The sequence below is a fragment of the Hirundo rustica genome, chromosome 8 (assembly GCF_015227805.2).
Source record: "Hirundo rustica isolate bHirRus1 chromosome 8, bHirRus1.pri.v3, whole genome shotgun sequence".
In the NCBI taxonomy this organism is placed as follows: Eukaryota; Metazoa; Chordata; class Aves; order Passeriformes; family Hirundinidae; genus Hirundo; species Hirundo rustica.
The window spans coordinates 19,358,344-19,429,571 of NC_053457.1; the positions used below are offsets into that span (position 1 = coordinate 19,358,344).

At 40.2% G+C, this 71,228-nt stretch overlaps 3 protein-coding genes across 6 annotated transcripts in view; 1 reads left to right on the forward strand and 2 right to left on the reverse strand.

The window, feature by feature from the left end:
• Positions 1 to 13,725: 13,725 nt before the first annotated feature.
• On the reverse strand, positions 13,726 to 42,588 carry HTR7 (5-hydroxytryptamine receptor 7). Of its 4 annotated transcripts, none has more exons than XR_009208075.1 (3): positions 42,061 to 42,587; positions 19,896 to 20,775; positions 13,726 to 14,159 (listed from the first exon to the last, which is right to left on the reverse strand). XR_009208075.1 is itself a non-coding variant. In XM_040071363.1 (3 exons), exons 1-3 carry the CDS (start codon positions 42,585 to 42,587, stop codon positions 14,123 to 14,125), a joined length of 1,311 nt encoding a protein of 436 aa, XP_039927297.1. In that variant the 3' UTR covers positions 13,726 to 14,122. The 4 variants fall into 4 exon arrangements, 2 of the variants coding, with proteins under 2 accessions (XP_039927297.1, XP_039927298.1); XM_040071363.1 differs by having other exon boundaries at positions 20,029 to 20,775; XM_040071364.1 differs by having other exon boundaries at positions 20,024 to 20,775.
• A 6,717-nt stretch (positions 42,589 to 49,305) lies between these two features.
• Positions 49,306 to 66,003, forward strand: RPP30 (ribonuclease P/MRP subunit p30). The gene is made up of 11 exons (XM_040071633.2): positions 49,306 to 49,426; positions 50,402 to 50,457; positions 50,775 to 50,831; positions 51,523 to 51,597; positions 52,114 to 52,185; positions 56,787 to 56,876; positions 58,973 to 59,089; positions 62,498 to 62,527; positions 62,945 to 62,982; positions 64,116 to 64,195; positions 65,567 to 66,003. Exons 1-11 carry the CDS (start codon positions 49,345 to 49,347, stop codon positions 65,671 to 65,673), a joined length of 804 nt encoding a protein of 267 aa, XP_039927567.1. The 5' UTR covers positions 49,306 to 49,344; the 3' UTR covers positions 65,674 to 66,003.
• A 2,819-nt stretch (positions 66,004 to 68,822) lies between these two features.
• The window catches only part of ANKRD1 (ankyrin repeat domain 1), an 8,520-nt gene continuing 6,114 nt past the window's right edge, over positions 68,823 to 71,228 (reverse strand). The window contains exons 8-9 of the mRNA XM_040071702.2: positions 70,797 to 70,895; positions 68,823 to 69,724 (exon numbers count right to left, since the gene is read on the reverse strand). Coding sequence (XP_039927636.1) covers positions 69,614 to 69,724; positions 70,797 to 70,895 — 210 coding nt within the window. The 3' untranslated portion in view covers positions 68,823 to 69,613. The remainder of the gene's footprint in view (positions 69,725 to 70,796; positions 70,896 to 71,228) is intronic.

Sequence of the window (71,228 nt, forward strand, 5' to 3'; positions counted from 1 at the left end):
TCTTTCCAAGCTAGAGAGAAACCAGCTGCATCCCCCCTGCTGTAGATTCCTGTGTGGCAGGCAGGGGACCTCCAGTAAGTGGACAGCCTTTTCAGTGCAGTGCTGGGCAAACTGTATTTTTCTGGCTATTTTGTTTCCCCCCAGCAAGTGCTGCTTCCTGCATGCGCAAAAGGCTCCTCTGACTCTGCAAGCGGAGCGTGCTGAGGTAACGCCTCGTAGGAGTTGAATTTTACCTTCCTCACATCTCAGGGGGTTTGTGGCCCAGGTAGCTGACAAATGCTCAGCTAGACATTCCCAGATGTGTCTCGCTTCCTTTGCCACGTGCATGGAAACATAATGTGTGTAAAGTCTTGGCACAGTCAGGAGAAGATCAGAAGGCACCCAGCTGTATTACTCAGGACGTAACACAGCAACATTGCTGAATTCCAATACTAAGTAATACTAAGGAATCATGGAGAAGAGCAAAAGGGAGCTCTTGTTCCTTCCTTTCAGGCTTAGCACATACGAGTTCTCCTTACACTCAGATTATGGAAAGGAATTGAGGGGATAAAGAGAAGAGCTTGCTTGTGCTGCTGTGCTTGAGAGGTGCTGGTGATGGTGCTGTTTGCACCAGTGTGATCTGGGGCTGGGCTGGCCAGAAAGGAGGGGATGATCTGCTCTGTGCAAAGGCTGAGAGCGGCTTTGGGCATTGCAGCGGTTGGCCTGGGTTTCAGAATGAGTTCCTGGGAAATGGGTGTAAAAGAGAAATCTTGTAGACCATTGTAAATTTTGTGATATTCTTAAATTTATGTATGTTCTCTAATTTTTCCTCGTGGAATAGGCAGTAAGTGCAAAGTTAGTCACTCTTTCCTCTGTGACATTCTGCCATGAGCCATTCTCTCAATTTTTGCCTCTCATTTCCAGGAGTACAATTGTTTTGCCAACTGTTGGGGGTTTTTTTTTCCAGTTGTGTTTCTTTGCGTGATGTATTCTAGCTTTGCAGTGAAGTTCTAATATATTAAACAAACGTACGCTCTGAGCGTTGTGTCAATTTGATGTGAGTGCCTGACAAATACCAACATTCTCTACGTCTTGCATGGATTACAGTCATGTAATTCTGTCACTGGCTCTACCAACCACTCACATTTTTCACTCCCAAAGCAGCAGTTAGTAAGGTTGGCTGAACAGAGCAGGACAGAGCTAGTGCTTGGTATTTTCCCAACATTTTAATCTATTAAACCGGAAAAAAAATTGAGTAGGAAAAAAAAGTGTTCCTCTGCTTTCTAAATCAGGGCTGCAGCACGTTACATACTTGCTGTTTTAGTAGTGCACCTTCCCCAGGTGGAAGCCAGCAATGTGTTCTGCACTGAAAAACCATGGCTTATCCACCTTCATCACATTGCAGCAGGTTCAGATTGTGCCTGAAAATGTTTTCCTATCAAAAGAGCCAGGATGATTTAAAAAAAAAGGAATGCTGATATTCTTCTGAAGGCTGTCAGCATCAGAATAGCAACAGTTGGGCTCTTTCCATCTGTACTTTTTGTTGCTGGATTAATTTTAGATGTGCTACATATGGATTATGCATAAAAAGTTGCCTCCCTGCTTTTGTTGTTGCTGCAATTAACTCCACAGTAGGTAACTCTTCTGGGGGTTTCATGGTCCAGCACGTGAGCCGCTCTGACAGGGCTGCTGGCTCTGCCAAGAGACACATACTGAAACCTAAGAAGTAGTTGTAGGTGCATAGAAAAAAGATACTAGTGGTTCTAAAGCCCCCTGTGGCAGGAAACTGGAGAGACAGAGCACAGCTTCCATCAGCTGTGGGCTCTGTCCAGGGCTGGGTGTCATTAGTAATGTACTGGGCATCCCTTCCTCCACCTGTGGAGCTCTTGAAATTATCATACTCTGGAACTCAAATTAATTTAGATGCAAACAGCACATCTAGTTTGATTCGTTATAATTTTCTCCCGCAAATATTTTCTAGTGGTATCACGGAAACAGAATAAATATGTCCTCTGGTCACTGTCATCTAGTTTTCCAGCATAGATTTCCTCGGGTTTACAGCTGCTGGTTGTTTAAATAGTAATGGGGTTTCTATTGCCATTTGCATTAGTCAGTAATTCCTGAAAATACAGCAAGCACAGGGAAACAGGGCTTTTGTGTTCTTTTGATTGAAAAAGTTGAAATCCTGCTTTAGAAAGAGAATTATCCCTTGGCGATAATATTCACAGTAAGTCATGTAAATGAAGCCAGAACACCAAATGTAGCCTTTTTAAACTTGGAAATTTTCTAGCACTGCATTATTCTTGTAAAATGTGTACCAGAATAAATACTACTGCTTTTTTTTAAGCTCTTAATTGAACTTCTAACTACTTAGAAGTTGACCTCTTTTTTTTTTTTTTTTTTACTGTATGTAACAAGAACAAATGTTTTAAAATAGTTGTTTAATTAGTTCCATTTATATGCCTTTTTGGGACAACCAGCACAGGAATTAGATGGTGGAGCGAAGAGGATCTACAAAAATTGTTTCAGTGGCATTGTATTGAATAGAGAGAAAAACATTGGTAGAGTCAAGGTTTAGAAAAGAGAAATTTAAACATAATACGTTGAGGTCTTGGAGGTGTGGGTGGAGAGACAGAAAGATGACACAGTCTGAATAGGAAAGCAGCAGAATCTTGAAAATAGCCTAAAAGTGAGGTATTGCTCCCAGAGGGCTTGTTGAAATTATTAATTAAGTGGAGAGTAATTAAGAAATTACAAAACTTTTACAAAATATTTGTGACAGTAGTGAGATTTTCTTTATCTGAACTAGTGCACTTGGGTCACAAAATGTCCAGAGTTGATCATTCTGACATTTATTCTCATAATCAGAAGAAATTTTTGTCTAAATCAGCATTCTTGACATATAAATTAATTTATTTCACAGATCTGAAGCCCTTTTATCTGAACTAATTACCTACAAGTGAAATAACGCAAAGATTTCCGTGAGAAGCGCAGACTGCTCCTACAGTTTACAAAATCAAATAAAAAAGTAGTTTATCTGAAATACTTGGAGCTATTTAATTTCAGTGCATGAAAGCTGCCTTCAAATATACGTAATAGTGAAATATTTCTGGGAATATGCCAATAATAATACAACTGTTTGTTACCTTGGTTAGAAACTTTTTTTTACAGAAAAGCTTTCCTAGGAGAAATGCAAAAATCAGATTCCCAGTTGTGGCTGTTTCCTCCTGACAGCCAGCATTACCACTGCCAAATGAGTTACACCATTTCGTGGTCATTCCTGCCTAAATAGCTAAGATGTAATATGGACTTTCTGACTTTCTGTACCACTTCCTGCTTCTATATTCTTTCTCAAATATTCAAAAATATTTTAGACTATCACTTTTATTTTAATTGTGCTGATAAAGTTAATGTATATGAATAAAATCATTTTTAAATATTGGATTTTATTTAAGTTAATATTTAATATAATTTAACTAGTAGTGAAACTATATAAACGAATGTTATGCTGCGGGTAAAAAAACCTGAATAACTGAACACTTTGAACTATGAGTAGAAGGTTTTCTAAAGTGAACTGATGCATGCAGAAAGATTACAGAGAAAGAAAAACTAAAGATAAAACAAGGTTACAAAATATTTGCTGATTTTTTTTTTTTTTTCCAAAGTGGCTTCCTTAAAAATCCATTGATCTAGGATCAAAGCTCAAAGGGTCATATCACTGATTTAGTTGAAGTATCAAACTACAAATCTGACTCCACCATGGTTCTAACTGTCCGGTAGTTTTTTGTAAATATGATCTCAGATAGGATGTCCTGTGCTTAGTGTTCTCAGCTGAATTGGCTGTAAAAGTAGGAAAGCTTATTTTCTTCTTCAAATCCATAGATAAAATGTTTAATTAATTGCTGCTAATCCCTTCTTAAAGACTGAGGAACAGAAGGACTGAGAAAGTTCTCATTCAGCTTGTTCAAATACAGGTCCTGTTACCATTGGCTATTAATGTTTTATTGTTGAATAAAAGTTTTTGCAGCGCAAAACACACCAAATTCCTTTTCCTTTGTGTTACTTAAACAGCATTTTATAATTGGTTTGTTTTCTTCATATCCATTAAATTTCAGTTGCCGTTCTAGAAACAGCTGGATGCATACCACCAGTTAAAACAGCTTTAATCTGTAGCTTGGGTGAGTTAACATTTAATTAGAAATGTCATTCACCTGTTACAACATTTAAATTTTAATATTCTGAGTACATGTGCATTAAATTATATAACTTCTTGAATGTCTGAATCATATCCCTTTGGTCAGCAAAGGCAAGTATCAAGTTTATTGTAAAGGCTTACTTAAACTAAATTTATCTGTGAATTTGTATATGTCAATAATTTCTATTTAATGAAATCTAGTCCTTTCAAAGACAGCAGGAAGAACAAATGCAAAGACTAAACCTGGTCTGTCAAATTTGGGTTTATTGTTTGCTGGCTTAAATCTTGAGTAAAAAGTCTGTTTGAGACTTTCATTTTATTGCACAACAGCTAAAAATTTGTCTGACTGCTGATTTTTAAAATAACTCAAATGAGAAAGTGAACTTATGGAAGGGGTTTGTTTTTGTTTGGGGTTTATTTGTTTTGGGGTTTTTTGGTGTTTTTTATTTGTTTTGTTGGGTTTTGTTGTTTGGGATTTTTGGGGGGTTTTTTTGTTCGTTTGTTTTTGGTTTTTTCCATGTGCTGAATGATCATTATGGAAGAGCAAGAAAGTATAGGAAAAGAAACTTTTCTGATCTTTGTGACCTTTCAACAAGAATGCACTAAAATTTACTGACTACTGACCTGGTGTACAGGATACAGAGAGGTGCACCCAGACTCAACTGTGCAGCCCACAGGATGTTTTATTAATCACAGGCTAATCAACTTGAGCTAGTTGTGGGCTGGGGGAAAATCCATATTGAAAAAAAAAAATACTCTCTGACTTGTTGTGGTGGTTTCAGGCAGATTTTGGGAGAAACCCTCCCACAGGCCGCCCTCCCCTCCTCCAACTGGTTCGGGAAAAAAGATTTCCTCAGAGAGAAGTGGAAAAAACCTGTTTATTAAACAGGCAAAGCACTCCCAGCACAATACCCGATGACAAGAGCTTCGTGCCGCTTACGGAGGGATAACAAACTTAAAGAAAGTCTCCTCTTGAAGACAGTCACTGTGCTCCACCGCTCCGTCTCTGCTGACGCTGGGAGAAAAGGAGATGTGCAGGGCTGGTCTTGGTGGGGTGGGTCCCCTGTGGAGGCCCCCGGTGCTTCCCCAGGTCCTTAGTCCGGAGAGGTTGGAACAGTTCCGAGGAGAGGACAAAAAAAGCAAAAAGGAAGGAAAAAAGGACAAAAAAAAGAAAAAGAAAAAAAAAGCAAAAAGCTTCAGCTATTCTACAGCGTCTAACTATGCTAGCACTAAACTAACTGCCGGGGCAAAAAAACAACAGAGCTTCTTTTGTCTTGCCGTGTTCCAACTCCCCCGCTTCAAGGTCACTCCGATGAGCAGGGTTTTCCTGGGGAAAAACAAACCGCGCTTGCCCTCCCCCCTGCACCCAACAGACGATTGGGGATACACAGTCACCCCATGACACTTGTCTTCTATGGAGAAAAAATTATTCTTCCATCTTCTAATAAACAACAACTGGAAAAAATTTACTTCATGGGTCCTCATGGATCCAAATTAGTCAGCCAGCAATGATCTTCATTTGGCACCAGCAAGAGGCAGAGCTGCTTCTTTCCACTATAATCCACAAAGGGTCAATGTCTTCCCGTCCCTTTCAAAGCCTTTGCTAGCCAAGAAGCAAAATCTGTACTACAAATTAGAAAGGCTGAAATATTATCAAATGTCAGTTGGAGGACAGAGATACCCATATGAGTTTGTGTCCCAAGTAATCTCAGTACCATTTTCTCCAATAAAGGCTTAATCTTTCTGTGTTTTATCAGAACTAGTCAGTCTTTTCTACTACTTTGTTCACTAAATCACACTTTAGGCTCTACAGACTGTAACATGAAGATAAGAGTTTGAAGCCTAAATGGAAAAAGATTTATCTATGTGAGCTGCAGTTTATGGAACTATAGCAGATAAAGAGAAATATATTTTTGGATCTCACTCAGGTTATTTTTCTTCTGCAATCTGCTGTGCTGCTTAACCAGTAAATTAGGTAGGCCAATTCATGGAAATAGAGAGAATAATCTATTCATCACCTCTTCTGGGTGATAATTTAACAAACAACAATTTTGCCGTGCCAATTATCTGGGACAGTTCTAAAGGGAGCATTATAAAGACTAGAATGTACCTTTGTGACAACAGAATAATTATGAATAACATTTTAAAACTTGCTTTAGTACAAAAGCTTTTATGCTCAATGGTCTTTTCACTCAGAAAAGTCATATTGGAGCAGAAGAATAAGAGACTGTTATTAAAGCTGTGTTAAATTCTCAGGTTTTCATGGTTCATTTTGATTTTTTTTTTTGAGTGTTGCAATGACTTCCCCTGCCAAATCCAAGCTTATAGTATGTAAAAATATTAGTTTATTACATGCAACAGGTACTTTTCATAGCTTCATTTGTGAAAGTGAAAGAATTTCTGCCATTTAAACTTTTGTGGATAACTAGGAATGAGGGATATATTCACTAGGATAAATCCAAATAACGGAGCTTGCCCAGTTTCCCACGAATTCCAGCTGCCAAGTGTTACGATGTCAAATGTCCTTCATAAGGCCTCACTGAAGCAGGTAATACCACATCAGAATGTAATGGCTGAAGAAGTGCCTCTGGTGTGAAGCCCTCCCTAGGAGAGCAGTAAGTTATATTTTTCAGGTTGTGCTCAATGATTCTGTAGGATGATACAAAGCTCATCTGGGAAACAGTAAACTTGAGTCCTGTTTTCTGCTCCCAGAATTTTATCCACAGCTTTGACTGCACTTCTACAATACAGTCACTGGATAAAGAGCTCCTTAAAAGTAAGTTAGCATCTGTAGTAGTAGGCTATGGAGTCATGTATTCCTTCAGCTCTGTTTTGGTCTGGTTAATATTGAATTGCTTTCTGCAAAGGGTCTTCCCCAGAAGGGCCAGACAGTGCTTCTGGCACCTGAACAGCCTGCTAATACACTCAGGCTCCACGTTAGGGGGTGGTGGATTTGCTGTCAGCCCTGGTCACAGGTGTTCCACGGCTGAGAAAGTGATCTGAGGACTTTATAAGAAACATAGACAGTGCCACAGCCAGCCCTGAAAGGGGGTGACCAGGGCTGAGCAGGGCTCTGTTTCTGCTGGCTGCATGTCCCAGGCTGTGCTGGACTGGCAGCTGACACAGCTGAGCACACGGGCTGCCTCTGGCTCTGGCTCTGCACACCTCTGTGCCTTGCAGGAGCTTAGAGACAAACTGCAGAGTGGTTGTTCAGAGGTACCCGGACTGTGATGGCACCCAGGTAGGGATTTATTGGATCACAATTCCAGAAATATTTCATTCAGTCCCACAAAACTTTTTCTTAAGAGTAATTTTTTTATGAGATATACCATATTTTTACTCAAAAAGTACTATTTCTTGGTCATATATGGATCAAAACAAGAGCTTTGTTTCACTTTATCACATTCAAATCTGAAAACAAGCTTGACCAGCATCAGAGCTTGTGATTTAAAACAGGCAACAAATTTTCTACCATTTTTCTCTTTGCTTGGTTCTTGTTTTGCTGTCCTTTTCAAGAAAATGATCACTCACCACATCTTTATCTTCATAATTTTTTATATCAGAGATAAGGTTTTTGTTGGGGGTTTGTCTCTAGTGATTCATCTATAAATCATGAAAATAAAATAATTATATTTAGTTAATTGCCAACCAGCTGTAAGTTGTTATTAAAATTTAGTTTCCTACCAGCAATTACTCTTCAGAAATCATATTTTATTCACTCTGTAAATCTATTGCACTGTTCAGAGTGCTATTATACTTGTGACATTGTAATAGCAACAGAGAAAATCAAGTCATCTTTCTGCTGACAGAATAAGAGCAGTAAATGTCAAACTAATGAATATAGAGTGGGCATATGTAAATGACCTAGGAGAGCAGAGAGGTTCTTAACATTTCTCATTTTAAGCATAGATCAACCTGAGTTTCACTATGTGCAAGACTCTTACATGGTTAATCTGCACTGGCTGTAACTTGATCAGAAATCATTTTAGAAAGGGCTTCATATCCTTGCTAAATGTTAAGTAATGTTCAATAGTCATCCAGTGAGTCATTGAAAACCGATATAGTCACGGACAAAGACCCTCTAACTAGTTAAAGTTACGAAGCGGTGTGTTTATTCACTGGCGGGCAGCACGGGAGTCATCTCCAAAAGGCGTGGCTGTGCCGAACAAGGCTCTTTGCTCTCTGTTTATTTTCCAAGCTCTCACATACAATACATATGCATAACCCCAGCGCCTCCCATCCCCACTCTGCACTAAAATGAGGCTATCAGTCCTTCACGCGTGCGCAGTTCTTCTCTTGAATTGGGTTGGTGGTCTCGAATTGGGTCAGTGGTCTCAAAGGATGAAGTCAGGAGAGTCTTCATCAGGTCTCTGTGACCCTCTGGCACTGTCCAAGGTCCCCTGCTTCGTGATTGATTGATACCAAGTCCAGGTGTTGGCCATTGTTCTTAGTGGTTTCAATCTGTTCTTATGACGGTTCACTTACTCCACTTTTTCTATTTTCTATAAACAAGCTCATAATATAACAGTTAGCTCTAGCTTGGGCATCTAATAATCATTAACCTACCATTTACTAATCTAACTGACATCTTGATCAATAGAAATTGCTTCTAACCTTTAGCTAAAATCTTAACTCTTTAAAGTCATGATTCACCAGCTCGAGAAGGATGAAGCGCACTGAGCCCTTGTTGCTGGTGGGTGTGAGCTCTGGGGCCAGCCTGGCCCGTGCTGTGCCCAGGGCAGGGATGTGTTGGTGTCACCTGTCACCCCGTGCCCAGGCATCCTGCTCCCTTCCCCACGGACACGGCGGGGGCTGGGGAGGGAACCTGCCCTGTGGCACACGGGCACAGCCGCACCCAGGCGCTGGGACGTGGCCCAGGCTGGGGACACAGCTATAACCAGCTCCTTGGGTTTGCCCTTGTCCTGGAGCATTGCACGTACGCTCTCAGTGGCTCAAATACGACTTTTCTCTGATGTGATTTCCCATCATGGCTTCTGCTGCTGTTTGTGTCTTTCATCTTTCCTTAATCTGGTAATTGAAACCACAAGAGATGAGATTTGTTCAGAACAACTGGAATGGTTACATGAAAAATTGATTTTTTTGAGAGCAGCTTTGAAACACTCTATCTTCTAAAAATCTCTTTTATAGTATGTTGAAAAAAAAAAATATTATCTCTGGCTTTCTTACAAATTAAAGAGCATTATTGGCTTTTTTGATTCAGCTGGAAATAATTTCTGTTTATTTGGCTAAACACCCAACTTAGATAAGTCATGTTTTTAACAAACTAATTCATATAGGTAGTTAACCATAGGAAAAGATTCCAGCTAAAGGAATCAGCATAGATTTAACAGACTTAAAAATAAAAAAAAATAAAAACCCACTAGCATGAATGAAAAACATTATAGAAGACATGAATATCATTTTCTGAGAATGTCCCAAGATGGATACCCTCCATGCATTGAAAAGATTGTCATAGACAAGAGGTTAGATGATATAATTCAAGAAATTGGACAAAATATGCTGGCTAGTGTGAGCAGTCTTCTCTGGACTGAAATGCCAATAAAATTTTTCAGCATTCACCCTTCCCTGAAAATAGATGAATAGATGAAATCAGCTTTTGTTTAGGAGCAATCAGTCTTTACCTGCTCTGTATGACCCCTGCCAGTGCTCTTTGTAGCAGCTTGTGCTGAGCAACCAAAGCATCCTTCCTTCAGGAGAGTCATTAAAAATCTCTCCTTCTTTCAGTTCAGCCCTATCCAACAAGTACAGGTGCTTTCTTCAACATTGAATTTAATACAGTAAGGATTTTACATTTGGTGAACTGAAAAAAACCCAGATATTTTTGTAGATGAGAATGCCTTCCATGTATCTAAATTAAAATCACTTGAACAAATGGATTCTCTATTTAATGTAGCATTAGCTCAAAAAAAGCATGACGGGAATTAGTATTCAGTAGACTTCTTATTTTATTGTATAAAAAGTAATTACCTTTTAAATACCATCCAAATTAACATTTTAATATTCCTCTAGGCTTATACCTTTTAAAAGCATAATATAACTCTGTACCTAATACAGAAGAACCCTATTTCCTTTTCTGCTAAATTAGTCTGCTGTATAAATTTGAATAATTTGCAATGCAAGTGGCAGCAATCCTTTTTATTACAAATAAGTCTCATATTACAACAAAAGATACTCAATGTTTTCAGCACAGGCCGCTTAGAACTTGAAGAGCTTAATTTCCTCATATTTTTATTTCTTGGTAAGCTAGCTGGGGAAAAGGAGTCTCTTATACTACTCATCTTTATGTTTTACCAGACCTTGTCAAGGTAAAACTTATGAAATGGAATTCCATTTCAGTCCTCTGGTGAATTTCGCATCTTAGAAGTCCCACCTGGCTGAAATAATACGTAGAATTCACTTTATCTATTAAAATTGAGACCATCTTACTGTTTGCACAGTATATGGAGCTATGATTTTCACATAACTTATCTGTGTCTATTGTGATAATAAGAAAAACTTCTTTTTATCACTGAATTTAATATTTTGCTCAGGTCTGAAGCAAATTAATCACTTGGACATATTGATATAGCCACGTAATTTAGTAAGAACTTTACATTAGATTCAAGGGGACAGCTAGGAAAATGCTTTAAGTTTGTAGAATAAAAGATTAATCTGGAAAAAAACAGATGATAAGGGAAGAGCAGGAGTGATATAATAAAGGTGTAGTAAGATCTCGTGGTCTATTAACCACAGGAGTATATTGGGAAAAGATAGGATTGGGTGGATAGTGAAAGATCAAGGGGTATTCAAGTTTTTAAGTTATTTATTTTATTAAATGACAATGGTAACTGATAAATGCAATGGGTAACTACCGTAAGGCAGCTCTGTGAGAATGAAAACCGCTCCCTGTGACATCCCAGAACAGGTTTTATGACAGAGCTAGAGGCATCCTGTGCAGATCCAGAACAGTGGTTCCGAGCCTTGTTTCTGGCATCATCCCTTGCTGTTATTACGGCCACTACCTGGGGACCGGGGTTATCTCAGCGTGAGGCAGGTCCATGTGCTGCCCTTCCACTCTGGGCTGCAGGATCTGCTGAAAGCTCAACTCCTTATCTCACCAGGCCATCTCATCTCCTGACCTCTTGTGATCAGCCTTATTTCTCTCCTAATCCTCTAGGATATTGTGTGCATTATTAGCTGGTATTGGGCAGGCGCTTAGCCTCGGGTCACTCTCCCAATTGCTGTGGGGCTTTGTGCATTGGTTTGAGAGGTGAGAGACCTGACAGCTACAGCAGGAAAAACAATGTACAGCAAAGTATCAGAATTGTGTAGTTCTTAAGGATCTCTGTGTTGTTCATGTGTCTGAAAATTCCTGGGTGGAAAACTTTTCGTGGAAAGACAGGTAAAATTGCAGCTTTATAGGTCTGTGATGCCACAACCTGCCCTAACATATCCTCATAATTTCTGCGAGATCCTGAGAATGTAACAGGTAGTAAAATAAGCAAATCAGGTAATAATAGATGCACTGCCTTCTTTTCATGAGGCAGAACCACCCTAAAATATAAGGGACATAAGTGTGTGTGTGATATATATTTATAGAAATATCTGCCTAGAATTCTAGCTCTCTAGTAGCTAAAACTAACTCTTTCTGACTCTTTTGCCCTCTATCAAGCTTCTCTTAAAACACACATTTTCTCTTAAGCTTAAAATAATTACAATAAAAACCCCATAAATTTTCACAGAAAAATTTTAGTGGTAGCTATTTTTTATTTGAGTATTTTTTAAAAGTCCTTTAAAATATTCATATAACGTATGATTTTTCTGTTTCACTTCAAGTTAAGGTTTTGACACAGCATCATGAACAAGGAAAATGACAGTCTAATTCATCAAAGGAAAATAGTTTCATTGCCTTTGTGAAATGGACATGCAACTGAGACCATAAATCTTGAAAATGAGTTACAGAGTAGGGCCACTGCCCTTCATTTTAAGGCTTGGGTTTTCTAAAAAGTAACCCCACCCCCCACCCCCAAGCTGGTTTTTCTTCTTTTTTTCTTGTTACATTTATGAACCTATCATCTCCATTTCTCACTAGGTTCAGTTATAATATTATCTGCCAATGTAGTTTTGCCTTCAGCTGAGTCCCTCTGAATGTATTCTCATATAATGTAACCAGAAGGGGTCCACTGGTTACTGACAATAACTGTCCCATTTCCTGCTCAGTGCTTCAGCCTAACCAAGTAAAAAACATGTCTGTGTCATTGCCTTTGGAAAGTAAAAGAAACCATAAGGCTCATTTTGTTTCAGGTGCAGAGCTCACAGTGAGTAGTTACATCAGTAAAACACTCAATGAGCCTTGCTGACCTAGTGAAAGGAAAATCTGTCACTCTGGTGCTCTCATGTAACCACAGGAGTCACCTTAGGGTGTCAGGATCCTGTGTAGAAGAAGGTTTAGATTCTCTGTTTTAGGTTCTTCATAGGCTTGACATATATTTGATTTGCTTCCTGTGCTGACTCCTTGCCAATAAGAAATTAATTTTTCTGTTCTGGTGTGTCTGGCTCCTTATTTAGGCAGCTACGGTGAACTTTTGTATTAATTTAAACAAAGGAAATTGAAGCCCCAATGGCACATATAGCCACTGGATGATTTAGCAGCAACATTTTGGTTAAACTGCAAGTAAGGAAATAAGTTATCACAAATCCCACAGCAATGGAAATAAGGCAAGTGCTCATTGAGATGTACTTTTAAAGAAGACAGACTTTGGAAGTGAAATATGCTTCTGCATTGTGCGTTGTATAACCATGTATAGTTTAGAAACTCTGAAGGGAAATGAATATGAGAAGCTCAAAAAACAAACAAAAAAAAAACAAAAACAAAAAAAAACCACCACACTCAACACCAAACCACCACTTTAAAAGCTATGCTTAAGGAACTTGTATCAATTTCCCCTAGGAAAAATGGTCATTTATACCTATTTCATTTTGGTCAAGCCAAAGGGATGTGTTTTAATTATAACAAACCATTTGCAGAAATAACACTTCTTAAACACATTTACCAAAAAAAAAAAACCCCCCCACACACACAAAAAAAAAACCTCTCTAGCTAGCCAGTAAGACAAAAAAGCAAAGTGCTGCAGAAATTCTCCAGCCTTTTATACATATTTGAGTTGAAAGGACAGAAATTTACAAATTGGCTGGTTATTAAAATTACATTAAAGCAAAGCAATCGTATTTGTAAATTAGCTGTTGTGTAATATATGTGCATTCTAATTTTATCCCTTAACTTTCATCACTGTGTAGCTGAAAACAGCTTTTTACAAAAGTCTGGAAAAACCAAGCACGTGTATGTTAACAAGTAACAGACATTTACTTCATACAACAGAAATCTTTAACAAAAAGTGGCCTTTTATTGTTGTCATTCTCAATCTCATTGCAGGTGCACAGCATCTGTAGCACAAGTGCTGAAAGCATCCACAGAGACAACATTTGCCTGAAAACCTCTTTTATTTAGTACAGCAAATTACATTCAGTACCAGTGACAATCCCTGAATATGAATACCAGTGTTAGGATCCACAAGCATGGTAAACACACAAATGTTCTTCTACATAGTTTCATGTGGTGGAAATCCGTACAATGCTTTATTTTTGAGTTCTAGTGGCATTCCCTCAGCCCTAAGTTAAACTTATTGCTGAAATTGACCTTCTCAGGCAGAAAACTATTTTCATTTGTACGTAGCAGCATTTTCCTCTATAACAAACAAGGTGTGAGTACTTCCAGTAGCAATATATTTCATGTAACGTATTGAGCTCATGGAATATTTTTAGCACATTCCCATCAAAGGAAGATGAAGTACATTTCATAAATCTCTCCAGTTCTTTGGAAGCCAACTCTTCATTTTTCTTCTTCCTGCTCTGGCTTGACTTTTTCTGGCTGCTTTGAAGCACGCTTGGTCATGATTCTTTTTCCCTGGAGAAATCAGAACTTCTCCTGTTTCAAAAAAAAGTGCATGAATTAGATGAGAAATATCCTGGAGCAACTAAAAGTTCTGACCAAATATACTGCCGAAATAAATGGAAACATTTCTCAAGAAGCAATTAGATCACGTCTACTGGGATAAATCTGAAAAAAAATTCCTCCATACAAATGAGGACGTGGAGTATTCTGAGAGCTTTCAGTCCTTCATACTCATGATAGTTTGAGTTGTTGAGAGAACTCAGGAAGTTCTCAGTCTGTTTTACACCGTTCAGTGGCAAAAGCCCTGAATTCCTTCATTAAATGTAGGTGAGTTTATTGAGAGCCCTGCAGGAAGCTCCAGCTGCCTCTGCTCACAGAGACCTCTGTGTGAGAGAGGGAAAGGAGCCCGAGAGATAACGAACTCTTCTTCCTTGCTTTCATAAATCTGCCTGTAGACAAAGAATTCCTGCAAAACCCTCGCATGGAATGTACAAATTCCTCTCTCTCCTCAAGCAGGGTGAAGGGAAGAGCCACTCTTGTACAGCAACCAGGCTGAAATGTAAGAGGAGCATCTGCAAGGTTGCAGGGGTTTCTCCAGCCTTGCAGCAAGGCACTGCTTTTGTCGAAACCATGGAATTATTCTTATCTCTAATTGTATCAGGAGCAGGCGTTTTTTACAGACAAACCTGCACTCTCACTTGTTTCAAATATTTTATTGCATGTAAACACATCCTGGCAAAAAAAAAAAAAAAAAAGATCCAAATTAAAGGAAGGCTGGTAATTATATCCAAGTTCAAAACTAGATATAAAGGAAAGATAAAGATATTTTAAATCCTATGGTACTAAGAAATTGTAGATTTTCTCTCACAGCCAGAATTAAATTCTGGATTTTATATCATTTGCCTTGGAGAATGTTGTTTTTCTCTTTTCTGTGCTGACAGGAGTTTATTTCAGAAAGAGCATACTAATATTTAAAAAAAAAAAAAGGTTATTTTTCAGCATTAACTCTATATGCATAATTGAACTTCTGATTTTTTTTTTTCTTGTAATGACAATGAAAGGTTTTTAGCATGCTTTTCACTTGCTGCATTTGCTGTTTTCTTTGAAAACAGAAATAAAATTTATGGATTTGTCAGCTTTTGCAGCTTTGGTTGTGAAGTAAATGTTCATTTAATTGGTCTAATTTTGTATTTTCCTTGCAGTCATCTTTAGGATGGTAGATTTGACTGAGGAATCCCTGTTTGTTTAACACAGACCTGGTTAGTTTAGCCAAAGATGTTTTCTGAGACAATAATGAGTTTATCCAGATGCATTCTTTTATATTTTTCCATGCTGTAAAAGAGATTTTTCAAAAGGGCTGAACTCTTCAGCAGCTTGTTTTCTCTTCTCTTGCAAAAGGTAAAAATAAGTATACTGTAAGCACAGTTTTCTGGAACTAGCAAGACCACACAGCTACTGAATTAATGAAATATTGTTGGTTTTGACTGAGTAGATGGAAAGCTAAAGGCAAAATATTTATTCAGCCTGGTATGCTGGTTTATAAAACTGTATGATCTCTTCTGGAAACTTTGATATATTTGTATGCATTTTTTTTCTGAAGTAACTTGATTAGCTGTATGTGAAAGATTGCAAATGAGAGAAATTATAATTTTAATCATTAAAGTCATGAAGTTACAAAAATCATCAAAATATCCTCAAAAATCACCATATATTAATATCACTTAGTAGCAGCTCAATGTTTTGTTTTGTTCTTTTTCATCTGGGAATCATGAGCATCTTTTCAGTTTTCAGCAAATAAAAGCCCTTCTGATCTTTTGGAATTATCCCTATATGAGAAGGGATTCAGCAAAATAGCAGAGCAGCGAAATTTTGGGTGTGGGGAATGAGAGGCCAGTTTGGCAAAATGTTTAGAAGGCGTATATAAAAAATATAATTCACTTCAGACTCATGTTGAACCCACTTAGCATTTGAAATAAGAGATGTCTTCTATTCCAGACATTAATAACTTTGCATATTAGAACTATTCCCCAAGTCTCTTAATTTTCTCTTTTCTCTTTCTCTTCCTGAGAAATATTTTAAAAGACAAGAACCACTTCTTAAGCAAATTGTGAAGAGGATTTGATGATATATTGATCTTGCACTTTCTCCAAGAATACTGTAATCTAAATAGGTGGGTTGTTGTTGTTGTTGTTGTTGTTGTTTGTTTGTTGTTTGTTTTCCTGAAGGACTAAAAAAATAATATGAACATTTAAGAGCTACGGGAAAGCACAAAAACCAATGGCATTGCTTCCAACACCTTCCAGTTCTTTAACTGCAGCATCTTGGTCAGTAATCCAAAAACTTAACTCAGTAATGTCCTTTTAAAAATGCTGCTCTGTTTGGAGCAATATGTGCCTGGACATCTGTTTTCCTGCCGGGAAGCAGAGGCAAAACAGTGAGTGGATTTTGTCTGCATTATTTATAGTATTAATTTGATAAATAATTCCCTTCTTTATGTCTTATTGCAGTAGATTTATTTGCTACTCTTTGACACATCTTTCTGCAGGCGGTGCTAGCTCTGAACAGAGCATGAAAGACATTTGTTTTCTTTTTATGAAACTGAAATGTGAAGCAGTCGATGCATAATAATAATAAATGATCATCGAGTCACATGTTTTACTACTCTGCTATTTCTATTACTACCCAGGAAGACTCTTGCTAAACAGAGGAGTTTGGCAAGTGCCAATGCTGTGTTACAGTATTAGATGTACAGGCTGGTAGGTGGTGGGAGCTGCAGAAAGTGTTAGGAGTGAGGTTCCTGCCACAGACAGTGTCTCTCTAAAAAACACTGCTAAGCAGACAGGGGGAGTACAGTTCTCACTTTCTCCCTCTTCACTTAGTCAGTGTTATTATGACCTGCCCGTGCTCTGGTTGCTTCCTGGAGTCTTTTATTTCTTTTTTTTTTTTTTTTTCCCCACAGCCTCATCTATCTGATTCACCCTTCTGGCTTTTCTCTGGAAACACATGCAAGAACACACAGACAAGTGCAGTCTCTTCTCAGGTTTGATAAAAACACATGTTGACATAGACTTTTCATTATTCATTCTTGTATTACTCCCTTGTCAGATGCCTAGTGAATTACCCGAGTGAAAAAAATTCTATTGCTGCAGTTAGATATTGTGATGCAATTCTATTAATTTATCTTTTAAAAAAGTGAAATGTCCCGTTCAAACTCAAACAATTATTTCCTTCTTATTCTTCTTAAAGCCTCTTTCCATTTTAATTCTCTCTGGAAACATTCTCTTCTTCTCAGCTTCTTTTTTTCTCTGTGTGCTTGGGCAATGGGACAATCTTCTAATCTTCTCAACTTCTTTACTTTTCCCCTCAAATACAGCTCCATTTAAAACCACCTTCCATTTGTCTATATTGTGGTTTGAGTGATTGAAGAAACTTTGTACTAGTTTGTTTTTTGGGTTTGTTTTTCTTTTTTTTTTTTTTGTCTTTTATTTCTAAACATATCCAGAGATTAAATATAGATGTTTATCTCCAAAAACTTCAAGGATTAATATACACACTGTAACAATTCTTATTCCTTCCTGGGCTCTCATTACCTGAAACAGATGGTAGAGGAAAGCTGGACTCCTGCAGGATGTTTTCCCAGAGGAAAGCAATTGCCTTTTGTGACAGCTGGGCAAATGTCAGTTTCTGACTCACAAGACACATATTTTATTTAAAAAAAATTTAAAAAATCTTATTTATCTTATTTGGAGGAAACACAGCTTCTCAGGCTCTCCTGCAGAATAAAAGTGCTGAAACTTCTGTCCAGAATTCTAAAATCACTCTCAGAGTTTTATAGTCTGTCTTGAAAACTTCTCACTTATGCTGGAAACAAGCAAACAAAAAGCTACTCTGATAACAAATAAAGAAACAACAATACTTTCATGTTGCATATGTAAAATATGCTTGAGTTAACACTTCATACTCCAGAGCTTGTGGATATTCTGGGCCCAAATCTCTTCTTGTCCCTGTGCATAACACTGGAACATTCAAAAGAAATAAGACTGTTCCAAATCTATTTGAAACTTCTCTAGAAAACTATTTTGAAACTGGAATAGAGCCTCTTATTCTGCGATTCTCTTCTGAAAATGAGGCTAAAATGTGCTCCCTACTGTACTGTATGAATGCATCTAAAATTAGTTAGGCATGTTTCAGTACACACAGCTCAACACATCAGTCCAGGTCTTGTCTATGTGCCAGTTAGAGGCTCAAGTGTTTGCAGTTATGTCTGTATGCTCGGAACAAGGGATCTGGCACAGACTGCTCCCTGCTTAGCCCAAATTAACATCACTGAACTCATTTAAGCCATTTTGGCTTTATCCTTGAGAAAGCGGGGGCAGAAGTTAGCCTGAAGTGTGATTTGATGCTGAGGCAAGTTGATAATGAAGACATCTCCTCACTGATGTCCCCACATCTGAAAAAGTACATCAAGTTCTGAAGCAGCCTGTGTTCACTAATGTACCCTCGCCCTCTGCTTCGGCTGGAACGTGGTGTGCAGTGCAAACTTGGGCCAAAGAACCCATCTTGATCGTATGAGTTGTTATATTATTATTTTAAGTTATTGTAAAAGTATCTTACACAATGGCCATATGCTATATTAATATATTACTAGTAATATATTAATATAATCAATGTGTTTATTATTATTTTTTAATAAAAACATTGTTATGCTATTTGGCCCGTCTACACTGACGGAAGAGATCTGTTGCCAAAGTCGGGAGATGTAGGATCACGTACTTGGACAAACTGCAATGGTAGTACAAAAAATTAGAACCAGAAAAAGTAAATTATCTTTATTTGTACACATGGCAAGGCTTTAAATCACTTTAAGTGCAAGTGATGACTAAAATTGATTTTTAAGGATAAAATCCAGATGTCCCTGAAGCCATAAGGTCGTATGTTTATTTTTTCCTTACTGACTTGAGAAGAGAAAGAAATCCCAAAAAGTAAAAGATCTTTCAAATAGACAGTAAATTAACTACTGAAGAGGAACAAGGACAAGCCATACATCAACAGAAATGACTTGAGCACAGACAGTCTCCATCTAGATTAGAGAAGTGCTCAGCTGAGAAAGCCAAGAGAATTAAAGAATGAAGAGATGGACAAAGACCAGACAGATCTGAAATAAACTGCAGTCAGACACATTTGTTATGTTAGAAATATAGTACAAGATTACCTGGTGTGATTTGCACAGCAGCACTGCAGCTAACTGTGCTTCATGGCTGTATGCAGCAGTAGGTGCTGCTCCATGGGACTTTACTCAAACTCTTATAATCACACTGGAAGTGTAACATATTCCTTCAGTGCCAGAGTTGCTGTGCAAAGGCAATATTAAATTTCACAACATAGCTCATTTCCAGGCAATCTAGTAAATCGTTTAATGAACATATGGGGTTTTATAATAAAGAATATTTCCAAGAAATAGAAGTTCTTTGATTCAGCTTCTTCTTTAATGATTTATTTTTGTAATACCAAAGAGGAAGGAAATGAACTTTTCACCATTCGCAGGTCTTTATTACAGCAAAGAATCTCTAGGACACAAGGTGCATTCAGACCTACTAAACGCTTTTTGGGCCAAACAAATGGGTTAGGCCAACTTTGCTTTTTCCTCACTGACAGCTCAAAAATCCTGCACTACATTTCACTTTCATCCCTACTTATATTCCTCTTACACCCAAGTTCTTTAGATGCTGGTCTTGTTCTTCCAGGCTGATGAGGACTGGTGGGCTCTACCTTGTTTCTTGACGGCTGCGTTAACAATGCTCAAGCAGCCTGGTTCTTCCTTCAACACTTCTTTCGAACCTGTGGGGAAAAAGCTAAAGTGATGAAACAACAAAATATCACAGTAGAGGATGAGTGACCTTACAGAACAAACTCTGGCTTTTCTGCAAGCTTCAGAGCCTCGTGCATCCCTGCGGCTGAGAGTTTGCGGTTGATGTTCCTGTATCTGCATTGCAGCAGGTTGCGATAGGTTGTCCTCAGGTCCCGGTTGAAGAAGGCATAGATAAAAGGGTTAATGAGAGAGTTTGCATAGCCCAGCCACAGAAATGTTCTCTCCACCCAGAGGGGGATGCAGCTGCACGCTGTACCACAGATGAAGGGCCTTGCGGTGGAGAGGAGGAAAAAGGGCAGCCAGCAGACTGTGAAAGCCCCAACAATAATCCCAAGGGTGGTGGCAGCTTTCTGTTCTCTTTTAAAGATGGAAATGTTTTTCTTGTCATGCTTTAGGAGTCGTGAAAAATTAGTACATTCTTCAGATTCCTTGTGCAGTTTTACAAGTCCATTCACAGAAATCCCTTCCATTTCTTCCAGACGGGGAAAACCAGTGAACTTGTGTTTAGCGGCACTCCTCCTGGCAGCTTTATAAATCTGATAGTACATGAAAAGCATCACTGACATTGGAATATAAAATGCAACTGCTGTGGAGTAAATGGTGTAGCCAAAGTCTTGACTGATGAGACAAACCTTTTCATCATTCACATTCTGGGCCCAGCCGAAGAGGGGGGGTATGGTGATAGAGGCAGATAAAAGCCAGACACACAGGATCATTTTGGCCATACACTTCCCGTTCTGCCTTACAGGGTATGTAAGAGGTCTTGTTATTCCCAGGTACCTGAAACGATAACACAGAGTTACTACAGAGGGCAGGGGTTAACTGTAAACAGTTTTTCATGTAGTCTGCCCTAGACCAAAATCTTTGGCTAAGTTTTCTCTTTTATAATTTTCAACCCTCTCTTTGCATGTACTTCCGGCTTGTAAATTCACGTGTCCTTCATGTTAAAATTCGTAGTGTTAGTATTCTATGTAAAAGGTCTTTTATACCAGAAGGAAATCTCCCATTGGCCATAACAGGCTGTGATTTCTATGCATTTGTTTAGTCTTCACACACATAACGCATATTTCTTTTAAGGAGAGGCTTTTAAGGAAATTCTGAAACCTAAATTTTATTTTGCTTCCTTATGAAATCTTGGAGTATAGAAGACTGCTCATTCCACAAAGTCTATCGCTTTTTGTATTGAATGGATGGTCATAACAAGCAACCATTCATCTTCACTCATGTATTCAAAAACTGGAACATCTCTGCCACTAAGCTGAGATGATGAATTGTCTTTCCTTCCTTCATGTTTCAGGCAGGAACAACAAACAGTGAAGTTATACCAAGAGTAGACTCTTTCAGTGCTAAAACAATTCTTTTTATCATCACTTAATTAGAAAGAAAATACTTTCTCAATGTCCAGACTTTTACTGAACAAAATAAAAATCTGTCCCAGTTCAAGAAGACCTGAGGAAGAAAACACAGTTTTGCAGGCAAGAAAAAAGTTTATAATGGGTCAATTTTTCATTAAAAACAAAAAGGTCTGTTGACAACTTTTATGTTCCTTAATTTGTGGTGTTTTAAACTAAGTATCTTTTTCTAATTACAAAAGTATTACTATGGTTCTATATAGCAGATTAAGAATATCTTAAGTTTGAAATTACTTTCAACTATTGAAAATTTCTACATTTCCTCTCTAACAATGGGAATTTTATCTTAGATGGAATCAGATGCCTTTATTTATACCCAAGATTTTTAGTTTCAATTTTGGCTCCTGCTCAACTGGAACTTACCTATGAGTTTCTGTTAACTTCTCAATTTGCTCTTTTTTTTTTTCAATTTCCAAAAGAATTTAGAGAAAATCAGTGTTATTAGTTTTGTTACTTGTAGAAGAAATTATTTCAGAATAAGTTTCTGAATAACATTTTGGTTTCAAGAGCTACCAGTGTTTACTCATATAATGAAGTTCTGGAGTGTTACAAACAAGAACTATAGCAATGTGATTAAGAATATTTTTGGGGAGCACGTTTGCTCTGTCTATTCACTTAGCACATCAAATATAAGATTTGCCTGGCTCTGTGGAATGCTGCATTGTTGATTTTACTGCAGTGCAGTAAATCATGGCCAATGCTCTTGCTTTATACTAGCACCCGGGTATGCTACAGTTATGGAAGTAAAAGAAACATCATTTTCTGATCTGTCCTGATGAGTATCAACAATCCCCTTCAACCATGTCATTGGTTTTACATTGCTGTTATGAAAAGCGTTACACGAAGCACAGACTGGTTTATTGTGCCCCATGCTCCACAGGATGCACAAATAGATTGCAGCAGGTCACTGTTTTGCCAGTGAATCTGTGCTTGGAGGGGCCATGAACTAAGAACTCTTATTGGAATTGTCTGGGATAGGAGCAGTGCAATCCATGGACTGCGCTTTTAGAAAGGGCTGCTTCTTGTGCCCCTCACCATCAGCATTAGAATACATTCACTGGCCCAGCAGCCACGGGCATCATGCAGAGACCGTGCAGATTTCTGTTTTATAGCACCATGGCCAAAACCATTTTCACTCCCAAGGAGCCAAGGGTTTTCCAAGGTGCTCCAAGATATGGAAGAGAAGAGCTAGTGCAGTGAAATTTCAGTTTAACTAATTAAAGTATACATCACACTGCTTTAAGCAATGCCACTGCAGCAAGGGTGAGCTCTCAGCTGCAGACTTTCAGGGACAAGAGTGGCCTACCCTTAAAATTTGTCCAAGAATAGCCCAATTGAGGTACAAAACAGTTAAACACATCCTTTGTGTGCAAAGATTCTTGTCATTTACAATGTGTTGTTTTAAAAAAAAGCCTTAAAAAGTTGGTCTGCCTTCCTGAAGTATGCATTTCCATAGCTAATTCACAACTGGTCACTAAAAACAATCCACTTTTGAGGTGAACTTTATTATGTAGCTGGAAAAGTCAAGCTGGATTTCTGTAAAAATCAGATCTGTGGGCTGCGTACTCTGAGTGCCTACTGATACATTCTCATGCACAAGAATATAACAAAAAGAATTCATGAAAGCATAAGTACACTGAAAAGAATGAAAATTCATTAGTTTTGCACTGGCATCACTTTTTTTGGAGTGTATCTTTCCTTCAGAAATGCTATTTGAAATTAAAATACATTCATTAACATAAAAATACACCAGCATCCTTTCTGCCTTATTCATTTTGCTAAATGTGGTATGATAGGGGGAAAGAAGTCAGCAGGCACAAATGGAGGAATGTTATCTTTTAATCTTTCTATATGAAATCCATTACCCTTGAAAACTCATTTGCAATGTCAAAATAATGTAAATCACTACTGTTGTCTAATACACTAGAGAGTGTTCAGGGTTTAATAGATTCATGAACTTCAAAAATATTGTGTCAAGTTCAGCGGGAAAATATGCTTTGTAATTCCTAATCTTAAACTAGGGCTTTAACAAAAAAATACTTAAGGTAAATCAGCTGAATTTAACATATTCAAGTGTAACACCTTGAGGTCATTTTACTGGGAAAGAATGAAGCCAGAGTCCCTAAAAAGCCCATTTCATGTGTCTCAGCTATCCCTCACATGGAAGAAGTGTCTCAGCCTTGTTATTCTGAGATTTGCTTCTTTCACATGCCACAGATGTTCATTTTGATCTTGGTGGAGAAGAAACTGTGCCTCAGTTCTCACTTTTAAAAGAAGGGCAATTCTATTTTGTATTCTTCCTGCTCTGAATTTCTTAACTCTATGGTTCTACCAGACAGGGCATCTCCACGTTACACCCAGCACAGTGAGGTCTGTATTTAGGTTACTCCCCAAAGCAGATTAATGGCATTTATTTCTTCTAAATTGGTCATGGCATTTTCCATTCAGCCCTGCCTGATGCTGCATGCAGAACACAGAAGTGCAGGATGCTGGGCAGCCCTACGAGAGGCACAGCATACACAGCAGTCACGTCCTGCTGCGGTTCCAAGGGTGCTGGGTGAGTGGAAAACATTGAGAAGGAAGAAAATGGCGCTACTGTCTAATGGATACAGCAGAAAAAGGATGATGTGAGTCCTTTTCTACTGCATCACATGCAGAAAACAGACCCTTGCTTGGAGAGCTCAAAGTAAATAGCAGAGACCAAAAAGAAGGCAAATGGTGAAGAGCAGAGTAAACCTCTTGTTAAATGTGTGTGTATAAACACACGAGCACATCCCTATTCTGGGTTGGTTTCGTATGGTTCCTTCAGCGTCTCTTCTCCTCCACCAAGGGTTCAGAAGCTGGTTCTTCTGCTGCAGTCCCATTCAGGTGTGAGGCACACATGGTGTGCCCAGCTCTGGGGAGGAAAAATTACCCAGCCTCTTTCTGGAGCTCTGTTCAAACCTGGGAGGAGGTAAAGATTTCCTTCCTTTAACCAGCCATTGTACAAAATTGCCACTTGCCACACTCAAAGAACACTAACAAAGGAAAAGGTAAAGGAACAAATCTTTTCCTTTTGCTTTACAAAAATCTGATTCCCTGTTACATGGAATTCTTCCCCAGTACATCTAAATGGTTAGCACTTAATGATAAGAAATTGTCATAGACAATTTAATATAACACCATTATAACTATATAGGTCTGCTCCTGAGATTATTCAGTTTGTGGGCTTTTTCATTCTGGCTTTTCTACTCTCAATCTGTTAAAATGACCACATAGAATAGCTTTTATCCACAGGACTAAAAACATCTCTGTTATCACTTAAACCGTAGATCGCATAAGGCAGATGGGTCTAGTTCTATGTCTTCACACCTTTTGAAATACCCAGCAAACAACCTGAGACTTTACAGCTACATTGACTTAAACAATAGAAAGAAAATAGTAACAAGATGTTCCAATTTGTGGTCATGTGTCCTAAATCTTTCTTTCCTACCTCCATTATATGGCTAAAAGATAAAGAGTAAAAGGACTTGCCTGTCGCTGTGAGCAAAGTCATAGGGCAATAGAAAACCAAAATGAATTAAAATCATTTTGAAACTTCCAGCCCAATTCAATAATAAATTGAATGCATCATGACGTCAGCATCACTTATGCAACTGCTGTACCACATGTGTAACTCCTTTGTCTCTGGTCTCCATGTACTTTATAAGCAGAGAGAATTCCATTCTAGTCAGTCCACATTTATGTCTTAAAATTCACATTTATGTCTTAAAATTCCAGAATCTAATTAGATCTTTTACTGTCTGACTATGCTTTTATGAAGCAGATTGGATTGCTATGGAACAAGACTAGAAATGTTATATTGGAAATGATGCAGATGTGCATTACAGCTATTTCTGCCAGGAATCACAACCCATTGTTTTGTTATCACTTACCATTTGATTAGGAGTTGTGTTTAATATGAGGCTCTGTCAGTTCTCCTACTGTTGTATTTTAAGAGTCATAAAACGGCTTTATTCTGAAGACACAGCAATGCTTCCTCCTTTGCTTCTCTGTTTCTCTAGCACAGAAGCTTTCTGTCTTCAATACATATGTCCATGCAGGGTTTCTTTGCAAATCCACATCTAGAGAATCCCATCCTGTATTTCACCCGCAATAATAACTTAACCTAAAGAATTATGCTGATTTACTGGCTTTTCTTCATTGGCTATGATTCTCTCATCATCTTTCAAAATTATTTTGTATTTGGTTCAGCTCAACATTAAGAGACACTTCACAAGAATAGGAGCAAAATTCCATTCCTAAAATCTATTCAGTATTCAAAAATATTCTCCCTAGTATAGTAATGCATCTAAATATTTTTTTTTTCCTTTCCTTCAAATGTAAATGTAACAAGTTGAAACAAATACCAAACCAATTCTTTCTGCCATGGCTATGTCAAAACACCTAGCAAATACTGTTTTCTTTTCAAAGATGATGTGTTTACACAATGGAAAAGAAGCTCTGTCCCTCAGACATCCTTTTAAATGAAACAAAAGTATACAAACATACAAACTGATCAGGGAAATACTATTCCCACCACATACTTAAGTAATTGGGACCGAAGTAAAAGAACAGAAACATAAAAAGACGTAAATAGGAGACATGAGTATTGCAGTGTACAGCTATGGTGCTGTATTGTGACAATTATCTTCTTAACTATTGTACAACAGTACTTTACCATTCTACAATACAGACTGGCCTCATAATCACATCATGATCACTGCCAGTTTACTGCCTGGGAAGAGGAGGATATTTCAGAGGCAATGAAACACTTTTCTCCTAAGAAGAAATGATCAAAATTACTAATTTCAATGCATGTATGAAACCTTTCAGAACATGAATTAGGTTACTTTAAAACCTAAAAATAAAATAACACGCAATGGTAGAGTGCGACAGCAGAACTAACAAAATCAAAACACTACTCAGTGGAGAGAAAAAGACTTTGATTTTTTGATCTATGCTTTATCTAGCTAAATGTTGCATGCTTCCTGTGCAGTGAATTAGTCCACAGTTTATAAAAGTCTTAGCACAGTGGTCAGTTTCCACATCTTAATTGCTAGAAATCCTTGAAGGCGCTACTTCATCCTTCTCAGCTGATGTTGAATGAACAAACATAAAAGATCTTAAATGTATGTTTTGACATCTATTCTTCTAGATGCTTATGCTTTGCATTGTATAAAATTTCAACATTATTCTTATCATTGAAATGATGATGTGTAAATGTTGTTGTTTGGAAGAATGAGAATGAAATACTTTTGCTTTCAGTAAGGTTAATACTTTGCATTATTCCCCTTTTTCTTCTTAATGAAATGTATTTTCTTAAATTCTCATTATAATAGGATGACCTTCATTTTCACTGCTATAGTGGCTACATATTGAATTTATTCTACATAGTAAGTGTTCTGACTTGATTTTTCTTTCTTCAAAAATCATTGTAGGGGGTTATTTTTGATGAACTCAAGAAGTGTAGGCTTTCCTGGCAGTGGGGGAGTATTAAGTCAATCAAAATTAAATATCTTCATTCTAAAGAAATGTAATTTGCATAGTAGAAGGTTGCTTTCTCCTCTCTTACATTTCTTTTAGTTTCTCTGTGCTTTCTGGGACTTTCTTCCCTTCATATTGTATAACTTTACAGGTTCATATTTTTCTTATTTATTTTAGCTAATTTTTCATACTTTTCTTTCACTCATTTTTATTTCACCTTCTTACTGTCTTACTACTCTTTCTCTGTCAGCTCTGTATTTTTCCTTCTTCGTTTTTGCCTACTAATCTTAGACACCCATCCCATAGATAAGGGGATGCCTTCTCTTCTCTTTCTGAGAAATACATAACACCCATATTGCCAGGATATGTGTAACATTTTTCCATTCCACTTCTATTATCTTACTTGTAATTCTGAAACCACAGTGCTCTTTACTTCCAGACCTTGACAAATTTCTTTCACCTGCCCTCACCCTTTGCCTTTCATTTTCACCCTGCATGATTGTCAAAGCATTTATCACCTGTCACATCTTATTCTCAGCTTCTTGACAAACCACTTCAGTAGCCTTTCATTTTCCACTGCAAATTATACATTGCTTGGAAGGAAAGATCCCCACATGTAGTTGCTGATGTATACCTTGCAGCACCACTTGAAAATTAGATAATGTGTATTTCCTGCCCAATATTTTGCAACTACCCTTATAAATATTCTAAATTATAGACTAAATGTTCTTATTAACTCTCTTTGACAAAAACTGTTCCTTTTTCTACCATCACCAGAGACATTAATGTAGGAGATATAAGGAGGGAGGTGGACTTCAGCCCTTTTAATCCTCCACCAGCCTCCTAGAACATTTGAAAACTGAAAAGGCTTTTGGACACAAATTATTTGGAATTTAGTTGCATTCTGTAATGGAAGACTTACTATTTTTATTTTTTTTTTCAAAATGTCTGAACTCCAACTTTGTGGATTTCATCATCACTTGTTTCCTGTATACAAGTGTGGTTTGCTTACTGAGTGCAACAGGATTAATTATACACAGAGCTCAAAAGTGCTTTTCACCCCACTTCTTGATAGATAATCTGTAACACTTCAAAAGCTCTCCAAATCCGGGCAAGTCACACATAGGAAGAATCATTTTTCTTTATGCTGTTCAACAACCTGGAAGGATGAGGGAAAATAAAAAATAATTTCATGCTTTCCTAAAAGAAAATGCATTACTCTGTCAGGGACATACTACCCACTTCTGCCTCTTCACACACACACACCCCCTCCCAGATTTGCAAGCTCCTTTATTTAATGCAGATATATCTATTTTTGTGGAAGAAGTGAAAAGAGAGCCAAAATATTTTTCCTATTTTTTTCTTTTTTTCCCCCCTAAGTAAAAAGTTGTATTAATCGAAATATGGAATAAAATATAATTTACAATACATGCAAGCAACATTTTAGGAATATTCCCTAGAGAAAGACTTCTCAGGCTTTTTAAGAAATAGCTAATTTACTGAAAATTTCTTCATGAAATTCATCATAGTATACACACAAGCTGTTTCGCAAGTACAGAAGCTTGTGAATACAGCTTCATACCCTGTGGTATCATTCAGAGTAGTTGTTAAATTATTTTATCAATCAAGGAGAAAAAGCAAAATCAAAATATCTTCAAAGATGACAATTTTTTGCTATTTTCAATAAGGGGATTTCTATCAGAAAACACTGTTTCTATTAAAATCCACATTTCAATTTATTGCACATTGAGACCATTTTTATTATCCCAAAATACTGCAGACCCATATAAACAAATGTGGTGCATTTGCATCTCACCTGTTATACCTGAGTGCCTAATTACTTGGGGTTTTAACATTAACTTTCATCTTTATGTGTATGAACCAGTATTTCATTTTATTAAGTTATTACAACCCTTTTCGAGAGGGCAGAGAAGATATTTAACCTGTCTGGGAGACTAAGATAATAAAAAGTCTTTTCTAGAAAAAGAATTAAAGAGGAAATGCATTATTGTGTTCTTCTGTCTGATCATGATGTTCATAATTGAACACACAGGAAAAGAGGTTGGAAAGAGCTAGGAAAGAGGTTTTATCTCATATGGCCTTTTGTATGTTAGAGGAGAACTGGGTTATTCTGAGAAGGGAAAATGAATCTGAGTTAAGGATGTGGCAGGGGGTGGTGCTGGCAGTGAGCTTGAGGAGCAGCAGATACCTTGAGCATGAATGCACACAGTCCAAAAGCTACTGAGGAAGGGTGAGGCTTGGCATGAAATATTGCTTAATAATGTTACAGGGGACTTATTTTCCCCTTTGAAGATCTGGTTTCTTGAAGTACCAGCTCAGATGGAATCCCTGCTCTTTTCAACAGAGGCAGCTTCCTAACAAACAAATACAAAAATGGGTAAAAAAAAAATATTTTGTAGATAGGAGCTGGAAAATCTTCATTTTCCTTTTGTGTTCTCCCCATCTCAACCCTCTTGTCCCTCACACCCAGGGGAATTGTCAAAGAACGTGCGGAGGCTTGATTTCAGAGCTATGAAAAAGTGTCTTTTGTTTTGGAATCAGTCATCAGACTAACATAAAGCAGAAATGGCTAAGGTGATTTTCTCCTTCACTACATGAGTCACGCTTGGATTGACACTAAACATCAGCTTAAAAGGAATTATTTTGAAAGTTATAATAGTGTTTCAAAATTAAAGCCTCCCACAACTTTAACTAGAAAATCATGACTGATGTCTTCAGTACAATTAAATTAAACATTTCAGAAATTTCCATAGTATAAGTGATGAATGAAATGAAAAACCACGGCCCACTGAACTGATAATACCACTATATTAAAACAAAGTATCCTCAGGGAATAACTATTTCAACCTGCTGATATTTATGTCCCATCTCTTCCTTCCTTGAATACAAACAGTTTAAACATACTATCTCCAGAAGAAGCACTTAAGGAACAACCCCCTCTAGAATACTTCTTCCCTCCTCCCCCTTCTTTCTTTTCCTCTCTCTGAAGAGACAAGAAAAACACTGGAAAGACCTGGTCCAACTTCTCCTCTTTGCTTCTTCATGACAGTAATTTTGCAGGAGCCCTAAGGAACACCTGGGCAGTCATTATGGGTGAATGTCAGAACAGACCTGACCTACTCAGTTATTTTTGGCTTTGTCCATAGTTGTTTTGGCCTGAGGGCAGATCTGAATTTTTTTTTTTAAATCACACAAAAGTTTTGTTGTGTTCCACTGGAGCAGGATTGTCAAAATTACAAATGTTGACTTCAAGCTTCACTGGTTTGCCCAACCTTGGCTGACAAAAAACAATCTGTATCATAAACTGTGTTAGATAAACAGGAAAATCCAAGTCTAAAGAAGGTTTAATTAAGAAAATTCTTTCAGAAACTATGGGATATAGAAAGCATCTTGTATAATGCTTATCTAGCTGTTTTTTAAAGATGTACACCAGAGTTGCTTCTCCTACGGCAGCAAAATCATTTCTGTCTTCCTAGTATGAATAAGTCTTAACACGGGAAAAATCATACCCAGTTTTGGAAGCAGAGGCTGTGAGAGAGGCTGGAGAGAGCACAGCATGAGGGGAAGCTATTAAGGAAGGAAGGCAGGAGGTTAGATCAAATTGGGAGTCTACAATTCAAGAACCTTTTAGAAAACTGCTGTTCACAGTCCTTTCCAGCAGAAAGCTGGTTCAGTGACTTATCATTGGATAATAAGGTGATTCCTCCCCTGTAACCTCTATAAACAGCTATTTTGTGTAATTTCTTGGTGTTTCAGCAGTATATTTTCTGCTCAGTACGTGGTGCAGAATGGGGTTATCATGTCTTATCATCTTTCATGCCAATGAATGTAGGGTTTACTGTAGCTACCACATTTCTCGACCATATGCCATTTATTTCCTTAGCACTCGTTTTAACTAAAATATTCACTTCCAGCATGCTTAAACACCCAATCTTGAGTTCTCCCTTCACATGTAATTCTTCTGCCTGCTGTCGTTTTCCTCACAAAATGTCTCATTAAGTGATATTTTAGAATTTAGTATCAATAAATTGCCCAGGTTGAGCTGTCCTATATGAATGGGAAATAGAAAATTTTCAGGAATTTAGTATTACTTTATAAATATTTCTTCCCTTTGCAGTCACTAAGAATCCCCAAATACAGAGCCCCAGGTGCCCTTTAACTGAAGGAGAAGGTTGAAGGAGAGAAAGATCCAGTGATGAGAAGTAACTGCAGCAAAATCCAAATTGCGGTCAGTAAAACTGTATGTTCAGCCTTTCCCAACCTCAGTATTTAGTAGTTCATTTGTCATAATATTCATTCATTTTTACCAACCTCCAGAATGAAGAAAAATCATGGCCGAACGGACACTACTTCTTTCTAGCTAACAAATCCTCCACTTTGATGAACTTTGAACCTCCTGGGTCTTGCTCAGACTAGCCAGGCTGTGGTTCCACATGGGAGGCTTTTTTCAGCTTGCACCAGTGACATTTATTCCAAATCCAGAAATCCATAGTCCCCATTTAAGATGTCACCAGGTCTACCTTTGCAAAGGTAGCTGCAAGGAAGCTTAGAGGTCACTGGATAGGAAACCTGGGGAAAGATTCGCCAGGACAGTGTGTCCTCTCTGTCCAGACGAACATAGCCTGCCCACAACAAATTTCCACTACAGTGTATCCCTTTTTTTAGCAACATCCGTCATATTTTTTTGTTTTCTTTAAAATTATGCAAAATCTGCAGTACTAAATATTTTTAAAATATAGAACACATTTCAACACAAACTGCTACCACGCCAACTTCACAGGCATGAAAACATAGTACATCCAATCTAGAAAATGAACCTCTTGCTTTTTTTCTTGTCAGGAAAGGAGTTTCTGGCTCTTTTCCTCTGGGCTTTCTGTATAGAATGACAAAATTCAAGGATAAATTCAGCTACTGATTTTTCACAAATACTCATTTTTCCAGCTCAGTGTGTGACTGTGTGGTCACAATATCTTCATAATAGCTTTTTGTGTTCTTCAGAATTTAGAATGGTACGTTTTTGCTAAAACAGAAATACAGCTGATGATAGATCATCTCCTCCTCCAAAACCTTTAAAGATAGGATGTGAAGATTACCAAGGATCCCAGAACTCTCTTTTATATTAATTTTACAGATGCTACACCACACACAAAAGCAGTGGAACAAGTGGGATCAGCAGAAGAAGCCCTTCTTCCCACCCCTCAGTATGTCTTTCCTTTGCTTTTTTTTTTTCCTCAGCAACAAGTTGGCAACTGTAAGGTTCCTCTGAGATATGGCGGCATCAACTCTGTGTGGATAAAAAGTAAAATACCTAAGGTTTATTTCTGCGGCTACAGATCCCAGTGATAGCGGCTTTCATTGCCAGGCTGAAAACTTCAAATATTCGTTTGAATTTAGGAGCAGAATGCTGGCATCAGTGTGGGTTGAATCACCACAGCTATGGCCCATGGACATCTCAGGGAGCTCACTGCAAATGCTACAGGTGTTTGAGAAATTTGACAAGATCCTCCCTTTATTTCAGCAGCTCAGTAGCAGTGCAGAAGCTTTGTGCTAAATAACAGGCTTTGGAAATGTTACACTCCTTCTTGTGTTGTTTAATTTACAGACAAATAATCCACTATGCTATTTTATTTTCAGGTGGGTTTTTTGTTGTTGTTGTTGTTTTTTTAAATTTATATTGTGTTCTGTTAATGACCATATTCATTTTGCAAAAATAGCTTTTTCATATGGGACAATACACTCTTGAGACACAACAATCAGTATTGTTGCTAGAACTGCTTGTGATAAGAAGTAGATCTTCAACTGCAGATATTTAGGGCAAGGAAAAGGAAACTGCAGTACATAATTCAAAAGTTAAGTCTTTTGAGCCAAAGCTGTACCACTTTTAGCATCAAAACATCTTATTAGGCTATTAAAGAAAAGCTTTTCATCTTGTCAGCAGCTCTTTTGGGTCATGGGTATAAATATTTCCAAGTAATTTGTGGCCAGACAACAAACTCTTTGTTGAGGGATTTAATATTTCAACTATTTGCTAAATGTCAACTTCTACAGCAAATAAAGAAAATTTAATAACCCACATGGAGAACTGCTTACAGAAAATTATTCTGTCAAATGATACTATATATCTGAAATATTTCATGACAACCACAACATGTTTTCATGGCTTATATTCATGGTGACTGTTACATTGTAAATTCTACAATAAGTTTAGATAATAGCATATACTTCTGTTATCTGTACTTATGGCTTCTATTTTTACCTTCTCATATTTATACTGATTGACAATTTCTGAACAAACACCTGCTTTCAGAGTAAATGCTCTCAACTTTGATTAAAAAATTCCTGTATTTTCTCACATGGGAACAGTCCTCTAGTGAACAGATGCTACTGCCACAGACTTGGAACTTTAGCAGTTACCTTTTGTGCCCCTCTTTAGAGATCTGCAGACCATATGTTGAAATACATTGTCTCCAGTCTCCAACACATCTCATAAAAAGCAAACAGTTTATAATAATAAGGTACCTAAAGCTCTTTATTGGTGGCCCAATTTCACTTGCAGCAGCAATAGGCCATATTTCTGATTATAGATACTTGTATGGTTGAAAAGAAATTTTGATTCGAATGCCACCAAGAGCGTCAGTATTACTCGGTGGCAGTAAAGGTGGCACAGCTCCATGCCATGTTGTTGGGAAGAGACCTCATGATGTGTTTGTCTGGATCTCCAATTACAATCTCTTCCCAAAACACAGGAGAGTTTTCAGCCAAAAAATAAAATATAAAAGTTTGTACATAAGTCTGCCACAAAAAATAGTATTCTTGCAGGCAAGCTTTTGGTGCCAGTTCTGATTTTAGCCAGCTTGGTGAATGTCAGAGATAAAACAAGCTCTGTCCATTCTCCCTTGGTCCCTGACCAGTTTTTCCACCTGTTGACACGTGACAAGCTGGTGCTTGCCCCTCAATCTGCCACACCATGCGGGGCAAATAAGTTCCAGTGTGAGAAATTCATCCTGACCTCCTTTCATAGGGGTCTGCCTCTACTTCCCACAATCTCCTTAGGAGACATAAGAACTGTAAACAAAAATGGATTTTTGTTGGATTACAAACTGTGGTTATACTTGAAACTCCTACGAGCTAAAAAACTTGGATTTAGGTGTTTAACTGTACCAAAATCCCACCCTTTTCCTTGATATATCTCAGGAAAAAACTCTGCTGCCAATTTTCTCTTCAAGACACAATGTACCTCTAAGAATAGACTTCACTCCAGTTTCCTTTAACTTTAAAAAGTTATTTTTATAATATCCCTCTTGGCTTTGTGTTTTAGATTGTTTTTTAAACAATTATGACGATTAGCAGTGAAATCGCTATCAGTGATGAAATAAACCCCCTTCTGTGGTGTCTTGTGCTAGCTTCCATTTGATAGCAAAGATAGACAGAAAGAAAATGCTCATTACTGGTCTGGTTCCCATGCACATCTCTGTTCAGCACTGCTAGAGAGTTCATTCTTGTCTGTGCATTACCCAAAAGCCATGGTTAGTGTTAGAAGTGAATCACTACCAGATTTGCATGCATGCTAATATGTACAGAACTTCACAGATGTATCAGATAATTTAGATTTCTATACAAAGCCTTGAATAAACAGCAAGGTTCAAAAAGAAAATCAATGATGCTCGCTCTCTAATTTTGCTATGTTAGTTCAAACAAAATAAAAGCAAATTTTCACTATGACATGTTTAATCCTGGGATCTTTTGAAAATGAAACTTTGCAGTAAGAGATTTTTCAAAAAAATTCAGTTGTTTTTTGCCTCTTTTCAGTACACATAGGAAGAGTTATACTATTCAATCCTTTAGAAATAGGTGGCTATCCACTGCAACAAGAAAAACTAAACTTTCCAGGTGAAAGAAATTATCCTCACCTTACAGAGAGTAGTGACCATTGAAACAAAACTGCAGTGAGCACTGTGTCATGGTACTTGTGCTTTGGGCATGCAGACACCAGAACCTGTGATTTTGCTCCCCAGTCTTTCTTCTGACAGCTGCACCTCAGCAGACTCAACTGTTTCTCAAGCTCTTTCTTTTCATAAAAGACCTACAGTGGCCAGCTCTCTTCAGACTTTCTGGTCCACAGAGGAAGGACCAGATCTGTGTGTTACATATTGAGAGAAAAAAAGGGGGAAAAAAAAAGAGGTGTTTGTAGCTGCCAGACAGTGCCATATGTAGTTATCAGCTGCAGATGAAGAAAGTTTTGAAAGTTTCAAATGTTGCCACAAGTATTTCCAATCAAATATTTCAAACTCAAGAACACTATCAAAAATAATACTGTGTTTCTTTAAAAGGAATAAGAAATTTTATATAATTTTCAGGGAGTTTTAGAAACAATTTTGAGAAAAAAATTAATTCAGGAAAGTGAAAACATTCCCTGATTAATTTCTGTTCTTCTTGACTCTTGTATAAGCATGCTGCTACTGATATAGTAATCTTGTTTCAGTGTACAAAACTACAAAAGCTTTGATGTTTTGTTCTATGATATTCATCCAGTTCAAGAAAAACGCTAGGAAAATATATTTTGATACCAGTGTAATCAGGTTACACTACACATCATGCCAGTATGATATGCATTTGCATTTTTGTGATTTATATTAATATATATTTTCAAATGTTCCCTTCAAAAACTAAGAGAAGTGTTTCTAAAATTGCATTTTTGCTGTGAATCTTGAAGTAAATCCAACCTTATTTACAGAAACTATTTTTGTGACCTTGATAGGAAAGAAATCACTTTTTAAATGTCTCCAGAGTGCCCTGCTTGGCAAAAATGTGAATTAATGTTCCCTTACCTCTGACTTATCAGGCTCCTTTGAAATGTCTGGATGAACCCCCAAGAATTAGAGACCCCCAAATCACTTCTGAAAACTCATCCAGTGTTAAACCCTGGTAGGAGCAAACAGAAGATAGTTTCAAATGTGGGGGGGAAATACAACATCCAGTTCCAAGAAAATGCATTCAGATAAATGTGCTTTGATCTCAAATCTCCTGCTACTCACTGAACTCTAACTCCCCATTCATGCACCTTGAAAAATTACCAGTTGCAGTGCCCTTTGCACTGCCACCTCTAGGTTATCTTGCATCTGCACACTTTGTGGCTCCCTTTCAGTAACGCTGCTTAAATGTGTCCAGTATAAAACGGCAAGTGAATAACCAATCTATAGATTTCTTTTCTACAGCATCTTTTAGCTTCTCAAACTTTATCAGCCTCTACTGCGCAGACATAAAGCACATCCAGCAAACTTCAGATGTTATGCCTCTTTCCCCTGTAAAAGAAATTTCCACTCCTTCTGACGTTAAAACTTCTTTCCTGTGTCAAGTTTTCACTAAATAGTCCATCTGTTTTACAAAATATCTTTTAATTGTTAATTCCCACCTACTTATTGTGCATCTGGCAGTGTGTTCATGGAGCATAGTGTCTCAGCAAAGACATAATAAAACAATACTTGTGGCTAAGACCTGGTGTCTCTGTAAGTAACTGCACCTCTTTCAGGCTGCCTATGCGACACAGAAAAAGATACCCAAGGATACAAAGGTACCTAAAGAAATGGGAACATGTTAATGCGACAAAACCCTCCAGATTAATTTAGTGTTTTGGAGTGGGTTCTCAGTGACAGATAACATTGCACTGACTTATGCTACTTAATGCATCCAACTTCCAAATTATCTTCTTCATCTCTGAAATTCAGACCAGAAATTTATTTTGTACCTTTTTTCAACATAAATAATGAAATGGAGATTGCAAATATGTTCAGCAATAAATTCTCTACAATAAAGAAACTATATCAGCTTAAGGAACATTCTTTAAATAGACTACACTAGAAAAACTACATGGAAAGGAGTAAATCTGTTCTTTTTCACTTTGGTTTATCAATGCTGTCTGTGTCTTTCATAGGCTAGATGAGTTATTTACAGGCTCAGAAAGAGTACTGTTGTTTATCAGGCTAAACAATGAAAAAAAAAGGCTTTTTTTAGCAATTAGCTGCCATACTGATCTCAAAACTTTCTTCTACAATATAGACCTTAACTGCAATAACTTATCACACATGTTTCCTGTAGTTCCTTTTAGGTTTGGTTTTCCCTCATTTCTGTTATTTCTGTGTGTATATATATACATATATATTGAACAAAATCTCATGAGTGGCACTACTGGTGGCTGTGTGTGTTTATTCAGATCCAAAATATATTACATAGAGGATGTTTTTCCATAGCTATTTCCGCATACATATTCTAAATGGATTTTGTGAATGATCTGAGCAGGGCTGGCAGAACAGAGGGCGGCCTTTTCCATCCATGGCACTGAGGCAGAAAAAGTCTTCATACCAAAGAGGAAGCTACATGGACTACTGGCAACCCTTAGGTTTAGCAAATTGCTGACAGTTTTCAGGTCATATTATCAGCTTAGGATGTAGGTAGAATTTAGACATCTGGATTCTATTGAAAATGCTTAAGTCTTTATTTAAATTTTGTTCCAAATGCTTCCTTTGAGGAAATTTGAGTTCTGTGCAATTCCTAGACATGGAATAAGGACTCAAGAAGCCAGTGAACTGTTGGGACTGACACATTCTAAGGAGAAGCATAAGTACTTGGGAGTGTGGCAACACAGGCAGGGAGAGAGAGCTGATCCTTGCATATAAAAATCTCAGGATCGACGAGAAGGCTCACTTATTTGCAAAGAAATTCTAAATCCTCATCAATTTAATGGAAGCCTGGAATACTTATGAATTGTTGGCCAAGATACAGGCTGGAAAAGTTTCCAAAAAAGTGTTTCATTACTTGTGTGGGTGCGGGGAAAGTGTTATAATTCTTCAACTGTATCAGAGTAGTTACGTTTCTTTATCACTTTCTAAGCCAAAGAACTATTTTTAAATTGAATTAAAAATTGCTACTTATGCAGTTATCCTGTGGCTACTCTCCAAAACAGCATTTCTTGGGTCAGAACAGCATGATGAATCAGCATGAAAACATCACCAGTTCAAACATAATTAATTCCCTTTATTTGTTCATTCCCTACTAAGATGTGGTTTGTGTCCATCCCTCATAATTCACTCCTAATATTTTCTCACTCTTATATGTAAAGAATGTAAAGGAATTGTGATGTGATATAATCTATTTAATTCAGAACAAGAAAAGTGGAGCCTTAAAAGCAAAAGAAAAAAAAATCCAAACACACTAATAGAAAACTCTTAAAGACCACTGTTCCATTGTCCTGCAAAAGTCTCTGTAGCTCCTACATTTCTACAGAGCTAATACTCATACCACAGATGGAGAGAACAGCAAAGGTAATCATTGACTGAGTACCAAGTACCTGTTTAATCCTTAAAAAAATTTTGAAAAGGCAGAAATACTCTTGTGTCTCCATCATATCTGTTTTAGTTCTGGCAGACCTGCCTGTAAGCAGTCTTCTTCCAAAGTGAGGGCTTAAATAAGATAGAGATGCCTAAAAATTACGTTCATCTCAGGTCACCCTGATAAAGATCTGTGAAGGTTTTCAGACTGTAAACAAAAGGAAAGATATGATCTGAAGAAAAGAATAATAGTCCAAATCTTGGTAACTTCAAGAACATGATCTCTGTAAATTTAGATCTTTGTGGATAATCAAACAACCTTTCCAACCTAGCTGCTTCCTTGTGCACCCTGTGCAAAGTTAAATAACCCCATAATAGCACACTAATATCTACTTTGCACCCTTATCATTTACACAACTTAGAATAGAAGCAACTTCAAAAAGTACAAGAAGTGCTCGGCGTGTCTAACTAGGAAAAAAAGTACAAGGTTTTCCAAGAGAATGAAACTAGTCCATTTGTATACCCCATGCTAATATGCTTCTTTCAGAAGCTGATATATTCAGCTGAAAAACGCATCCACCAGTAAGGGCTGTGCAGCAAAATCTCTCTGTGAGCAATAGGCTTGCCAGCTGCTGGCATTTCAGGGCTCTCAGTGGCATAAGCTGAGTAGCGCATATTTTTGCAAGGGAAACAAATCAAAAAGCCTTTTCAATTTACTCATTTTATCCTTCCTGGCAGCTCCTCAAAGCCTCTGTTTTACTAACTTAATTGTTTGTTTAGTAAAAGGTATTATTTCTCTTTACAAACCCTTCCTAAGAGTTTGTAACAAATTTGGTTCTTTAAGATTAAGTCAGTAGTAATATTTTTCAACTATTTACCTGATTCTCATATCTGCTTCAGGAAAAAACCTAGAGAATTAACAAATTTTTAAATAGTCAGTTTATTTGTTCTCTCTGCACTGCCCACATCAGCAGAGAGAACAAACTACTCCAGCAGAAAAGTTTCTGGATCACAACAAAGGTTTCCAAAAGTGCCCTAAAGAGCCAGGTCATAGTGCAATTCCTAATTACATTTCAAAAATCTTTCTTTGTCCTGTCTTAACCCTTCTTCCTAAATAAATGTCTCCCATGTAACCTCAAGATCTTTAAGATTTAAGTACATCTAAATGCCTCTGAGGACAGTGGCCAACATGAAGGACAGTAAAATTCATTCACTTTCTCTGCTTCTGGAATTTCTGATTGAAATTTCCTGGTCCTATATTTGTATTTGTTGCCCTGAGAGAGTAAGACTCGTAAGAGGGGTATCATTGATAATCTACATAACAGAAAACATGCAAGTGTTTTCACCAAAGTCTTGGAAAAATGCACCTTGTGAAAACGGTCTGACCCTCTAATGCACTGTATACATTGTGATTTGCAGTTCCTGTAGCACAAACAAAACTTAAACTGGAGGTATGTGTTTTCAGTGATAAATTTTCCTCAGTGATCATTCAAGGATTTCTTTACTACATACATGTAAGAACAACTGCTGATATGACAGCACCATTACCATCAATCCTGGCAACATTTCATCATTCCCATTTGATTTTCATAATGCCTCCCTGGTTTGCATATTTTGTACATACACACTATTCAAAGATTTTTTAATATCCAAAACTAATCTCTGGTCTGGCTTAGCAGTGTTACAGCAGTATAAGACTGATTATTTTGAAATAGTATTAAAAATCATGGAGATTTTTAATTCTTTATTGCCAAGTAGTCGAGACATTTTGCTAATGAATTGCTGGCTTGTCTCCTTTTATTTATGATACCTACTATCTCAACTGTATCATGGATTTGGGTGACAGAGGTTAAGCATCATAAGTCACAGAATTTTAATTTCAAGTAGACAACAGTAGACAATTACGAAGAGATGATGTTCAATAAACATTCAGTGAAAGAAACGAGAATGTAAAGACAAGAGAATAATTCTAGTTTAAATCAGCACTAGCTGGTGAAAATCAGTCATTTACAAGAGCTTGTATTATTTCTCAATACAGAGATATATCTCTTGTTAGTATTTTACGGGGAGAAGGAAGTGGAGGGAGAACTGAGAAGACAAGAGATGCAGTCATCAGTGTGACCAGTTCAGTCAAAGCCCCTGCTCAGCACACAGAAGTGACCTCAAATGTTAAACTAAGAAATAGAAAAAAGCCCAGTGTTACAGTGTGAATCACCATACATCCTTAATAAAGCTTAATTATGTTAACCTGTTTCCAAAAGGTTAGTAGAAATGGAGATGGGGAGCTCAGAGGTGGACATAAGATCAAACAATAGAATACTTTATGGGGAGAGAGTGTAAAAATGTCTTACAAATAGTATAGATAAGCAGAGAATAACATTGGGAAGGTAGATAAGCCTATTCATATTCCCTTGCAATACAGGAATTAAGTTAAAAAATTAACTTAGATAAGTGAAAATTAAGCAAATGTCAATTTAAAAAAAATTAAAAACACGAAGAGTTTTATACTGTCAAAGTCTGTGAGTGGATTTCATTGCTACAAAATGCTCTGCAGCGTTCAGATAACTGTTGGCCATTATAGAAGTCACAAAATAAAGAGTACTCGAGCAGAGGATGCTTGCGTAGAAATTAAAGTTCTGAAATTAATACAATCTGTGATGCTCCTTGGTACAAACAAGCCTCCATTTACTGTAGGAATCTCTTTTGAAAGACCGTTGCTTTGCACAAACCTAATGCAGAGCTTTTCCTAAAACTTTCCAGAGTAAGCAGTCAAGGCTGCAGTTGGATATGGGAGTTGGTAACTATTTCTAGAATCTAGTTACGAAGTTTTTCAATTTCAGCCAATTGTGTGGAGTTGTAATGAACAGTTACCTTCTAGCTGTTAAAACTCTTGGCATAGAATTTAGGCTGTGGAAAAGGGAAGCTACAGGCTGCAACTTACTTTAGAATAGAACCTGCATGAAATAAAAGAATCTGTCAGCCTTCCTCTGCAGAGGACTGACACAGGCAAATGTGGGCTCCTTTGTCTGGTTTTTACATCAGAACTGAATAGCTTAGGACCTTCTTCTGCAGTGTCTAACACACCTCCTAGTCACTGTAGCCCCAGTGACTGTATCTTTTGGAAGCAGCTAAATGTCAATGAGCATAGCTTGGTTTTTTAAGACAGCGGGTGAAAATTTTTAAAAATCAAATGTTTGAAAGTAATTTTTTCTTCAAACAAAACGTCATTTGTCAAAAATGAAATTGAGCTATACTGGGTTTGTCCTAGAATAAAATAAAACCTTAGTAAGCTATAATTACTGCACCTTCTCTGGTCTGATAAAACTCCACTGAACCCAGCGAGGTTGCACTGTCACCAGCTTTGAAAGAATCAGCTCAAATCTACCTGTGGCATAAAGCAGTTTAAAGACATACGTTCCGAATTTTAAAGCAGCCGGAAATGCCCCGTTACTCGCATAAAGCCATGGCAAACGTTGACAGTTTAGGTCCGCTTTTGCTTTGGCACCTCGGCTCCCGAGCGACAGCGAGGAAGTTACCCCGAGGGATAACCGGGCACACGGGCGGCAGCTCACCCTGCTCCGGCGGGCTCCTTCGAACAGAGAGGCTGCGGGCTGGCACTGGCCTCGCTCCCTGCCCTGAGCACGGCTCATCTCCGAGGGAGCCGGCGGAGGAGGCTGGTGGGACCGCTCGCTGCGGGTGCCCCGCGCCGTCCCGGGTGCCCGGCGCTGCGGGCAGCGGCGCGGGGCCGGTCCCCCGGAGCGGCGGGAGGCCAGGGCAAGCCTCGGGGCGCCGGGCTCTCTCACCTGTCGATACTTATCACGCAGAGGGTCATGATGGAGGCCGTGCAGCACATGACGTCCATGGCGATGAAGACGTTGCAGAAGAGGCGCCCGAAGATCCACTCGCCGCCGATCAGGTCGGTGACGCTGACGAAGGGCATGACGGCCAGGGCCACCGAGAGATCGGCCAGGGCCAGCGAGACGATGAGATAGTTGGAGGGCTGCCGCAGCTTCTTCACGAAGCAGACGGAGATCACCACCAGGCAGTTGCCGGCGACGGTCAGCAGGGTGATGAGGCAGAGCACGGCCCCGATGAGAACTTTCTCCGCGCTGCCGTAGCTGAGGATCTGCTCCCCGCACTGCGAGTCGTTGGCGGGGAGGGGGCTCGCCGTGGGCAGCGCCGACGGGGGGGGCGACGGGCCGAGCTTGGCCAGGCTGCGCGGCGGCCAGGAGCCCGCGATCATCCTGCCGCCGCCCAGCGCCCGCGGCTCCTCCAGGACCAGCGGCCGGAGGTCACCGTAGAGGTGGCTGCCGTTGAGGGCGAGCACCATGTTGGCGTGAGCGGCCCATGAATCCTCGCCGCCCGTTCTCCGGCCGTCCCCGGCGCCGGGATGCTCGGGCTCCTCCTCGGGCTCCCGGCGCCGCCCGCCCCCTCGCAGCCGGCCGTGGGGGCCCGGCCTTTCGACTTCCCCCGAGGCGGCCGGGCTCGCCCACGGCGCATCCCGGGCGGATGGCCGCGGGGTGAGCACGGCGCTATCGCCCCCAGCCCGCGGGCAGAGGGGCGGGCGGGGGCGGCGGCCGCTCCCTCCCACCCGCGCCCGTCGCCCGCTTCCACCCGCGGCTGCTTTCCGAAGGCGACGGGCGACGGGATGGGAACCGCTCCGCCTCCCTCTCCCTCCTGCCCTCTGAGCTGCAGGTGGGGGTGCGCCCCTTCCCCGCAGTCCGGAGAGCCGGTTCGTCCTGCCGCTTCCCCTTCTCGGCCGCCCCAAGCGAGGGGCGCTCTGGGAACCCCCTGTATACACGTATGTATATATGTATATATGATGTATATATGTATATATGTACATGTGTATGGATGCACCCGGGTCTCACTCGGGAAGCTGCGGGCGGGTGGCCGCGGTTGGCGCAGAGGTGACCGCAGGCTGAGCTGCCCCGGCCGGAGCGGGGTACGAGCCTCTCTGTTTGCCGGCTCCGGCACAGCCCTTGGCGCTTCCGTGCAGGAGGATTCGGGCCGGCAGGGTCCTGGCTGCTGCTTGGAGAGTTGATAGTGGCCGCTTTTTTAAGATCTATCTCAGACAATACGGCCAGTATTGAGGCACTTCTCTTTGTATCCAAGCTTGCAGATTCGTCTTCACATTAAGTTGATGTGAATACCATCACCTATAATTTCTCTTTTATTAATAGTTTCATATCCTGATTTTAAATTTACTCAATGTTCCCTGTGTAATTCCTTCGGTAAAGCTAAAACCCACAAACTCCAATTGCTTGAATTACCTGCTTTTCTTGTAGATTTCCTAGGATTCTTAGATACAAGCCAATTTCTGGGACTCACTAGCTTTCACAATTCTTTAAGTCCTATTCTTGCCTCTGAGCGGGGTGAAAACTGTTTGAATTGTGAGTTACCCATGGGACGCCAGCAGAAGATCACACCCCTCGATACAGTAACATGCCAGACACTAAGGGCTAAAAGCTAGAGACACCTGCTCCTGAGTGTCCCTCACATTTTCAACAGAAGCCAGATGAACCAGAGAAAGAGAGGAAATGAAAAGTGTTGATCCCAGACGTATCAATAACCATGAGGTTTAAATGAGGGGAGATCTTACTTCATAGCAAGTATTATTTAAGTATGCACTGGACAAGGAAGAACTGTTTGTGTGGTTCAGTAGTAAAAAAGGCTGCAGGATAGTTGCACGTTATACCGACTTAAAAATTTCCTTTGAAGACAAACCTATTAAGTGTCAAGTGATTGGGGGGAAAAAAGACCCCAAAACCTACAGCTGTCAGTCCAATGGACTAGTGAAACACAAATCCATAGAGGCTGAGGCCTCCATACTTGACTCTCAGAATGTCTTGCTTTTAATGAAATCTTCCATTCTGTCAGCATCTCCTGGTTTTTCCATCTTCTGCCTGTTGGGAGATGTGCTTTCCGACATGCATGGCTCTGCATCGGCCCATATGTACGTATGAGCAGGGGCTGAGAGTTTGGGCTCAGCTGTGCCTGACACAGATTGAGCGCAGGCAGAACCTTCTGTGGTCAGAAATGCAGGGTTTGGTAGTTGGGTTGCTGCCCTTCCCTACCACCCCCACATCTTGATTTGACTAAGATAATAAAATAAGCAATGGTAAGGATGAAATCTTGTTGGGCAGCTCCTTGATCATTACCAAGCTGGAAGTGTTTTCCTGTTCAGTCACGTGTTTTCCTACACTTTGTTAGTTGCTTTATTGTGTCCAATCACAACAAAAACAATCGAATCACAAAATAAAAAATCCCTGTTTAATCAACAAAATTGTTTCATGAGCCTTAAGCTTCAGGTGAGTTACCCCACCAGGTGATAAACCAAGTCTTTTGTCCTCCTCAGTTAAGCAAGTATTAGGAAGAAAAAGGTTTATAGAAATGGTAAGGGCATATCTAAGTTAAAACATTAAGGCAAAACTTGGAGAGAGAATGTTTCCTTATTGGTTGAACATATTTTTTAAAAATAGTGTCTGAAATACAGCTGAGGAGTTGGGAACTTAGTAAATTTTGTTCAAAATAGATTCTTATCACAAAAGCTGATAAAGTTGTACAGTTTAATACTCCCAGTAAAAGCAATTTTTCAGTTGCTTAAAATGTCCCTAAGGCAGAGCAAATTATAATCTGGTGCTTCCTGCAAATGTGTTAACACAGTTCATTAAATCAGTCATTCTTCTTGACAGCTTTTCAATACACTTCTGGGATATGACTCGCTAACTGTTCTCAGTGGATGATACTCAGGATCCTTTGTGTGTACTCCTACCCATTCCAAACCCAAAGTAGGACTGAACCTTGTCTTTTGTTCTGTATCTTAAATTCCCTTACAGTTCATTCCAAGTTAATCACCTGATTTCTTTCCTTTTCAAACGCCAGGTTACCATTCTTTGAATTTGCTGTTGTCATCTTACCTTTGAAGAAACAAAGCACTTTAAGTCAATTTATGTACCATTATAGACAGGGATTTATGTACTACTGCAGAGAAGATGTGAAAAAACCTGGCAAGACAAAGCAGCTGACACCTCTCTAAAATATGTTCCTTGAAAGCTTTTTACTAGGACGCACCTAAAATAACTTCCAGTTTCCTAGGCTGGGCTGAATCTGGTGAGGTGCTTTCCATGAGGATTTAGAGGGTTTCACATGGCCAGTGCCTGGAAAAGTATAGAGAATCCATCGTTCCATGACACAACATCTATTCTAGGTACCTAAAATAACAATAGATGAAAGTAGGACTCGATCTTTCCAAGGGTGCATTCTACTTTTGTCTTCAGTGATTCTATTTAAAAATTCTAACGTGTTGTTCCAGACAGCGTACAGAAGTGAAACAAATGTCCAATTGGGTGTCAAGGATAACAAGCTGACAGTTGTTCTCTACCCAATAAATTACTTTTTCACCTTCTATTAGGCTTCAAAAAATATAATCAATTCATTTTTCTGGCTGGGCTTAGTAAAATCCTGTCCTTTGAGTAATTTAGACTCTCTGTGCATAGAAGCCTCTTAATATTTCCATATACCTCCAATTCTGTGCTAAGTCCTTTGTCCCCCATTCTTTCTGCACTTAGTGAGTTAAACTATTTTGTTAATATTTGATAATGCACTTTATTTGCAAATCTCACCTTTGGTATTTTACTACTGTTATAAAGAAAAATTTAAGATTAGGGGAGGAAGAAAAAAAAAAAAAAAAAAAAAAAGCCAGAGAAATTTTTGCTTTGATTTTTTCCCTTTCCCTAAGCAGTTAACTCCTTTGTTTAATTTTTCCCCATCCTCCAGAAACAGTACCAATCACATAACATCTTGCAGCATTTGTTATTCATACTAAGTATATACTGTAGCAGTGCCTGTTGATGTCAATTCTTTGCCGCACGTTAGTGAGATAAGGTCAGATAGGTCATTAAGGCTGGCCAAGGAAATACAGTTTCCCAAGCACATGTTGATTTAGTGGGGTCAGACTGTACCTATCAAAGCGTTTGTGTTGAAAACCTCACACTTAATTCTGGATCCTTCATCCCTACCTGGAGGACTCGATGCTTGCAGACAGCAGGTCTGCGCTAACTTGGAGGATCCTGACTGAAATGGGTCAAGGAATGCAGTGCAAGAGCTTCAGCAGCAAAGGAGAAAATGCTGACAGCCCAGCATGGTAACACCTTCCCTCACACAGCTGCCTCTAGAAAACAACAGCCCTGCTCAGCTTAGCTTAAAAAGCTGAAGGCACTGCTACATTCCTCCTCTTAAGCCATTCAATATTGTACACATGGCAGGAAGATAACATGAGTGTGCAATGCAATAAACAAACAGATCAGGATTTTTTCTTGTTCTTTTGTTCTTTCTTATCATCCTCTTTTTTGTTCTTCCTTGCCTGAGAGAGCTTATCTCCTTGAACTGTTGTTTGCATTTGTCTATTGTTTTGATTTTTTTTTTTTCATATTTTTTTTTTTCCCCTTTCTTTTTTTTTTTTCCTTAGAAAGCTATATAAGTTTGGTGAGGACCAGCTGTTGGGAGCAATAAATAAAGTACAGGTATATATTTCTTCTGCCTCGCGGAAATACGTTGTCAAAACATTTAGAATATTTTATCAGAGACTGGCTAGAGGTATTACTGAAACCTCAATTTTTATTCCCAGCATGTACTGTTTAGCAAATAACACTCTTGTCTAACTACTAGCAAATATGTTGCAGCTGCACTTTTCTGCCTTTTCTTGTCTTTGTGAAGATAAATCATCATCTCTCTGTGGCAGTAAAACAGAGAGGTAACTATTCCCATATTTGGCATTTCTTACCATTGTCAAAATAAATACTTGCATCTGTACAACTTAAATATGAAAGTACGTCTTCCCTTTTTTGTAACCAGCAAATACTAACAACAGCAAGCTGGCATCTGAAAAGAAAATGAACAATTAAGATGACATTTACGCTTAAAATTCTGTATCACTCAAAATGAGAGCTCCCAACTCTGAAAACTCCATCGGTACCTTTACATGGGAGCTTATTGAGGTTATGAGGTTATGATAAAAGTGACTGTGACATTCATGTTACTGAGTTGCTGAAGCAGATAGTAATAAATAAAGTCTTAGCACCCTAAAAGTGCCAAATACAGAACTAGAGCAAAAAACCCAACAGTTGCTACCATGGGCTGCCCATTGAAAACCTATTGCAAGAATTGTGACAATTTCTGCATTAAAATTTACTGAAATGACTGTCTTGAGGTCTAAGTGTATTGGGAAAGAAACACTTGGAGTGAGGAGATCTGTTTTCACCAAGGAGAACTTCAGGACACCATGAAACAAAGCATGTCAGAAGCTTGCAGTTTAACAGTGAGGACGATAGGAAAGTTCTAAGCAGATCACTGGGGCTGGAGTAAATAAAAGCAGTAATATCGAATTAATAACATAGGAAATAAGGCTGTACGCTGCTCTGAGTACATGATTCATGACAGCTGGTGCTAAAATTGCTTTGTACTCAGATTCTTACACTATAACAGTAATCAGGGTTCTGCAGATCTTCTGCATGAAGATATGTTTAAATTTTAAGCACAATTTTAAGCACCTCAAAGAAAGGTTTCTTCTGCTTGTATATTGCCAAACACGAAAGCTGCTTAATCCTCTTTGGTATCTCTGAACACTGCTGCAGTAGGGTCATTCAGAAATAACTGATACATGCTTCTGGATTGTTTTTTATATTCATTAAGACAAATCAAGTCACATCAAACACTGAGCCAAAGAAAACCTGGAATAATATCTCGAGCTGTTCCATTTTCACACACATCGAAGAAAAGCCTTGGCAATACCATTCAAGCTGTGCTGCTTGTTCGAATGGCTGGCAGAGAAGCAGTATTGCCTGACCTGATGTAACAGGAAAGCACCTTACAGATGCAGGTGGACTAAAACAGAGCTTCTTTACTGAAATATCTTGACCTAATATTGTCAAGAAAAAAATGCTGCCACAAATGTGGCATAAACAAAGACGGTTTACCAGCTGGGGGGTTTCATCCCTTTCAGAGCGATGTGGGTTTTTTCCTGCCATGCAGATGTGGGAGCTGTTTTCTACAGACCCTCAAAGCTGCTTCAAGTCCTAGTGCAGTGGCTGCAGCCCACAAGTACCATCCCAGGTATTTGTAGCTCATCACACAGGACAGGAACTCCAGAAATACACCAAGAAGGCATTGTTGTTTCCACGCTTTGTTAACCAAGCTATCTCTTTGGCATAAATGAGTCCCAGGTCCCCACCAGTCCTGTGCGCACGGCTTGCACAACCTGTATCAAGGTATCCCTGTGAGGAGGGATGTTCAGGGTTTGGCAGCAGCCTTGGCCTTGGTTGGAAGCATTTTTGCTTTATTAAGAATTCAGGGCTCCAGATAGTCCACAGACTTCCCCTGGTGAACATTTAGCCCAATTCGAAGATAGAAAAAGCAAAGGACCCCCTAGTCTGTCCACCTGAAGTTGGATAGGAATTGCAGAACTGTAGTCTTCAGCAGCCCCTAAAAACTGCCTACTGAGAATTTCCATTTGTATTTTATATATTCTCTGCTATTTATCAGCGGCAGAACAATACTTGTACTTTTTGTGGCAGTGTTACACGATGAACTTGTATGTGGCAATTGGTCTGTGAGAATTCCTCATTCCTTTTCCGCGTCAGGGGATATCTTTGACATGGCAGCTCGGGGCTTTGTAAGAAAGAGAATAACCACAAAACTCTAAATAGAAAATATTGGGTTTGATTTTTATTTAACTAGGGGATAAACACGCCACTGGAGCAGGGCTACCGCTCCACCTGGCGGGCACCCGGCGGCTCCGAGGGGAGCGGCGAGAGCGGCACAGCCGGGGGCTCCCCTGGGTCGGGGGGATGTCCCCCAGAGCCCGGGGTGCGCTGCCTGAGAACGAACCACGGCGGATCTCCTTCAGGGCCCCCGCCTGAGACCCGAGCGCTCAGCCCACGGCCCTCCCCGCCGCGCGGCCGGCGCCGCGGGTGCCGCCGGCCCGGCAGGGCGGGACTACAGGGCCCAGGCTGCCCCGGGCGGAGGGGCGGCGCCGCCGCCATGCGCGCTGCCGCGTCGGGGCTGCGCCCGCCCGCCGCGGCCGGAGCATGGCCGGCTTCGCCGACCTGAACCTGCCGCAGGGGCTGGACAAGAAGTCCCTGCAGAGCCTGCTGGAGGCCGCCGCGCACCGTGAGTCCTGCGAGCGGGGAGGGCGGCGCGGCCGGCCCGGAGCTCGGTGGGGATGAACTGGGGAGGGCGGGCCGGCCCCGGCCGGGAGGAGAGCGGGACGCGAACGGCGGCTCCCCTGGCTCGGGAGGCGCAGGCGGAACCTGCGGGCTGGGGTGGGCACAGCCGGACTCCCCGGGATGAGCCTCCCCTCCCCTCGGAGCAGGCCGACCCTCGCCACCCGCCCCGCAGCGGGCGCGTTTTCCCGGCGCCGCTCCGCTCTGCCCGCTCAGCCCGCAGCTCTCCGCAGACCCAGGGCTGGGTCGCAGGGGAAGCTCCTGATGCGCCTCGCAGCTCTGTCTCTGCCTGCTTATCCCAATGTAACTGTTGGTTTTTCCCAACGTGGACGAGTTTTTCCTCCTGCGGTTCCGTACGGCTCGGATGTGTTCCCGCAGAACTCTCGTACAGCCACGTGCTGCGTGTCCCGTGTTTGGGGCGGGTGGTTTAAATGCCCCTGGCAAGTGTGTCATCTTCCTCGGAGCGCTTGGAGCCATACCTTCTCCTCCGTGCAGTCCGCACCGTTCGGAATTGCTCGCTTTGCCGCCTTCGACGGCTGTATCTCTCCCAGCTCTGCGTTGTCTGAAGTTTTAACAGCTGTCCTGAATATACTTAGAAGTTTTTCATAAAGAAAGTCATAAGCAGGGCCAAACGAGGCCAGACCTTTTGGGACACCGAGCCCAAGTGTTCGTGTTCATAAAGCTCTGCCATTGAGTAAGAGTTGTCAGGCCTGGGCTGTGTTAAAACCAAGCAATTTTTTTTTTTTTTCTATTTTAAAGCACTTTTTGGGTGAACGAGACTTCTTTAAAATACTGTAAAATCTAAATATGCACGTGATTATTAACTTCAAGACATTTAAGATATGAGTATTTTACAGTTTTCTCATTGGATTTGTTTCCTTTTTATTTACTGGGCAAAATCTTCTTACTGTGTGTTTTTCAGTGGGATATTCTACAGTTGCACTTAATCATGTCATCGATTTTAAAGAAAAGAAACAGGTAATTTTTCTTGGGGTTATTTGTTTTTACTGTGTTTTCTTTAGTAAACTTGCTGCCCTACTGCATGTTTCCAGATAGCTTTAGCTATAGAGTGTACATCTAGACACAAGTACAAATCTCTCTATTTGTACCAAAACTCCTATTTTATATTTCAGTAGAACTGCCCTAGAATTAATTTTTAATATGGTTCATGTACTGTCCCACAAAAATAGTTTTCTTAGTGTGATAGATTTCTTCTTAAGATTGGAACACAGTTTTTGTTTACATGTAAACCTAACCCACGACATTTTAACAACTTTGTTCTGTTCTCTTTCAAGGAAATCATCAAGCCAGTATCACCTTCAGAGCTGTTTCCATCTTTGCCCATTGTACAAGTATGTCTAGTTGCAGTATATATATATATATTGTTATTCTGAGTTACCTTTTTTTTACCTTTGTGCGTTTGTGTATGTGCTTTTGTGTATGAGGTGTTAAAAAAGAGAAATTGGTCCATTATTTCATGGTTAAACCACCAAGCATTGGAAGAATGGTGTACTCACATCAGGGTAGGCTCTAATCATTATTTTAGAAATTATTAAAGAAATTACTTTGTATTTTGAATCTGCTTGTAGTTGAATAACAACAGTACAATTCTTGAAATTGAAGTTTTGGAAGTAACTTTTGTGGTTTTGATGGAGCAAAATTTGGGTATAAAGAAATACAACACTGTGTTTTGGGTCACTGACATTGATTAATTCAGGAACTGCTTTTCCTTGCAGTTGTGGCCTGCCTGGGGAATCATAGCAGTAGTAAAACATACTCAATTTTTCTGCATGATTGTTTTTCCTAATTTGTTTTTTCCTTGCTATTCATCCTCCCCCAGAGAAACACATAAGTCATTCTTTGTAAGGACAGGTATAATATCAGATAATGTAAATTAGGGAAGTGTAAATACAGACTTTAGAAAATTAGTATAGCAAGACTATAAGCATGACACCATTTTCTTTTTATAGCAGATTGGATAGAAATTACCACAAGTTTTTACTTTGGGTTTTTAATTTTTTTCTATTATTCTTTTTTCTCTAGGGGACAACTAAAAGAATTAAAGTCTTGACCCGGCTAACACTTATTGTTTCTGATCCTGCCCACTGTAATCTCTTGGTAAGTATACTCAGCAATCAGTTTTGCAGCTTTTATTTCTTTTTTTCAATGAATGAAACTTTGGAAGTTCTATGGTAACAACTTCCTGGAATTTATAGGGCACTCAGCAGAGATTTCTCAGATTGCATCTTTAACAACATGATCATGAGGAGATGCAGACTTACAAGATTGGATATGGCTTCTGTTGATAATTTGTCAATATGGATCAACAGTTCTGTTCCTTGGTTTCTGGACTTCTGTGTATAAACTAGAGGACCATGAGCAAGCCTGGTGTCTGGTTATGTTTCCATGCTACAAGATCAAAGCAAAAAGTGTAAGTGTGTTAGTAGATGGGTGGGACTAGCCTCAAACTGAGAATGAATGACTTCACTGTAGAAACCAGCTGTGTTATTGACTTGTTTTAGTACTTGACAAGGAAAGAAGATTTTTCTTCTCATTGTTTGGGTTGTAATCATTGTGCATAGCTTTGACATCTGTGTCAGAATTCAAGGTGGTAATTGTTTGCTCCTTTTATAGAGGTCGACATCTGCAAATATAAGGTTATATGACATCATAGCGGTATTTCCAAAAACTGAGAAACTGTTCCATGTAAGTACAGTCATCTCCTCAGTAATGCTCATTTATTTAGGGCCTTGTGCTAATTTCAGTACATGCTTTGTTTTGATTTTATTTCCCATTTTATAAAGACCTCATGGAGTTAATCAAGCTTTCTAGGTTGTCTGGGCAGTTGATAGGCTGAGGGGTTTGGGAGGATTTGCAGAAGGCTGCAAGACCATGAGGTTAAAATCTGAAACATCTACCTGGTGAGTGGGCTTGTATGCCCCTGCACTGTGGTTGCCTTTGTGTGCCTTGTACTCTAGTGAGGAGAGAAAACATCCATTTTCCCCCCTGATATATGTGTACTATCATCATGTAGAAAGCTTCTGTCTTGAGCTTTGCCTTCTCACACTCCTGACAACTTGCCTGAAATGTGCTTGTGCTCTTATGTTAGAACTAATTATTCCTGGCCTCTAAACTGCTAGGGAAGATTTTAAAATGGAACTAATGTGGTTCTGTGAGTTACCTGGTAACTGTTCACCTCCATTTTCTTCATATTTTTATTTAAATTGTTCTCAAATACTTGGTAACAGCTGATGTCGATGTTCTGATCAGGTGGAGCACCTTGAAGCGAGGTTTTTTTTTTTTGTCAGAATTGTTCTTATGAAACCCAAAATTGTGATGTCTGACTTACTGTAAGCTCATAAATAATAACATTAAGTCTGAATTGGGTGAGTAGGTGGAAGTGTTCCATCTCTGTTAGCCTGGCAGGCAGCAGGCAGGCATGCAGTTTAAAGCAGTGTAGAGAAGGGACAGGGACAGCAAAAAAAAGTCAGTTCCTTTAAAGAATTTACTTTCAAAGGGAGCTGCTCAGTTTAAAACAGAGTCTGGTGATTTTTTTTTTTTTTTAAATAAGTTAAAGCCAGTTTCTAGTACTGCTGAGTACCTGTTTTGCCACATTAAGATCATATTCTTCTGTTTTGTTTTTCTACAGTATTTCCCCTCCTATTTCAAGACTTTTTCTAGTAAGGTACAAAGCAAGAGGCTGTCAAAGAACATGAACTTTAAAGAATTTTTCATCAGAATTCAAGAATTAATTATAAGAATTACAGCTAAATGAAACTAATTACTGAATTTTATTTCCCTTGCAAGATTTTAGGACTCTTGGGGGTGTGACAGAGGCAAATAGTTTAAAATATTCTTGAGGGCCACTTTCCGCCTCTTTCTTTTGACCTCTGGCAATGGTACAAAATCTCACTTCTCAAGTCAGCTCAATCAGTTTATCATGTGTTTAAACAGGAAACTAGGTAATCAGCAGAGGCATGCTGTGTTGTATTCTTGGGAAAAGGGTGTTCTCTCACTTAAGGATTATTATTGCATATTTTCAGCCATATCATGACTCCCGCTGCAGTTGGATGTCCAGCTGTGGCAGTGTTTAAACTGGCATAAACAGCCACTCATTTCTGCAAGTCCCTGGCTGCTTTGCTGCTGAGGCTGCTTGCTTGCTTAGCTGCATAGCAGTTTGCTTTGAGCATGCTTTTGGCTGAGCAGTAACCAGAGTTTTTGCCAAGTTATTTTTCCGGCAGATCCACTTTCCCGGTGTGATTCAGCAGCCAGCCACGCAGAGGGTGGTGCCAGCGCAGAGCGGGTGGCTGTGCTCTGGCAGTGCAGACAGTGCCTGGTTAAGCTGACACTCTGGCAGGTGATGGACAGGGTGTGAGGAGAGAGGCAGGATTGTCAGTGAGATTATCTTCATTGCTTCCATGCTGGCAGCACTTTGAGCTGGGGATGGAACCTGGGCATGTTTCTTGCAAGCTGCATGAGGTGAAAGGTTTCATCCTTACGTTTTCACATTTAGGGCAGGTTTGTGTATGGTTGTCTGTTGTTTAGAGATTTTGGAATGTCTCACTCTGTGGAGAGCTGGTTCAGTTTCACAGAGGTGTCACACAGAGAGTCAGGTGAAAGGACCTTACACAGGGGTTTCAGCACATTCAGTTTGGCTCTTACAACTCATGGACATTTCATTATTAAGAATGAATCTTTCAGGAGTGGGTTTTGCATGACCAGTGAACTTCCTATTGGCTTTTGGTAACTCAACATTGTGTCAAGAGCATCATCTTTCTCACCAACAATTTGGCACTTGTATTTTCTCCATAGAACAAGACTTTTCATGTTTTTGTGAAAAAGTTACGTGACCATTGGAGATGTACTCCAATTTTAGCATGCCCCAAAACTAGTCTGTGCCCCTTTGTCACAAGTCTGTGCCCCTTTTGTGACTGAGTGTGGCAGTGATATGTTCTGAAATATGTGCTCAAATTCTTCAAATAATTTACATCCTTAAGGAGATGAGGAAGCTATGTTTGCAAATTGTAGAAGGGGCTCCTTGTTTAAGTCTCCCAAAAAGATGGTTTTGGCCTGCAGCAGGAATGCCCACTCCATGCAGGTAATAGGGTTTGTACTTGCCGCTTTTCAAAAATTTTGTTTTCCAAGATTTCTGACTGTTTTGATAATATTAGTTTGCTCTGTCTGCTGTTCCTAAGCACTTAGCACATCACCAGTACCTAAAAAGACTCACATGTGTAAGTCTGAGGATGTAGTGCAAAGTCAAATTTCAGTGTTTATTCCTAAAACATTTGCCAAAGCTTGCTTCAAATCCTGCAGACAGTGGCAGATGTATTTTGTAATGGCTGGCTGGAGTTTCCCAGCAGATGGGGCTCTTGCCCACAGTGCTGCCAGGCAGCTGCTGGGCTGTGCAACTTGCTGCGTGTCATTTTCTGGGTGAAGTTGTTGCACTTCAGATCTTTTCAGCAGGCAGGGAAACCTTAACTTGCCTGCATATCTGACTTTGGGAGCCAAAGCCAGGCTGAATGTGAGAGTTCTTGGAGAAATCTGCTCTCCAGTTTTTCATACAGTGCAGGAATTTCTCATGGGGAAATATGACTCGTGGTTTGGTTTTCCTTGGTGGTATTTCCTGAAATGTTCATGTCACTGGAACCCTGTAGATATCCTGGCTTTTGAGTCACTCCCTCTCCTACTGTGCTTAATTTGCAAAATGATAAAGAGTTTTCCAGTGTTTCTGGAGCTGATTAGGAAGGCTTGATTGCTCATCACATGGGGCAGCTTGTATGTATCTGATGTCTATTATTGCTTTCCTTAATTTTTAGCATTATCTTTTCCTGAATTTTTTATGACATCACTGACATATTTTCTAGGGTGCTATTTGGAGCTATTTGCTCTGTGCATCTTGTTCTGATAAATCACCTCTGTGTAGTAGTTTGTACCTGATGCAAGAAAAGGAGGGAAACTGACTGTAGTAGGGCTGAACTTCCTCTTGCAAGTCTAAGTCTGTGCCGTAGATTGCATAGGCAGCCCATGTCCTGCCTAATGGAGGATAAAGGTAGGGCATGAAGAAAAGAATTAGTCTGAATGTCCTGCCAGACACATTTCAGCTTCAGAAACCTTGTGGTTTGTCTGCATGTTTACTGTGGCTGTCTTGTCTAGGAGAGAGTGCTATCAACACCTAAGAAACATTTCTAAAGCTGGGCTTCTGCTCTCATCTCCCTCCAAATCCCATGTGAACTAACTGGTAGGAGACCAGTTTGCCAAGCAGTAGTGTGCCTTGTGTTAGAGCAGCTCTTCCCCCTGGGGCTCCTCACAGCCCCCACTGCTTTTGTGCCAGCGGGAGGAGGGATGAATGGTTGGCACCTGGCCCAGGTGTATTTGGAGCAGCTGCTGGCAGGTTTCTGAGTGCAGAGAGTTCCCCTACACACAGAAAATTCCTTTTCAACTTCCTCAGCCTATCTTACCTTCTTTGTTACTGCACTGCTTACAGACATTAGTCTGGCCCTGTGTAATCTTCCTTACAGAGTAGGCATATATGATTCCTACCTTGGTGCATGAGATTAATGTAAATCAAGGACTCCCTTTTAGGTGCCCTTTATTTTCCCTGTATCTCAGTGTGAGGAGCCTCTGCCCCTTGGTCATTCCCTCTATCTCTTAATACAACCTGTAAATCATGGTTTGAATTCAAAGCTGAGCTCTTAAACTGCAGCCTTCAGTGCTGTCTCCAGACTCCGCCAGAGGCGTGGCTGCCAGGAGGAGCTGCACGTTCTCCAGCCAGCCAGGAAAGGGAGGCTCTGAGGATTGGTCTCCAGTATTGGGCATGCAGCACCACCAGTCACAGTCACATTCTGCTTTTTTTTCACTTTCCTCTATTGCTTCAGGTGAAAGTAATTAATCCTGAAAACAAACAGGTGCTGCACTGGAAGCAGAGCATGATGGGACAAGGGGCAGTTCCTGGGCTCTTCCCTTTGTAAACTGGGGTTTACTGTGAGTTCTTTAGTCAAAATCCAGCATTGCTTCTGCATGTCCTCTGCCAGATAAAAACAAAGAAGTGAGTATTGCTTTGGGGTTGACCATTATTTTATTGGAAAATTAGTTCTGTAAGAAAGGGAAGACTTGGGGTTTAAGTCTCAAATGCTGCTGTTCTATTGACATACCTGCAAGGCATAGTACCTCTTAATTTTAAAATTGAACTCACCCTGGAGAGACGTTTGTTGCATTAAGAAATGAAAGAGAATATTAGTGCGCCTTAAGTTGATTATGCATTTTTTTGGCATATCTAATAACCTGTTCCTATTTCTTTGCTGTAGATTGCTTGCACAACACTAGATGTAGATCTGGTCTGCATACATGTCACAGAAAAGCTGCCATTCTACTTCCGAAGGCCCCCTGTGAATATGGTAAATTTACATCTAAATTGTTTTCTTGCTGTTAGACTGACATTAAATACAGAATTTGAGTTGAATTCCCTACCGCTTTCCTCCCACCATTCCTATCCAAGTGGTTCTTTTATTTTCTTGCATAATGTATAGTGTTGTTTCAAATGTCCTTCACTTCAAGGGCCTCCACTGCAGCATTTAACACACAGTGATGTATGTTCTTTCTTTTTCTTCTCCTGTCCCCCACTTAAGAAGGCAGAAGTGGTGTTCCCAAGGAGTGGAAACAGAACCTTAAGGCCCCTGTGCTGCTAAGCAGGGAGATATGGTGTGATTGCTGACTAAGCTGCTTCCCAAACCAAAAGTGGTTCAGCTGTGTCAGGATAGATAAACAGCCCTTTGGTTTAAAAGACAGGAAATGCGAATGGCAGTGGTAATTTGGGAGCAGGATGTTGTGCTGTTTACGTGAAAGACAACTGTATTGAATCCATACTTGGACAAAAGAATGTCTTGGTAAATGAACCAAATGTGGCATTGCTAAATATGTGCTGTGAGACCCAAGATGCCTATCAGCGTGGATCAAATATAGCTCTGCCTGCTTTTGGTAGTTTGCCAGAAAACTTAATCTGAACATGCTCTTAGGGTAACTTGTTTTCTCCTCTGAATAAATGTAAAGGTTCATTCCACGTAGGCATTCTTGGTTACATTCTTTAGTACTCAAAAATTTAGATTTAGAATTGGCTAGTAATCCTACTTCCTTTTCTTAGAACGTTTGACCTAGAATAAAAAATCATAATTAACTAGAATTAATTCTCAGAACAAAAATAATACATTGGAGTTTATGATAAACTGAGGATTTCAACATTCTACTTGGAGTAACAATTTTGTATGAAACACTGTATGCAAGTACCCTAGCTGCCTAAAACTCCAGCAGCTGGCCCAGGTGAGGAACTGTGTGGCTCTTAGTGCTCTGTGTTGGGAGACATTTTCCTTGGAAGCTACTTCTCATCTTCTACACTGCCAGCTTTGAGGCAGTCTGTCTGTTGGGCTGGTCTGTGCATCCTGAGGCAATAAGTTTGGTCATTATGGTGCCAGACAGGTTGGCAGGTAAAGTGGTAAGGATGAGGTGAAAAATCACCTTGACTGGAAATTGGTGTATTGCCATCACCTGTTTGGTTTTGATAACTTCAGGCTTCTCTTGTTTGTAGCTATGAGGCCAGTTCTGTGTAAAACATTTGGTGCATATGTAGCTTCTGTTGTTCTTGCATGCAGGGGTCATGCATGGGTGGGAGCTAGATTAATTCCAGCTGTATTCAGTTACTGGACTCTCTTACAGTATTACCACTGCGGCATATTTTAATAATGTTTGTGTAAATGTAGAGTATCATCTCAGGCAAATGTAGGATTGCCATGGAACAAAGAACTCCTGGCTTTACATTGTCTCTATTGCTGGCACACTGTGTGCAAGTTGCTTAACCTTTCTGTGTTTGCAAAAACAAGAATACAAGGCTTTTGGTGAGGCATTTTGACAGATAGCAATGGATGTCAAAGCAGCTGAAAATATAATCAGTATTACTATTTGAAACCTCTTCTGTGACTCACTGTTATTTAACACTGTCACAAACACCAGAGTATGCTGTGAGACAGGAGAAGGGTCCTCATTGCTGCTTTTGTGCAAGGAGGAATTCTTCATCTGCAGTACTTGGGTACTGAGGGAAGTGGTGATCTTTCTTACAGCAGGGTGTGGAACTAGAGGAGTAAGGTCCTCAAAGTTTCAAGACAGCAAATAACCACCAGTGGTTGGTTATCTGTCTCCTTAACTCTGTTATAGTGTGTTTATATTAGTGATAGCAAATTAGAACAAATAAGTGCTAGGTATTTGTTTGTTAAACCTCATTTATCCATCATCCAAGATTTATGCACATGTATCTGGTGTACAGTGATGCCTTCCCCCACTCTCCTTTCATGCTGTGCTGTGCTCTTACTGGAACAGTTCTGCCTTAATTTTTTCATATGTGACACAGTTAAACTGAGAATAAGCTACATCAATAATAGACAGCAGTTGTTAGATTGTTAGGCTTCTCTCCTTTTGATTTTCGATCACTCTCTTTCATGTGAAGGCAATAGATCGAGGCATTTACTTTGAACTTCTTTACACGCCTGCCATCAAAGACTCTACAATGAGGAGATACACAATTTCAAATGCCATCAGCCTGATGCAGATCTGCAAAGGAAAGGTAAGCTCTCAAACTAAAAACAAGGTAATTAAATCAGTTCAGATTCTTCTGGACTTGTACAGACTGAGCCATTTTAAATGAGTTTGATGCCAGGACATCTGAAGCTTGGCCTACTAACACAAGGACATGATCATTGTAGCTCCAGATACTTCAAGTCTTGCACCACTTCCTGCTTTCTTCTTAAGCTGTCAAGCTGTACGATTTTTTTTCCAGAACAACGCATGTGTTGTTATGGTATGCGATTCCCAAAACAAAGGTGGGAGGGGATGGAGGGAGATTAAAGTGCCAGACATCTAAGGTTTGCACCAGAACTGAAATTCATGTATTTCTTTAAAATCCTCCATTTCATATTTCTTGTTGACCAAAAGCTCTTTTGACTGTCTACTTTGAATATGGGGGCTAGAAAACAGTAAGAAAAAAAGTAGAAACCTTGTTTCGTTAAAAGGTTAGTAAATTCTCTGTGTCCAAAATAGACCCAACAGCTAGCTGGCTGTCAGCCAAGGCTTTGCTGCAGTCAGGGGATCTGCATTCTTCCATGCTACTGAAACCCAAGGAAGAAGTAACTTTGAGATGCCTGTAACCCATTGCTTTCATAACTTCCCTCCTCCCAGGCTACCAGGTTAAGCTGTCTGTTATGCTGTGTCCTCTCAGGCCATGCATCATAATACATATCAAAGTTAACAGAAATTGCAGCTCCCCCTTCTGTATTGTAAATGGCCTCTGCCACATGTAGCTAGTCCAGAGAAGCTGGATTTGGCATCTGAATGCCAGCTGGATTTGGAAAATCTGAAGTGGGATGTAGAGCTTGGAAGGTAAATTAAAAGTAGATCCATCATTACCTCAGTTCTCTTCAAACATGGCAGTTTTTATAAAACAATAGGATGGGTCAAACAGATTTGTTTCCTTGGTGCTACAGAAGCACAGCCTCTCCTGAGAAGCCCAGCTCTGGAAGTTGAAGTACTGACTTGGGCATGACTTCTGTACACACCAGACCCCTTTCCTTTGGAATTCCCTTTTTGATGTTGCTCCTCTTTCCTCTGTGCAGTTCAGGATGTGCTTCTCACGTGGTTGTTGATGAACTGGAGAGCACCGGTTGAGTTGATGTCATGGACAGGGCAAGTGAGATGTTCAGGCACTCAGTCTGTGACTGGTGCCCTTTCATTCTGCATCTGTCAGTCTGCTGTTTCAGCTTGTGCCTGGAAGCTAAATCAGCTGGCACTGGAAGAGGACTGCTAGCTTGTCTGTGTTCTTTGCCTCCAGACTCAGTAAGTTGTGGACCAGCAGAGATGGTTATTAGCCCTTACTGAGTGTTTGCCTCTGTCGGTGAGGTAAAGGCCCTTGTTTAAATGAGACATGGGAAGGCTGATCCATAGGCTGCTTCCTTTGGCCCCTGGCATGCAACTCTCATGTTCTGTTAACGTGTAGTTGCTGAACCTGTAGTAGCTTTTGGATCCTTTTATTCCTCTGCTATTACAGCAGGGCAGAGAAACATTCAGAAATTTTCTTGTGTTCTCAGAGCTGGCATTGAGCAGTGTCTTTAAAGCATTAAAATGTGCAGGGAATGAAGGAGAAATTCCCCTGCCTTGCCAGACAGAAGGTGTGTATAGCCACAGTCCCTCACCTCCCATGTTTTGGTAACAGAGTTGGAGGCTGCCTGGAGCAGTGTACTGAACAGCTGCTGTCTGCTTTACCTGGGGAGGTAGTGTTTTGCCTTTTAGATTTCCCTTTAGCTCTTGCCTTGGATTTGCCTTTGCCTGCCTGTCCTTCACTTGCCAGCAGTGCTTTTCTTGCCTGCTCTTGTCTCCTTCCTCCATCTTACCCATCCCCTAGTGAAAGCCAGTTGCCTTTGAACTAGCCAGAGCGTATCTCCAATGCACAGCAGTGATCCACAATCCTGTGCTGGGTTGAGATGTCTCATACAGCTTCTCTGAGCCTAGGTAACAGGCATTAGTTGCTACAGTTTAGACTTGAATTTTCCCAGCAAACTGTTGCAGTCAGCACCACTTAGGCTCAAAAAAGCAGCTTTGGGATCCAGAGCATAGTTTTAAAGGTGAACTATTCAGAAAAGAAAGTCCTAGGCTCCATCAGGATGTGTGCTGTTAAGTCACTTTGATGTATATACTGCTCCTGCTTCAGCCTTTCCTTATGGTGAGGCAGTCATCTGTCCCATCCTCTCCTCCTCAGCACGCAGGGAGACCTTGGGCACAGTGTGAACATGCAGTCATTTTTATGTAGATCTTTCAGCTGTTGAGCTCCAGCTGCACACAGGGCATTTTCTTCCCGTGCCTGCCCAGCTCTGTGCAGGGGAGGTGGCAGGGGATGCAGAGCCACCCTGCATGTGGGGAAGGGATCAAAGCCCCACCTTGAAACCAGAGATGGTGTGATGTGTTGGTGGTACTGACGTCAGAGAGGGAAAGTCTGTCTCTGCCTCAGCACAATTCTAATTCTCACCCACTCAAACAGAAGTTCCCAAAGCATTTTATTCAGTATAAAAAAAGGTGCAAGGATGTTTTGCTGCTGCAGACTTACTCCCTGAGCTAAACAGGCTCCCCCAAGGTGAGCATCATTGGGGCTTAGCATCAGCAGCTGAGCTGTGGTATCTGCCAGCCCCTGTGTAGTAACACACCTATTCTGCAGAAACCTTTTGGGGAAGAAGGGATTTCTCTGCCTGGTGATTTTCATAGGGGTGCCAGTGTTGAGGGAAATGAGTGTGTGGCACAAAGTGGCAGCCACTGCCTAAGTGTAAATACATTTCCTGAGCCAGTGTGAGTGTGGTCAAGGCTAACATGAATGCTTAGCATTGAGTTGTACTGCAACAGTATAGGCTGAAAATTTGGGAGCATCAAACTGTCACAAGGCATGATATTATGTAAGCTGCTTCTGGGGGATCCTGAACTCCTAAATCCATTTTTGTTACAGATCAGGGTGAGTTGTTGTTTGTGTGGGGCCTTTTTCAGCTGGTGTGAATAAAGGGGACACTTCTTAACCCAGTGTCTGCAGCGCTGCATTTCTTCTTTACCCTTAAGGGCCCTTTGAAGTCCACTGTGAGAGATACAGGCTGATAGGCTAAGCTGTATAAGTGTCCAGTGATGGCATTAAGCCACCACCTGTCCTTCTAAGATGTGATGTGCTTACTCATCTCCAATCTGGCTGTGAGAGGTTTGTAATTGCAAGGGAGGGCTTATGCCTGTGCCCCTCTCTGTGTAGGGGACAGGGCAATAATTAATATGTCCCCAAATTAAAAGTCCCACCCTGATGGAGTTCACAGATACTCTGATGTTTAATTGGGCTCTGAGCCTGAGCTGAGCTAATGCTCATAAAGGTTTTGCATCTTGCTGATTTTTTTTTTTTTTCCCCATCTCTTGGTGCTGTCTTACAGATGAATGTTTGCTCTCTTTTGTTTTCCAGAACATAGTTATATCTAGTGCAGCTGAAAGGGTAAGTCCCAGATACTTTTTTTTTTTTTTTTTTAAAAAAGTTAGAACACTTTGAAGATTTATCTGTGGCTGAAAATACAGCTTTAATTACGCATGAACATATAAAAATTGTAAGTTTAAATGTGGTTGCCTTTACCAAAGGATTGTGTTGTGGGTTTCGGGATTTTTTTTTTGATTGGTTGTTATGTTTTGTTGGTTTTGGGGGGGCGTTTTGTGCTGCTTCTGTGGTATTTTCCATGACAGTTTTCTCCCACATGGAGACTCTTTGCCAAAACAGTGGTATTTGCTTGATTTCCTGCTATCGGCAGTAGCTTGCTATTACATAGCATTTAATCTTGCCTATCTGATAGCCTTGCCCAGCCTGCTCACACTGACAGCAAAGGCATTCACATATCCAAACTTCTTTGTTTTATTTCAGCCTCTAGAGCTCCGTGGTCCTTACGATGTGGCTAATCTGTATCCTTTCCCAAAGTCAGCAGTTAGTAGTAGCATTCCAAAGTTTAAAATGGCTTTGAAATTTTTTTCATCCTTTATAGTCCTTGAACTTTATACAGTGGTACTTGCTAGTGAACCATTCAATGGATCAGGGCTCTGAGTGTGTGTGGAAGGAGCAACAGATCTTGGTCATGGGGTGGCATGAGAAGTCTCTGTGACTAATAATGTTTGTGCTCAGCTACAGGAGTGTTTTGTTTTGATGTGCATTAATGTTGTGTGGCTGTAAATGGAGAAGTGAATAAAACCCATAAAAATCTATGAACACTATGAACCAAACAAGAAATTATCACTTAGTATCTCCGAAGTGCCACATTTTTGGTAGCAGAAGCTATAAAATTTTATTTATGTAAAATTGAAAGTTCCTGTCAGAGCAGTAACTACTACTGTGCTGAATTTTCCAGTCCTTAGTTACACATGTAATATTAAATAAGAGATTGTGTTCTAGAAGCAAAGGAGAGTGTCTTTTCTTCCCTTCTTTTCAGATCTCAGATGCATTTTTATTACTCTCCCCACCCCAGAAGCACATATCTGGCCTGTTCCTGGAAGGGAAGGAGCGTGCTCTGAGTCATGAGAGCCATGTGGGAGGCTGTGTGGCCTGGAAGGATTTTATGTGCAACGTTTTCTTCCCTCTTAAAGTGAGCAGTCAGGCTCTACCCAAATCAACATAGCTAATGTGGTCTCATCCCTGCTAAAGGTGGCTGGAAACTTTAGCATAATGCTTTTGTATCAGGCAGTGCTCTGTCTGTTTCCAAAACAGAAATTTTCCATGGGGTAATTTTTTTGCCTGATTTTATGCCTGAACATATCTAAAATGTTCCTATGCTGACAGGCTTTTAATTTCAAAAGTAAAGCTTCTTGTCTAGAAAGAAGCAACGTTGCCAGGAGCTTTTCAGGAGGGCTGCTGGGGAGCTACAGTCAGGAGAATTGGGTGCCTCATTTCTCTGCTTCTGGGTAACCTTATGCAAAATGTCACTTTGAGTTACAGCCTCGCTAATTCCCAGTTATTTGTAGAGCAAGCAAACCTATCATGCAGAGATCCTTCCCTGTTGTGCTTGTTGCTTCCTGTGTGTTTTGATCCTGAGCAGCAGTGACAGAGGTCTGCTGTTTGGCCTGTCAGAAGGCGAAGCAAAGGCAGCCGTGTCCACCAACTGCAGAGCCGCCATGCTGCATGGAGGTGAGCACTTGTAAGCTTCTCTAAGTGCATTTGTTAAACCAAGTTCTTGTTGATGCATATTCTCCAAAAGGCCTGAGACCTTACAGAGCGAGTCAGATCAGGGTTTCAGCTTCTTTGTCCATGCATGAAGAGGAGCTTGTGTGGCAAGGCTGTTTTATTTTTCCTTGTTGCCGTGTTGGCAAATCAGTGGCTGAACTGATGGTGCTGTCTGTGCTGGAGGACTCACTCAACTACATTAATGAGTCATAAATGGTTCAACCAGAATAGGGATGTGCCTGCTGTGCTTCATAGTGAAACTATCCCTTTCAGAAAGGTTTGAATGTTGGTCTTGGTGATGCTGACAGAAACTAAGTAACTGGCTTCATAAAAATGGTTATGCATGTGTTCTGCATTTGTCTTTCTCCAGCCTGTGTGTAGAAGCAACCTTAGTCATGTCCCTTTCCAGTGCTCTAATACGTGGATTATTTCTGACTCACACTTCAGTAAGGATCATTTCAAACTCAGAAAAATCAACAGGTTCTCCTCCAGCCTGCTGCTCTACAAAGAAATATAGTTTGTCAAATTTATGTGGGATTTCTCAAGCCTGTCATCTGTCTTATCTGTGAAATTAAATAGCAAGTGTCATTTCCCTTGTCCCAGAGAGGGTACTAGCCCAGAATAAGTCAATATATTTTGTCAAGATTCTTGCAGAGTTTCTCTGCTAATAGGGAATCTCTTCTAACTCAAATTTTGCAGAGAAGCTTCCCACCAGTAATTACAAAATTGTATTGGGCTCAGTAGGTTGTTTGACAAATGCTAGTATTTGGTAACATCACACACCAGTATTTCATGATAATGTTGAGAGTTCTTTAAATAAAACTCCTCAATACCATGAAGTCACTTTCTTGGTATGTAGGGGATGCTCTGCCCATATAATCTAAGAATCCTAGGGTATGTGAATGCATTTTTTGGTTGGTTTGTTTAGGGTTTTTTTTTTAGTATTTTTTAAGATCAGTATGTTTGGCTCAGAAATGCTTTTGACAGTGCTTCAAGAATGTGTTCTTCTGTGATTATTGAACTGACTAAGCCTGGTTTTCTATGGTTTTGTGTCTCTGCAGCTCCTCAGCCCCTGCAGACCTTGGTTTTCCTTGGTTTGCTATAATTCTACACCCACCATTGTATTTGCCCCAGTAGTTCCTCTTCCCTGCAATGCAGTGAATCCCAAGCTCCTGCTCTTGCAGGTTGCTTCCCTGCTGTGTGTGCTGATGGGCTGGTTGCTCAACATGTCCAGCTGTGGTTTGGGGCACAGACGCCTGAACTGAGTAAACCTTAAATGCACTTTATTTGAGTATTTGAGGTACTGGTACTGCAGCTTCTGCTTGTGTATTCCAGAAACTCGAAAGAGTGCCTGTGGTGTAGTGTACACAGTGAAGAAACCTCGCAAGGCTGAGGAGGAAGAAACAGTGCCAGCCTGCAAAAAAGCTAAGACTCAAGCTTGAGGACTGAACCAGTTGTCAGCAGAAGCCTCCACCTCTTCTTTACCCAGTGTTGAGTCTTCCTCCAACCTCCAGCCAACCTAGTTTTTCCCTTACTGCAGAAGATTTATTCTTCCAGCATTCAAGTGAGGAAAACTGAGTGAATGAGACTGCTGAATGGTATTCACCATGTCTGAAAGGTCATGCTTGGCTTCTGGCCAAGGTCAGGAAACTGACTCTTCACCCTGCCTTAGGTTTCCTGGAGTTAATGCAAACTCAACAGAACATTTCTAACATGGAAACTTGTATGTGTGCATTCATTTTTTATTAAAAAACATGTCTAAGAACACATGCCTTCATAGTCTAGCTCTTCTGGTTTCTCAAATTTTAAACACATCTCTGTACAACTGCATGCCAGTAGATGAAGTTTACCTTTTACTGGCCTGTGAAAAAGAAGAATAATACAATAATACAAAAAAAAAAAAATTGCTTCCTATTCAGTTTTGTGATCAGTGGGTATAATGAAGATCCCAGGATTTGTCAGTTGCTTGGAGGTATCTTGGATTTGGGTTACAGTAGGAGTGACTGACCTGACTTGCCAGATACGTATCCCAAAGGCCATTTGTGTCTCCAGCACTTAAATCCAAACAGTACCATTAGATGTTTGCCAGAAGTGGGAAGGAAGAGCCCAACGTTACACTGCATGTGTGCTCAGCAGGGGATGTTGCAGTGTAGGAGCTGTCTCACCTAGGCCTGAGCAGCCTCTACCTCACATCATCTTTACTGTACCATTTCCTTCTTTACTTCCTGCTCTGGAATTGTTTTCTATGCACGTGTTCATTTTGCTGCCTCTTGCTTTTCCGTTTTCCTTTTAATGCCTCAGTAAACCTAATCTGGCTGCCAAAAAACCAATCAAACAGATATAATCAGCAAAGCATTTTCAGAGCTCTTCCAAATGTTGACTGAAGTTTTTTCATTAAATGAATATAAAAATCACATCAGCCACTGTACTGAGATACTCTTGAGTCATTTTTACCGTGAGTGTTCTGCTTCTCTTATGGTGCCTAACAGCGAGTTGAAAAGTAGAAGTTATAACATGTAAAGTATACTGTAGAAATCCTGCAGTGGGTCATTTCTGAGCTCTTGGTAACTGGACTGGGCAGAATAGGTGAAGTTCTCATAGATTTAACAGTTCGATATAATACTGGTGTAAGTCACGACAGCTTTTGCTTCATTCAGCAAATATGGAATATGTTTCCTGTACATTATTACTTGTTGACTTTGTGACTTGAGTCCATTTTATTATAGTATTGGGGAGTATATATATATATATGCGTGTATGTGTTTATATAAAAATATATATGCATAAAGTAGTTTGTCATTTGTGGACTTAGCTCTAAAATGATGCTCTTACCAGAGAAGAAGCAAGATGTGTTTGGTGCAGTTTTTTGAATGTCATGTTAATGAATCCTGCCTTGGCCAGAGAATAACCTACCTTGAGCATGACAGAAGTTCTTTGGTAACTAACATATGGAAGGCGGCTTTGAATGCTTGAGATACTTCTTGCTACTTGTTTGACTTTAAAAAATTAAACTCTACATCTTTGTCCTCCATTAGATACAGTGCTTCATGAGCTGATTGAAAGTTTCTTCTGCCCCAGTTTCCTGAAGCACATTGCTGTGGCCACTGGGGTTCCTGAACGATTGAACTGCTGCTCGTTGGGGTGATAAACAGTCTGAGTTAGACAGCACTGATGTCATTTCTGTTTCCTACAAGGCTTGCTCTCAGTGTCTGGGTAATTGGGCAGAAACAAGCAGGGAAGTCATGGCTTGCAGCAAAGGGCAACAAGTGCAGGCGTGCTGTAATTTCTATGGAGAAGGATGTGTGCACAGATTAGGCCTATGGCTGTCAGGGTGGCACTCAGGAGTTAGTGTGTGAGAAAAGTCTCATCTGTCTGAAGCTCTTGGCCTCAGTCAAGGAAACAGGTTCTTTTGCTTGCTCCTGTGGGTGTTGTGAACGTTCACTCCAAAATTGGCATTCCAGGAACAAGTATTCATTGCTGCTCAGCAATCCGCCTCAGGATATTGCCCAGGACGTTGCTTTGGCCAGACTGTAAAGCCAGCTGACATAGGTTGGTGAAGGAGTGTGAGAGCCTCTAGCATATTTGTCTGTCAGGCCACCCAATGGATAATTAGGAATTTAATGGAATGCAGCATCCAAATACCCATCTACTCTGCTCTCTCCCACCTAGAGTGCTGTGTCCAGCTCTAAGGTCCTCAGCACAGGAAGAACATGGAGCTGTTGGAGTGTGTCCAGAGAGGGCCGCAAAGCTGGGAAGAAGGATGGAGTACTTCTGTGTGGAAGTGCTGAGAGAGCTGGGGCTCCAGCACCACCTTATTAGGGCCTTTCAGTATTTAAATGGAACTTTTAAAAATTATTTCTCCAGAGTTTTCATCACAGCCTGTTGTGACAAGAGGTAATGGGTTTAAACTAAAGAAGGGTGGATTTAGTTTGGATATTAGAAGTCTTTCACAATGAGGGTGGTGAAACACTAGAAGAGGTTTGCTAGAGAGGTGGTAGATGTCTTATCCCTGCAAACATTCAAGGCCAGGTGAGACAGGGCTCTGAGCAACCTGATCTTGTTGAAAATGTCCCTGCTGATTGCAGAGGGTTTGGAACAGATGGGCTTTAAAGGTCCCTTCCAGCCTGAACTGTTCTGTAATTCTATGAAATGGGACATCATGCCCTGGCTGGCAGCACTGAAGGTTGCCCTGCTTCTGCTAAAGCAAAGGGAGAAGTGTCTGCATTTTGTAACAGGGCTTGGCATCTCTCTTGGCTTGGATAATTGGAGCTGTCTCATGCTCCACATAGTAGTGACTAACTAAGAAATTATATTTTTTAAATCAAACTCAGTAATGAAACTGTAACTTTGTTTTGCTAGCTACTCAAAACACTGTCTTTCTTCTTTCACATGTGCTTCCATTTGACAAAATGAGTGAGATGGAGTTTATCTAACAGGTGGCAGGGAGGTAGCTCGAGGGATGGCTGCTCTTGGCAGCTGAGACTTTTTTTTAATTTTTAAGAATTTTACAGCAGACACAATGTAAACTTCCTTTAAAGAGAGACAAAATTACCCCATGCACGCTCACCACTCCATCATCCACGCCAGCAAGTAAAAAGAAGCACTCTGTTAATTTATTCTGAAATCGATCAGTTCAAAATGTACAGAAAAAGCAATACAAATTTACAAATATACATAATCTGATTTTGCATTCTTCTATCATCATCCGTTGTAGTAGTCTATTTTTAAAAACATGGACTTCCCTGATACAGTCTCCTCTCACCTTCACAACTATATCTGAATCCTTCAGTCCAAAGGTGGTCGGAGCTCTGTCCTTGAGCTCATCATCAACCACGATTGCCAAACCCTGAGTAAACACCATTACTCAACTACTTCATTAAATCCTCTTGGCACCTCATTATACCTTCTTCCATTGCTCTTCCAATACTGCCACTCAATTACCAGGTTATTTTAGTAGTGAGACAAGGCAACAGTTGCAAGTATTCACTATTTAGAGCTATTGGAAGGCTTGAGGAAAGTTGCTAATATGGTTGCAAATGCTGCCATTTAAGACAAAAGGATTTATGTTGCTGGCAAAAATTGCATTTAGACCAATTGCATCTATTAAAAAAAAAAACTTGAATAATAAGCATCATTAAAAATTACTTTTAAATAAATAAATAATAAATAGAAATAAATAAAGCCATTTTAGAGCTAGTGGAATTTTAACACTCAACCTGTCTTTTAAAATAATTTCTTTGCCGGTTTCTTGTAGTTTTCAGTGAAGGTACCTCAGATAATCCAGTGCCATAAATATTTTCAATAGATGTTCAAGGACCTTTTCATCCAGGTTTGTGGAAAGCATTTCAAAGCAGCAAAAAGAGTGTGGTCTGGTTTCTCTCTTCAGAATTTACCTAGGTGGGCACTCTTTTTGGAATTGACTTTCAGGCTGTTGAATATCTCTTTGGTGCCATTCTGCCACTGAAGAACAAGATCCATAGGGGTTTTCCCTTCCTGGTTAAAAGAAACAGAGGAATATTTAATTTCGTTCATGGCCAAGTCCTTGTTCTTTCCTAAATACTTGTTCAGTGCATCTGTGTGATGAGAATCTCTTCTGCACACAAAGGCTTGGACTTAGTCTTGCACCTCTGAGGTCAGAGTACTTTTGCTCCACAGATCTAGTCCCAGTCCTGGTCAGACCCATGGTGAAAACTCCCTGGGTTTCAGTGGGTTTAGGCAAGTGCTGTGACTAGCAGAAGATGCAGGTGTTCCTTTTGTTCTAGTTTCAAGTGATTAGAAATATATTTGGATGCAATCTCAGTAAGACACTCTTCCATTTAATGCAGAATTCAGATAAGAGTTTAATTAGGGTAGGAATTAAATAGGGAATTAAATAGGACAAACTTTTGTGTGCAGATAAAGTCTGAGGGAGCAAGTCTCTGGCCTTTGGGTCTGTACCTTCCATAATTGTCATACTCTGATGAGGAGTAATGCTGGGAGCGGCCACACTTCAGGGAGGTGGGCAGAAAGTAGGGAGCACAGAATGCTCCAGTGACTGGGGGTTTGACTGATTGTCAGTCAAAAACATTGACTGGCAATGGTAAAACCCATGCTACTGCTCCTAGGTTTGGATTTGGGAGAGAAGGTCTGTCCAGTGCTGTATCTTAACAAGTGGTCACAGAGCTCGAGCAACGCTGCTGCAGTGGTTCTGAGCATAGCCAATCTCCACAAAGGAGATTTCCTACAAGCTAAGTTCTTTGTTGTCTCAGTGGTGGTTGAAGCCCAGGAGTTGTGCAAAGTGTCTATCTATTACATCTTTTTATGATAAAAGTAATTAAATCATAGAAGGGTGTGATATTGTCTAAGTAGCAGATAGTAGGTTCTGGTTTTAAAAGAGGTACTGGGTTTTTTTCTTTTCCCTAACCTCCCCCAAGTTACCCTTTCCCTGTCTCAGCTCTTCATTAATTAGCTCTGAAGTGATCTAATTAACTCTGTTCAAAATAATCTCTCCCAGTCTCGAAACCCATGGAACTGCTCTGGTGGGAAACTTATTTTAAAGCAGCTCCGATTTTGCGCCATCACTCACGCAGTTCTTGAGGGTCAGATCTGCTCCGTGCAGGATCAGAAGCCGGATGATTTTGTAGCGGTTCAGCCTCACGGCGTCGTGCATCGGTGTGTCTCCTTCCTGGGGACGGAGCACAGCATCAGCGCTGCCGGCCTGGCTACCCAGGGCTGCTCGCGGGCCCGGAGCCGGCAGGGAGAGGTGTGGGTGCCACTGGCAGGCCCGGAGCCGGCCGGGAGAGGTGTGGGTGCCGCTGCCAGGCCCAGAGCCGGCTGGGGGAGGTGTGGGTGCCACTGGCAGGCCAGGAGCCTGCCGGGAGAGGTGTGGGTGCCGCTGCCAGGCCCAGAGCCGGCCGGGGGAGGTGTGGGTGCCGCTGCCAGGCCCGGGGTCGGCAGGGAGAGGTGTGGGTGCCACTGGCAGGCCCGGAGCCGGCAGGGAGAGGTGTGGGTGCCACTG

Bases quoted from the DNA above. Each gene is read 5' to 3' on its own strand.
- HTR7 (XM_040071363.1), bottom strand. From the start codon at position 42,587: ATGGTGCTCGCCCTCAACGGCAGCCACCTCTACGGTGACCTCCGGCCG. The intron at 20,776-42,060 runs GTGAGAGAGCCC...TTATCGTTTCAG, and splicing joins TGCGTGATAAGTATCGACAG to GTACCTGGGAATAACAAGAC. The intron at 14,160-20,028 runs GTAAGGTCACTC...TTTTTGAAACAG, and splicing joins GAAAAGCCAGAGTTTGTTCT to GAGAAGTTCTGATTTCTCCA.
- RPP30 (XM_040071633.2), top strand. From the start codon at position 49,345: ATGGCCGGCTTCGCCGACCTGAACCTGCCGCAGGGGCTGGACAAGAAG. The intron at 49,427-50,401 runs GTGAGTCCTGCG...TGTGTTTTTCAG, and splicing joins GCTGGAGGCCGCCGCGCACC to TGGGATATTCTACAGTTGCA. The intron at 56,877-58,972 runs GTAAATTTACAT...TTTCATGTGAAG, and splicing joins GAAGGCCCCCTGTGAATATG to GCAATAGATCGAGGCATTTA.